General features: G+C 45.9%; 2 protein-coding genes and 2 pseudogenes across 2 annotated transcripts in view; 2 read left to right on the forward strand and 2 right to left on the reverse strand.

Annotated features, from left to right (window-relative positions):
- The window catches only part of LOC149355919 (uncharacterized), a 19,730-nt gene extending 17,036 nt beyond the window's left edge, over nt 1–2,694 (reverse strand). Inside the window, exon 1 of the mRNA XM_089576218.1 lies at nt 1,833–2,694. Within this exon, the coding sequence (XP_089432344.1) occupies nt 1,833–2,694 (862 nt within the window). The remainder of the gene's footprint in view (nt 1–1,832) is intronic.
- Nucleotides 2,695–5,641: 2,947 nt separating this feature from the next.
- On the forward strand, nt 5,642–13,375 carry LOC149355920 (uncharacterized; annotated as a pseudogene).
- Nucleotides 13,376–14,480: 1,105 nt separating this feature from the next.
- LOC149355921 (uncharacterized) lies at nt 14,481–23,183 on the reverse strand. Its single transcript, XM_089576219.1, has 3 exons — nt 23,172–23,183; nt 21,815–22,489; nt 14,481–14,645 (listed from the first exon to the last, which is right to left on the reverse strand). Exons 1-3 carry the CDS (start codon nt 23,181–23,183, stop codon nt 14,481–14,483), a joined length of 852 nt encoding a protein of 283 aa, XP_089432345.1.
- A 363-nt stretch (nt 23,184–23,546) lies between these two features.
- LOC149355922 (uncharacterized) lies at nt 23,547–33,452 on the forward strand (annotated as a pseudogene).
- Nucleotides 33,453–72,089: the final 38,637 nt, after the last annotated feature.

Here is a 72,089-nt window from a genome sequence, read left to right on the forward strand (position 1 = left end):
AGGGGGCTTGCAGAGCTGCGCAATCTGTGATAAACTGTCGGTAAAAGTTCGCCAGCCCCAGAAAGCGTCTTAGTCCGCCTATATCTGCCGGCGACGGGAACTGCAAAATAGCCCGCAGCTTGTCTTCGCACGGCAGAAGGCGTCCTTTGTCTAGCGTAAACCCCAACAGTGTTATTCAGGTCGCCGCTATCTGGGTCTTGTTCGGGTTCAGAGTGATTCCCGCAGACCTCAGCCTTTCCAGTACATCCCTGAGATGGCGTAAGTGCTCATCAAAGGTTTCCGAATACACGACAATGTCATCCAGGTAAGCAAGAGCGTGGTGCCACCTTGCATCGCATAGGACACGGTCCATCAGACGCTGGTACGTCGCGGGCGCGCCGACCAGGCCGAACGGCATTCGGGTAAACTGGAAAAGTCCCCTGTGACAAGTGAAGGCAGTTTTCTCTCGGTCACTGGGGGTCATCTCCACCTGAAAGTATCCTCTGCTAGCATCGAGCGTAGTGAAGTACTTCGCTCCACCAACATTAGACACTATCGAGGGAATGCTCGGAAGTGGGTATGCGTCCTTCCGTGTCACCTCGTTCAGGCGTCGATAGTCCACACAAAGGCGGGTTGTTCCATCCTTTTTGGGCACCAGCACCACTGGAAACCCCCAGGGGCTGTTTGAACGTTCCACAACGCCTGTATCGAGAAGCTCGTCCAGTGCGTTATCGAGCGCTTTCCTCTTAGCCAAGCTGACTGGCCGAGGATTGCACTTCCATGGAACAGCGTCGCCTGTCTCAATTTTGTGCCTAACCAGCGTAGTGCAGCCAGGCCGCTCCGTGAATACGGCGTCGTACTCGTTTAGGAGCAGAGACAAACGCGCTTTTTCCTCCCCCGACAAGCTGTCTGAGTTGTCCAGCAGCGGGTGGGGAGGCCTGCATGCCGCCGCGGCACAGAGTGCAACCGCAGGGGGGACAGGGGGTCGCGCGGGAGGGGGGAGGTTCCCTTCCGCGCTTTTTCTCTCGACGCGGTCGACAGGCTGGTAGTTCAGCCGGGCCGAAGGCGTTTCGAGGCTCTTTTTCGGGCGATCGTTGCGTACGTCTGCGCGCGAAGCATCGGAAAGCGAATGTGCTTTCGACGCTTTTTGGGGTTGAACGAAGGGTTTCAGGGCTCCACATGCTCGCTCCCTATATCCTCCGTTGCAGACGTCAATAACAATGCCCGTCTTGGCGAGGAAGTCTCTACCAAGAATAATTGGAACCGATAGGCCGGGGAGGTGAGCGAAGCGCTGGCGCCTCACTCTTTTCTCCCACCGCACCACAAGCCGCGCGGCACCGCTCGCGTGCGCAGTGCCGCTGGCTAATCGGAACGTGAGGTTGCTCGCTCGCAGTCGGAGTCCGTTCCGACGGAGATGCTCACATACCTCGTCGCCAAACAGGGATGCGCTCGCTCCTGTGTCTAGCAATGCCATGAACTTACGTTGTGCCACTGTAAGCTCAATAAGCGGTACTGGCGTGTCGCTGGGTGGTTCCAAACGACAAGCCAGCGGGGCTAGGAGTTCGTGTAACTCACTGAGCACCGCTGTTGACGCCGCCGCCGGTTGCGAAGCGTTGCTCACCGGCGGCTGCGTTAGTTTCCCGAAAGCGCGTGCTCTCGGTTCACGGGGCGTCTGCACTCCCGGGCGTAGTGCCCTCGTTGGTTGCACCGGTAGCAGAGGGTATTCGGCCAATGCCGGGCGGGGCAGTTGTCGCCTCGCGCCGGTTGACCGTTCCTCCCTGCCGGGTGAACCGTCGGAGATGCCCTTTGGTCTAGCATCCTCGGGTCGGTATGTCGGTCCCGATTCTGCATACCTTGGCCACGCGCAGCGTGTGCTGACCGCATAGCATAAGTGTACGGGTCGAGAGCTCGGTCTGACAGTTCCCAACCGTTTCTCAGTTGCCCGTCACTGCATGCAACCATTTCGGCTCCCCGGGAACGGTTTCGAAAAGTGTCTCCGTTCCAGGCGCATCGCGGCTCAAGTGCCTGCGACGCTGGCGGGGGTGGCCGATACGCACGGGAGGCGAGTATGTCCGCCTGTATGCGCTTGGCTGCCGAGGCGAGTTCGTCCATGTCCCTGAACGGTACGCCTCGTAGGTAGGCTGCGAAGGTAGGGTGCGCTTGTCGCGTAACACGCTCTACCTTCTCGCCGTTCGAAGCTGAGGGGTCTGCAAAACGATAGAGTTCGTCCATCGCCCTCACGTACTCAAGCAACGATTCGTCCGGATGCTGAGTACGCAGCTCCAACTCGCGCCGCAGACGACGGTCGTAATCAGCGGGCAAGAACTCCTCGCGAAACCTCGCTCGGAACTCCTCCATCGTGCGAGACCGATGGCCAGTAAGGCGGAACCAGCGGGCAGCCTGATCAGTCAGTGAGATTGGCACGACACGCGCCAGAATCTCGCCATCGGAAAGCCCTGTCGCCTGTTGGTAGGTCAGCATGCGCTCAAGGTACTCGTTGGCACTCACAAGATCGTGATAGCCGCCGTAGCTGGGAAGGTCCACCCTTAGCCTCGGACTCGCCGCTGGAGCGGGTGTTTGCAGGTTGTTCTGCACGATACCCGTGAGGCTCTCTATGAGGCGCAAGGCGTTGCGCAACACAGCCTCTTGGGCCTGGCCAGGTAGTTCTGGCTGAGGGGCCCCGTGGGATGAGCAAGATTGCACATGTCGCGCCATGCTATCCCTACCTGGCGGCAAAGCGCTTGGCGAGAAGTGCCTAGCGTCGCCGCTCGTCTGAGCCTGTGTGTCGTGTGAAGCACCGCTCGGCTCAAACGATATAAGATCACAGGGGCTAGCGTCAGCCTCTGGGAACACACCTGCAGTAGTTGTTACTGCCGTGCCAGGATGTTGCTGCTGAAAAGCCGTATTGGACAACCACAGCAGGGACTGGATGTCAATCCCGCTCGCCGCCATGGCTAGTCTGTGTGTCGGCAGTCGCTCACACAGACACTCGGTTTGTCACACCTCTGGCCCCACGTTGGGCGCCAAGAGTATGGGGGTTATTCTTGTGATAACGCTCAAAGGGCTAGAAGCAGTTGTCGCTCTCTAGCACCAGCGTGCCAGCCCTAGCAGTCAGAGCTGTGACCCCCAACTCGGGCCAGAGGGGACAAACACGAGTATGCTACTCGGAGGAGCGTTTATTGCTCCCGAGCAATACAATGCAGCAGCAACAATACAACCGCCGTAACGATGGAGAGCGTTCCGCTCGCGTACGGGGGTGAAAAACACAAAGGAAAGAACGCACGCAAAAATGTGGGGGAAGAGGGTTCCGCTCACCTCGTGTGGTTCCTCGCTCACGGCCCGCGGCGGTCAAGTCACACGGTGGCCGGGCGATAAGGGCAGCGGTCTCCGTGGCAGATCTCTGATCCGTGCGTGTGCACAGCTCCCGCCAGAAGACGAGCGAGCCTCGGGAGAATCGCGTCTCCTCCCGGGCTGTGGAGAAGAGGTCTATCCGTTGTAAGAGGGGAAGGAGGGAAAGTCTCCGCGGCGGGGAGCGAAAGGAAGCGGGGGTGGCGAGAGTGCCCTCCCTCGCAAAACCTCCCGAACGGCGCGCGCATAGCATCGCGTGATAATTACGCGCGGCCGTTACAATGGGGCAGGGGATTCATGTGTATCCCCACAAGTAGCACTCCTTACAAGAATAGGTCCACCATGTCGTGCCCGCAACAGGCATCACAGCGGCTGCCCCGCTGTCGCAGCGACCTCAAGGGGGTGGTGAACGAAAGCGCTTCACACCTGCGATAGACATCGTCCTTCTGCAAGAAGTGCTGCGATTCGTGCCTTTCGTTGATGTTCCCAGGTGGTCGGACGTTGTTAGCAACGTTAACGCATCCACAGGCCGCAACTTCACAATGCGCAGCGTCAGGGAAAGGCACGACCTGATCCCTACGGACTTCTTGCGGAACGACAGAAGGAATTTAAGGAGGTAAGTGTTCCTCACGTATTACTCGAGCAGTACTTCGAAATTCACGAAGTGCGCTCGAAAGTCACGGCGGACTTTTTTTAAAACAGGTCGGGAACAGAAGAAGAATATAACACCCTCGACCAGTTACACCAAGAAGTCATCGACCTGGCGCGGGACCATGGTTACAAGCCGAAGGCACCGGCCAAGAGGGCGAAGGCGCCGGCACCCTCCGTCTGCCACCGCCACCGCCGAGAAAGACAAGGGGGAGGCAGAGAGTCGCGCAGCCACAGTTGAATTTCAGGCCAGGGCGTCAACTCGAGCGAAAGGTGAGAGAAAATCCTTGTTAACCGTTTAACCAGCCTCTATATTCTGGACACCATGCTGCCAAACAACAGTTCCCGAGTGCATTAGGCTACAGTTTTGTTTGTTTGTTTATTGGGTTTAACGTCCCGAAGCAACTCCAGGCTATGAGGGACGTCGTAGTGGAGGGCTCCGGAAATTTCGACCACCTGGGGTTCTTTAACGTGCACTGACATCGCATAATACACGGGCCTCTAGAATTTCGCCTCCATCGAAATTCAGCCGCCGCGGCCGGGATCGAACCCGCGTCTTTCGGGCCAGCAGGCGAGCGCCGAAACCACTGAGCCACCGCGGCGGGTCCGAAAAGCACTGTTGAGCTGTGGCGTAACAAGCAAAACTTTCACTTTTTTGTTACAGGTTTGAAGCCGAGTATACGCAACACGTCGCTGCTAGGGGCCGGCGGTCTGTCAATATGCGGGGCGTTATAACACACCAGGGGCTTGGCTCACTCATCCGGGTAGATGGGGCCCTGATATCATCAGTGTATGCGGATATACTTGAAATAAACTTAATTCCTCTCATCCTGGATGGCCCGTTCCGGATGTACGCTTCCTTTTTCAGCTTGACAGGAGCCCCATCCGCACAAGCAGGTATAATTACATTTAACGCAGATGCACTTCCTACAGAAGAACTATAACTTTTTTATGACAGTTTGTGAATGGCATGGATAGATAACGCCACAAAACCGTTAAGCACACTTTGCGAATCACACATGATTGGCGCATTTGGGCTGTGTTTACATTTCGCTTGCCTGCATATTTTGTATTCGTGGATTAATGCGTGACAATTCAGCGCGCTGAGCATGAATACGGTTGTAAGCGCCAAGTGCTGGAATGCGTTATGGAACTGTAGGGCACGCATATACGATAGAAATCGTCCTTTCAACGAAATATGCTCTTTGCTTCTTCGTGATTCCATGTGCCGGCTTTGTGAGAAGTAATCAGGCTGCCGTGAGAGCGTAAAAAGCGGCCGCCGACGAAGCGGTGATGCCGCGGTCACCAGTTAACAGGATAACCTGCGTGACGTGAGCACGCTCTATAGACAAGCGTCATGTTTTTAAGCAAAGGTGGCGCTGCCGTCGGCAGCGACACAGGTGTAGGCAGAAAGAGCAGACTGCCTACGTGCCCTTCCAGTGACAGCACAGGGAAGAAAGTCGCGTGCGGGCATTTTCCTGCAGCTTTTTCCGAGCATTTCGATGCGTGCGATTTGCTTGAGTGCAGGAGCATTCTTGTTTATGCCTGCAAGGCAGTTCCGTTGCAATTTCACAAGCTCATATAAACTAAGCGGAGCAGCGCATCTGTAAGCGGTTCTCGGCAGCAAGCGCGTGATAGCGAACAACGGCGCAGTTAAAAAATTGCGATGGGCGAATATATCGACGGCTTGAATCAAGACGAAAGAGCAAGATATGTGCAGAAACTGGTCGTGCACGGATCGCAACTGCCGGACCCGTACAGCATACCGGAGGGCGAATAGACTAAAGGCGACGACGCGAAGCGGCTTTGCCCACACTTCCAGATGACAAATCTTGTGGTGTGCCTCCTGTACTCTCCGAGCCAGTTCACCCCCGAGAACGTCGAAAATTATAAGGCACTTGAGGCATACAATTACTTTGAATCAGACAAGTATGATTACTATATTTTTGTCACTATCGTCTGCGCAGTGAACTTTATGGATATGAGCTCGCTTTGTTCTGCTTCCTGAAACAGATACTTATGGAACGAGTGGAAGTCTCGCTCCGCCTGTAATGTATTCAGGTCCGTAAAAATGCACTTTTCATTACTCACTTGATGCTTGGAAAGCTGCATTAACATGTAGCCGTTCGCCTGAGCGTCAAACAGAAGTGCACTCTGCTGCTTTGAATGCTTACGGTCACTCAGCTTGTTCTTTTCGAATTATGATTTAAAGGCATTTGTTTTGCTTGATCGGAGTGCCTTTTGGGACAGTATTTGCTTTGTATGTGGACGAACTGGTGGCATGGCAAATATTACCTCGGTGCATTACACTCATTCATGCGCTGTTCATGCACATTCATGCACTGCTATTGGCTCCTTTGTTGGGTTCTCATAACCATTGCTTAAGTCCTGAGGACACAGCTGCGATGCCTGTAAAGTCATTGTTAACGTTCGATGTGCTTGAGGTACTGCATCTGCATGTGCACCTTGATTCCACATGTGCTTTGAACTGTGCATGGCAACAACACGAATGAACTGTTTTCAAATATTCTTTGGGCCTAGATACGAAATAATCAATTATCATACCAACGTTGTTACTATGCCTCTTCATTCACTGTGCACTTTGAGCCCTTTTTAACCATATATTTCCAGTCTTTTTTTCAGCAGTAGATCAGCAGCTTGTTTGTATTACGGAGTCTCATGCACTTTGTAGGTTTTTTTGGTGTTGATTGCAATAGCCGGCTGGACCAGCAGCTGCTTAGCAGATTTTGGATTCTTTACGTTACCATACAGCTTGCAGAAATGTGCACACCACCTTCTAGGGAAACTCTCAGCCCAAGAAGACATAACAACAGGCCTGCAGTTTGTTCTTCGGGGAGCACTTGACCTCAGCGGTCTGCTGTTAGGCAGCAGTTGCAGTTAACACTGCAGTTATCGATTACCACTTAAGCTAGATGTAATGCCTAGTGTCATGCAGTAAATCCAAAGAAAAAGCAGTTCTCATTCCTCTGGTTTACCACACCTGGATTTTATCAGACCCATGGATGACATTGTGGGAATGACTGAATATTTCAGGGTTTGTCCGGAAATGCCGCTACTGGGCGCCAGGCGCGAGGAAAGTGTGCCTGGTGCGAGCGGAAGTGATGCCATCGCAGGCAACAGCAGGAAAAGGCCACGATGCCTGGGTTTGTGTGGACAATCTGTCGGGACACGTCTTGGCAGCTCATTGTCAGTGCAAAGCCGGGTAAGTTGGAAAGAAATATATTAAAGTTATGGCTTATATGCCCATTGTAAGTGAAGCAAAGCACCCATTAATGTTCTCATGACTGTTTTCAGGCTAAGTGAAGTGTGTAGCCACGTGGCTGCTGTTTTGTTTGCCCTTGAGGCAACAGCTCGTACGGAGGCAGAGAGATCATGTACATCTCGGCCATGTGCCTGGAGCTTTGCAACATCAAAAAAGGTTACCTTCAGTAATTCTTTAAAAAACCATTATTAGCAGGGACGTAAGCATGAAAATAACAGTCACAAAATTCTGTTTGCTTGGCATACAGGACACAATGGTGCCCATAGATCAAGTTGACCTTGGCAGGCCAGAAAAAAGGTCCAAGAAGCTGAAAACACAACCTTGCCACACATCTGAAATATACAAGAGTAGTGAAAGGGAGATATTTGAGGCTCTCAAACGTGTGAAACCTAAAGCAGTTGTTCTGCGGAGCATTCCCAAGCTTGACCCCGACGAAACAGATTCAGCCTCCGAAGATGAAGAGATGTACACATTTCTTAGGTACAGTTTTCTAAATACAAGTAGATTCAGGAAACTAGACACCATGAAATGAGCTGTCTAAAGTGTGGGAGACAGTTGGCTGGGATATACGTTCATTATTTTGTGTGAATCTAGCATTGCTTTGCCTACCTAATGATCTGTCGCTTACTGCTGTGCATGGAACCATTCCTACTAATGTTAATTATACTAGAATTGCAGCTCTAATGTATTATTTTCCAAAGTTCGACACCAGTGATGCTGGGTGTTGGCTGTGACACGAGCAGCATTCAGTGTAATTTATTGGTTCTACACTTCTCTTTCTAGAAATGCCCGTAAAAGACGCAGCACAAGAGAGACATTCCTAGACGACATGTTCCTTCCACGAAGTGAAGTTGAAAGAATTGAAAAAAGCACTCGGCTTTCTTCGGAATCGCAAATCTGGTATGGAGCACGCTATGGAAGAATCACTGGGACTAACATGAGCAGGGTATGTTGGTCTCATTTATACTATTAAGAGTTGAAGAGGACTATCCTAATTGCTTGTAAAATTTCTGATTAGTGAATTTTAAAGCTGACAGTTGTCATTTCACAAGACGTTAAAAAACAAAGGCAATGAATGAGTAACTCACGCAAACTGTCCGAGAATCTTCTTGAAAGTTTGACAGCAGGCATTTGGTCAAACGGCTCATTCGAGGAGTCAGAGACATCAATAATACCGCTGTTCCACACTTTTTGAGACAAATGAAGTTTGGCATCGAACTGTTGCGAAAGCTCCTTGGCTCCCATCATAATTAGTGACTTGTGTGCAGAAAAACAGTTGAAGATGGATGGTTGCACAAGGTTATGTGAAGCATGCCAAATAATTCACAGAATGCTGCAAATGCACACTGTGTGATGTTTTAACATCATGTAAGAAACAGTATTTTGAGCTGACCTACCTATTCCAGTGTATTCAATACTAGATGCGAAGGAGACACTGTGTAGAAATTGAAGTTGGCTTTTATCCACAGATTACTGCATTGTAACGACAAAGTTGCTGCTTTGACTGTAAATGCGAGCTTTTTAATACAAGTGTCACCATCACCAGCCTATTTTGAAGGTAACCTGCAGCACTTAGTTTTCCGGGTGCCGATTCGAGAGGCTAGGCTTCACCACTGTTCACTTCAGAACTGGTTTGGTTTGGTTTGTGGGGGTTTAACATCCCAGAATGACTCAGGCTATGAGAGACGCCGTAGTGAAGAGCTCCGGATAATTTAGACCGCCTGGGGTTCTTTAACGTGCACTGACATCGCACAGTACACGGGCCTCTAGAATTTCGCCTGTATCGAAATTCGACCGCAGAACTGTGACCACAGAGTCCTTTTCAGTGCAGATGTCACGAGTTTGAATCGAGTGCCGGGAAAATTTGAGTGCAATTCGTCAGCAAGAAATGTGCCGTTTGCTGCCAGACACGCATCGTAGTAGCTAAAAAGAGCCAAGGATTCAAATTTACCAAGAACCAAGACATAATGCAGTTGTCTTCAGTGCCTTCAGTGACTGTGTTTGTGCTCATGTTTGGTACTCCTTTTTCCCATGGCTTTTCTGCTATTTTCAACTTCGGGACAAGAACAAGTGTGCAATTATGGAAGTCCTCGCACTCCTCAAAAGAGATGCACAATGTGTGAGTGAACCACCTGCTGCTCTGGATGGCAAGGAAATTGCATATGATATGCAATTTGGTTCTAATGCTGTACTTTGCTCATGCCGTTTCTCTCATGTGAGCTTACAGCTGTTCCCAGTGAATGAACACTTTCTGGTAGCACTGAGCTTTAATATCATTTATTGATAATGACAGTCTTCACAGACTACTGCAGGAGTAGAAAAACTTGATAACCGCACTTTCACAGAGTGGAATGCAGCAAACAAAACAACCCAATACAAAATACTGCACTGCAACAACTCCACTGGACGAAAAAACCAGGCGGAGTTGAACCAACAAGGGGAAAAATAAGTTCAGGCACGTCTTTACTAATGTTCAGGTGCACAATGATATATAAATGATTCAAGGCTTTCAATAAAGGCGTTGAGGGAATAGCTTCTCATGATGGAGTCAAGCAGCAAGTTCCACTCTTTAATAACTCGTGGAAAAAAGCTCCATCAGAACTATCAAATTCCTCTTCAGCCTCCATCTCATTTTTTCCCCGAACTTTCTTAAGACGTGATCATCAAGTAGTTTGTTTTTATGTTAGCACTTTATGTTAGCAGTGCCTGTTCCCGTGTCATTCTTTTTGCACCAGGTCTCGACAATGAAGCCAGAATCAGTTACCGGGTTCCTCGACAGTGTTCTGCAACGGCGACTACGCCTTAATGTGGAATCTGTCAGATGGGCAAAGATAATGAAAGAACTGCCAAGGAGCCCTACTTTCAGCATATGAAGACGTGTCACACCAATTTTGAACTCCACGAAATTGGCTTTGTCATTGACCCAGATGTATGGTTTCAAGATATTGAGCATGACATAGAGCATGAAGTCAAGCATGAAATCAAGCATGTGCATTTTGTTTTATCAGTATTTAGAAGGTTAGCCAATGTTTTATTGTCTGCAAGGTAAAGTTGCAGATGTGTTTAAAGCATTTCATTGCCCAAAACCAATACTTCATGCGTAAAGTTTGTCGTAGTTTGGGCCAGTTGCGAAACGAAGAAGTTTGCTTGTGTTGGCTGTTTGTTTAGCTACTGCAGCACAAGCTATGTGGAGCTTTAAATGAACAGCATCTGGTGTCCTTATTTTCACATAGTTAACCATGAATTAGTTTGATACATTGATACAAATCAAGAACGAAGCGGTAATGGCCCTGAATGCAGGCCTTTCAGCCTGCGGCATCGAGTATCATGATGACAGTCAATCCACCACACTAGCAGGTGCGAGGCTGATCAAACACGCTATGATATTCAGTCAATGCCACTGGTTTGAGGGCCTCCGTCGAAAGGCATGTGTTGTTTCATTCTGGAGTCGTATCAAATCATAGTATCTTTTGTGTAGTGTGCAAGAAAATAGCCATTGTTGTTTCGAGTTAAATTTTCTGTTCTTCTGTTCAACATTTTTCATTGCCACACACTGTTTGCCTGCAAGCGCCTTTCCTAGGTGCAATGCCTGATGGGCTGTGGAGTTGTTCTTGGCATGGAGTGGGACTCGTCGAAATTAAGTGCCCGTGGTCTTTGAGGGAGCCTAACCACTGTGTGCTCGAAGCTCCATACCTCAACAACCAAGGTCATTTAATTGAGAAGCATCCATATTATACCCAGGTGCAGACTAAGTTGCATGTGTGCAGGGAAGACAATGCTCACTTCATTGTTTGGCTGTCACATGAAATTTCAATAACTGAGGTGAAATATAATCCAGAGTTTTTTATGCCTCTGCTGCAGAAAGCATGTTCAGCTTGGGAAACTAATGTACTACCAGCTCTTCTGGAGTAAGCTGGAGTAATATGACATGTAAGAAAACGCAAGATTTTTAAGTGCAATGGACAACTGTTTTTAATGAAGCAGACGCCTGAGGAAATAATTTGTTATTATAACAGTACAAAAATGAAAATTTCTCTTATACCATTTATTATCATGCCTACTAGCTCATTATACACTGAAAGCATGTTCATCACACAATATGGTATTGGAAATCCGAAACAAGTGCAGCAAGGTTTCACCAACCAGAAGCATCAAGGACCACACATGGCTGCAGCTTGTGCAGTTATTGAAGACATGTAGGCGACAAGCTAGAACCCAGCAATTGTACAACATATCACTTCACCTGCTGAGATACATCACTGCAGTGATGCCTTACTGTTGTAGCTTTATACACCATACTCTAAAATTTAAAGAACCGCAGGTAGCTGAGCGTAGCTTTCTAATACAGCATGAAAAAGCCTCCAAAAGGGAATTAATCTGATGTGCTCATTCATTCTGAGTGGACGGACATAGTTTTGAAAGCTTCGTCAGACATATAGCTGCATAAATGAGCACTGCTGGTACCTCTCAAGGGGAGACGAGTTCCCTTCTGCTGATATTACAGGCATGATGGGGATTCAGGCATTATGAGCCCTGATCATGGTGATGAGTGGGCAAACTGGACAGTAAGGAAGTGCTCACAAATATTATGAGTGAACAGAAAAAGAAAGAAAAATTAAGGGTCACAGCACAGAGGTATGCCGCTAGCCCTCGCCCCACTTCCTATTTATAGTTCGCGAAATGTAGTCAAAATGAAGGCAATCATTTCTTTACTGGCTTTAATGCTCACAATTCTCGTTTTAACCTTGCATTTGGCAATACCCTTGTTGTGCAGAAAGCATTCACAGTAAAGAATGGGATAACATAGTGGTTCTTTTATTTAAGTATGGTGTGTTAAAGCATTTAGTGAAATTTTTTCTGTGGTCAGTGCAAATCTACCTGCATGCACACCCCCCGTCAAAAGTATAGAGTCAAAGGGGTTTGCTTTCAGCGTACCAGGTTAGCATACTCAGCGACCGTAATCTCTCGAATGATAAATGGCTTCAAGCCCTCAATCCTTCCAAGCTTTGGATTGCTAGATGTTCTAGGGAGCCCCACTAAACAGCTTAGAAAAGAACTTCTTGGGCTGTATACTTTTGACGGGAGCTGTACATCAGTCTACAATGCCAATAAACAAAACGCCACCAAGATCTAATGCATTACTTCCTTCAGAACCTCAGCTTTTAGCTGGCATATCTGCAGTAAAAACAGCCTGACTGATGCTCATTCAAACAAAGGTTGGTTGGTTTATGGGGTTTAACGTCCCAAAGCGACTAAGGCTATGAGGGACGCCGCAGTGAAGGGCTCCGGAAATTTCGACCACCTGGGGTTCTTTAACGTGCACTGACATCGCACAGTACACGGGCCTCGAATTTCTCCTCCAAAGAAATTCAACCGCCGCGGCCGGGATCGAACCCGCGTCTTTCGGGACAGCAGCCGAGCACCATAGCCACTGAGCCACCGCGGCGGCATTCAAACAAAGGACTGCAGCAAATGCACACTTTGATGAATACATGCAATATGGCACATCACGCCCAACATGCAGCAAACACAACTTGACAATTGTGGCGCGACAGTGTTGAACGAAAGCTTTCCAGTTTTCTTTTTCCAATGACGATACCCGAATGGAACGGCTTCCACGTGACGTGGTCTGCTTGACAAATCACGAGTCTTTCATGTCTGCTGTCATGAATTCTTTTACAAGCATAGGGTATGTTCATTATTTTACGGCTATTTTTTTAGGAAATGCAGTGCGTTTGTGTCTGCTCCTTCCATGCTCGCTTCTTTCTTTGTTGCATTGCAATGTACAATGACGTATACAAGTACCACTCCTGCCCGGGCCTCCAAAATGAGGCCGAAAGTATTGAATAAATAAATAATAACAATATTTCTACAATGGAAAACATGCCTACAAAAGATTCCACCAGAAAATACAAGGTTAAACACGGAGCTCAAATGCACATTTCTATAAAAGCAATGAGGAGCACAGGACCCAAGCGGCCATACATACACAAGATGAAAATAACAGCAGACAAAGAAAAGTAGAAAAAAAACACATTATAGCACCTGTGCACATGCACTTAGTCTTCTGCAGGACCTAGCAAGCTGTGCAAAGGGTCAGATGTGCTGCTGGCCTGAAGGATGCCAGTTCAGTATTAGCTGCTTAGGCGGCAAAATCACGACGGAGGGGAATTAGTACAAAGGTCCATGTATCCATATATCTAATTGACGCCAAAGGATGCCAAGAGGGCAAGACCAATCACAGTTCTTCGCATTGCAAGACAAGTATTTGGGCTAGTCAGTTTGAATTCTCTGACATAATTCCAGCATAAAAAAGACATGGCACAGTGGCTTTGGCCACCGATTCCAAGGTTGGTGAGTCAATCATCGCTGTGGCCGCACTATACAAAAACACCCGTTTGCTGACCACATTAAAACTCGCATTAAAGAACCCCAGATGGTCTAACTTAATCTGGACCAATGCACTATGTAGTCCCTAATGCTCTTTGGCACTTCAAGAGGCTAAACCCCACAATTCACAGTTCTCGGCACAAAAAATTGCATTCACAAGAGAGGCCATGTTAAACGGATGTAATGGCAGCATCTATCCTAGTGTATTGTGCGCTTTCTTGTGAATTTTTCATACGCTGCATTTATGTCCTCCAAAATGTCCCTCACAGCAAAGTTGTCACTTCATAATGCTACAAACGACGCGCCACCATCACTACTATTGTTCTGCAGGAATTTTTCACATCACTGTAGCATACCACAACAATAATTTGATCAGCATATTAAGGCGAAAGCCTTTAATGCCTCATCGTTGTCGACAGAAGGTTATCAGCAGAGGTGTCACTCTTCTTCTAGTCAGACCAGAAAAAAAAAACTTTGTGCAAGATGGGATTCGAACCACCATCCTTCCGTTCCGCAGCCAAGCATGCTAATGGCTACACTACTTCCTGCGAACGCATATGTAGTTCTCCTTATTTAGCACGCTGGAAAGTGTTTGCAGAAAGGCGTCGAATCAGATGGATGCCTCCCAAACGCCCTCCAGTGTCTCCAGCATTTAAGATTCACAAACAATTGTGCACTTAACATCTTAACCACATATCAGTGACACGTGCAGCAACACCGCGCTAAAGGCTTTCGCCTCACCACACTTTAGGTCAACAGAGTGCCCCCCTGAATTTTTTTTGCCAGTTTAGGGAAGCTAACCCGACGTCAGGAGTTCAAAGAAAATATTCACTTATGCCAATCGTGGCTTCATGTTTGTGATGGCTGCACAAATTATCGTTACGTCAGTTGCATACTTCACAAGTGTGATTGGCATTCTGTCTCTCAGTATATGGAACACCTTCATGCGGCCAATTGCACGTTCCACATGTATCCGCACTTTTGAAATCTGCCGAGCCTCTTCAGTTTCAGTAAAGTTTATGTTCTCTTCCTTCCTCGCACCAGAGGTGCCTCGCCAGAGACGGTTGGTTTAACTCGAAGACTGAAGCTTGATCTTCGCACCAGAGGTGCCCCGTCAGAGACGGTCTTGTGATGAGTTGGGACGCAGGGATAAAAAAAGGGAATACTTGAAGATTTATGTACAGATATTTAGAGCATATACAAGATAAGGCACTAGAGACATTAAGCAGCAAAGAGATACACAACAACAAAAAGGCGGAACTGGCTAACACTAGGGGAGGCCCCTACTCGGCATAGCCGAAGATGCATAGCATCTCACCTTAGCGCAGAACCCTTTTTCTTGCGCCGGAGCCCGGTTTTAAAGACCTCAAGGCCCGGCCCACATTTGGTAGTACCCAATCATTTTACACCCTTCATATGATTGGTTTATCGAGAACATGGCTAGCCCTCCAGCTTCTATAAGGTAAACCACCCTCTTCATATCAAAATAAAAGCAAAAACAAACACAAACGCACGGTCGTGCCAGCACGTGCGGGGTAGAACATTCTCTCCACCACAAAATAAAAATAAAAACAAACACAAATACACATTCGTGCCAGCACGTGCGCGAATCGGTACCGCGGAGCGGGGGGACACCTGTATTTGCCGGCGCATTCGCGAGCGGCCGCGTTCCGAGAAAGGAGACGCTTCGCTTTGAGCGCCCCCAGCCGCGTTCCGATGACCCTGCGTACACTACCGATCCCTTACAGTTCCTTTATTGTGTTGTGTTGTGTTGGGTTTATTGGCACATAAGCAGCTAAGGGTATCATGCGCCAAGAACAAGGTATGGAAAAAATATGCTTGAGCAGAGTTTGAAAACAAAGTGGATAAAAACGTTGGTGTAAAGGGCCTAAAGTTTATTTTTACTAACTAGCTGATAAAAGACAAGAATTTTAAAAATGTCTGATAGAGAAACTTTTAAAGGTTGGGTTACCTCCGCAGACATCCTTGGCTCGGAAAGGATTTCGAGGCTACCAACAACTCAGATAAAGATCTCAGCCTCCTTCTCATGATTAAGAAAGTGGCTGAGGTGTAAACTGTATGCAGTGAAGCACAGGGTGAGTAAATTAGAGTTGATGAATACTGGCTTCTTTTAAAAAGCTAAAAACACAGGGTATACTGACAAGTGCATCTTCGCCTAAAATCAGTGCTGGATGAAAAGGAATGTGCTCTTCGTAAAAGGTAGTAAAATGTTTTTTCCTTAGTGATTCAAGTTCTGTACATGAGAATAATATGTGGTTTACTGTTAGTTCATCTCCGCACTTTTCACAAACAGGTTTGTCTTCTTTTGTAAGTAGGAAGTTGTGTGTGAGATGTGTGTGTCCAATACGGAGACGGCATAAAATAACTTCGATGAATCGTTTTTGGTGTGAGCATGATTTCCATTCGCCTAGGATGGGTTTTACTAAATGTAGCTTATTTTTTCTTTCAATATTCCATTGCGACTGCCATTTATTTCTTAGCTTGCACTGTACCAACTTCATACAATCATTGTAGGGGATGTTCACTTTCTTTATTTCTTTGTTCCGAGCTTTTCCAGCACATTCATCTGCTTTCTCATTGCCAGCGATTCCAATGTGGTTGGGAACCCAGCAAATTTTATGTCTTGTCCCTGTATTGTGGCGCTTGTTATGTTGTGTATGATATCACCAATTAGTGGTGTCACTGCATTGCTATGGTGAAGTGAGGTTAGTATGCTCAGAGAATCAGTGTAAATGATGCTGTTCTGAATGTTCCCATTATTTTTTCTACAGCCACCGAGAGTGCGTAACACTCGGCAGTGAAAATGGATGCACACTCAGGTAGCCGTACTATTTTTTCCCAATTATTCTGAACTACAGCACTTCCGACGTAGTGTGCTGATTTTGATCCATCGATATAAAATGCTTCATATTTTCCGTATTTTTCATTTAGTGCTAAATATTCTTGTAATATCTGCTCATGCGGTGTGTTTTTACCGACATTGTGTTAATGTAAAGTCGCACACAGATGGTAGGCAGTACCAAGGCGGGAGTGGATCAGGTTTGCGGGCAATATTAGGTAATATGTTCATTATGTCTAGTTCTTGGCATTTCTCTTCAAAGCGGAGAAGTGGTCTGATTGCTAGAGGTTTGTTGGTAAATAGTGTTCGAGATGGACACTTTGTAACGAGTGGGTAACAGATGTGTTTAGGCTGGGAACGGATCTTTAAAATGTATGAGCATGTGAGCATTGTTCGTCTGTCTGCAAGTGGTGGTTCATTGGTTTCTACGTAAAGGCTTTTTATTGGTGACGTCCTGTAAGCACCAGTTGAAAGAAGCAAACCCATATTGTGCACAGGGTCCAGTCGCTTCAAGTACGACGGCCTTGCTGATCCATACACTATGCAGCCATAATCTAAAACGGAACGTACTACAGAGCGATAAATCTGTAGAAGGCATACCCGATCAGAACCCCAGTGTTTGCGTAAAAGGACTTTAAGTATGTTCAGTGATAGCGACGCTTTCTTCTTTAGTGCGTTTATGTGAGGCAGGAAAGTAAGCTTTTTATCGAAGGTGATGCCTAGAAATTTGTGTTCCTTTTTTAAAGGCAGTTTGGTTTGGTTTAGGTGTAATGTGGGATCTGTGTGCAAGCCTCGTTTGAGTGAAAAAAGTAAGGCTACTGTTTTCTGTGGTGAGAACTGGAAACCATTCTTGTCTGCCCATGTTGCCAGTTTGTTGATTGTAAGTTGTACTTGTCTTTCACATGTAGATATATTGGAAGATCTGCACGCTATCTGAAGATCGTCGACAAAGACAATATGTTGTGGACCTTGGTATTAATTTGTTAAGAGAATTCATTTTTACAATAAAAAGAGTTGTGCTTAAAATACACCCTTGAGGCACTCCAGTTTCCTGAATAAAATCCCTCGAAAGGGTTGAGCCTAGACGAACATTAAATGAACGGTTAGTCAAAAAGTCTTTAATTGAGTTCAGTATTCTGCCACGGATGCCAAGCTCAGCTAAGTCCTGGAGGATCCCGAACCTCAAGGTAGTATCATATGCTTTTTCTAAATAAAAAAAGACGCTAAGACAGTGTTGCTTGTGTATAAAAGCTTCTCTCATAGTATTTTCAAGGCGGACTAGGTGGTCTGTAGTGCTGCATTCCTTTTTAAATCCACACTGATGGATATCAAGAAGTTCACAAGATTGAAGAACAAAGGTTAGTCTTATATTTAGGCCACTTTCGAAGGATTTGGCAAGGCAACTGGTCAGGCCTATGGATCTATAACTGCTAGGAGAAGTTGGGGGTTTACTAGGCTTAAGAAGCGGTACTATAATAGCTTTCTTCCGGGCTTCTGGTATTTTCCCAGATATGAAAATTGTGTAAAAGAATCTTAAAAGTGCGTCCACGGCTGGCTCGGAAAGATGTGCAAGCATTTCATAATGTATTTCGTCGGGTCCTGGAGCAGTTTTTTTGCCGGCAGATAGTACTTTATTGATTTCTTGGAGGGTAATTAGACTATTGTATTGTTCATTTGCGCCTCCACTTGTTGCGAGCCTCTGTTTTTCAGCTGTGTTTTTGTATTTTAAAAAAGACTGTGTATAGTGAGATGAACTTGAGACTCCAGCGAAATGTTCCTTAATATGTCTGCCTGTTCCTCTATGCTTGTTTGTGTGCCGGGTGTTGTTAGAAAAGGAATTGTGAATGGTGAAAAGGTGCCATTTAATTTTCGAACCTGCTCCCACATTTTTTTAGATGGGATCTGACTGTTGATAGATGAAACATAATTTTGCCATGAAGCTTTCTCGGCACTGCGACGGACGTACCGAGCTTTAGCTTTTGCCTTTTTGAAATTTAAGAGATTTTCATGTGTCGGATACCTGCGGAATTTACCCCACGCTCTATTTTGCCGTTTTTTTGCTTCTTTACAGTCCTTTGTCCACCATATTTTATGGTTTTGTCGCGCTACTCCTGACGACTGAGGAATAGCTGTGAGTGCGGCAGTTATGATACAGTTAGTGAACTTTTCATTTATCTGGTCGACGGTGAGATTATCTAAAAGTATATTTTCTAAATTTTCATTTGCTCTAAAAAGTGACCAGTCGGCGAGGTGAAGCTTCCAGCGCCGTGGCCTTGTGGGGATTATTTCCGGTGTGGATGTTAAAGTGATTAGTACAGGGAGGTGATCGCTGCCACATGGGTTGTCAATGACGTCCCAGTTAAAATCGTTAAAAACAGAAGGTGAACTAAAAGACAAATCTAGACACGTCATTTTCCCTGAGGCAGGGGAGCAGTGTGTGGCTTTTTCTGTATTCAAAAGGCATACACTATTTGTGAGGATAAAATCTTCGATTATTTGACCCCTAGAGTCACAGCGCTCACTTCCCCAAAAAGGGGAGTGAGCGTTAAAATCCCCGACTACTAGATATGGTTCTGGCAGTTCATTGATGAGTTCCTGTAGGTCACGGGCTGTTAATGTTATATGTGGAGGAAGATATACAGAACAGATAGTTATAGTTTTGTAGCTGACAATGCTGACCGCAACTGCCTCCAGTTTTGTTGTGAGTCTGATCTCTTGAGCAGGGACGCCGCTTTGTACGACAATCGCGACGCCTCCCGAGAGTCTATTTGCCTGCTCACGATCTCGTATAAAAGGTTTATAATGCTTCAGGATGTTCATATGTTGTGGACCTAGATTGGTTTCCTGGAGACATAAGGCTACGGGTGACATTGACCCTAAAATGTTTTTTATGTCATCGTAATTTCTCAACAATCCTCTACAGTTCCACTGAACTAGAAAAGCCATGTTTATGTTTGGGGTAGGGACAATAAAGTGTTTACTTATTTTCTGGGCCCGTTATGAGGGCCCTATCCTTCTTTCGCTCAAGAGAGCTGTTCCGCCGCTGTAAAGCAGGCGGGCTGGGGGTTAGATCCATCACCTCATCGGAGGTGCTGGAAGACCGCGGTGAAACCGCGGGCGCGTGGGTTTCAGGCCTCCCCCGACGGGGGGAAGTCCTGAGGGATGCTGGCCCATGGACCGGCATTCCCTGCTTTGGGGTTGGCAGAGCAGCCTTCGCTGTCTCTGCCTGGGGCGTGGATGGCCCTGCCACAGGCGCGGTGGAAGTGGCCGCGGCAGGTGCCGGAGTGCTGCGTGGTGCTACGCCCCTGCGCACCACATCAGCGAAGTTTGGTTTCGCTGTGAAAGAGAAAGTGTTCGTGACTGCGAATCGCTTTCTTGCTTCTCTAAATGATATATTTTCCTTTGTTTTTATGGTGATTATTTCTTTCTCCTTCTTCCAGGACGGATATGCCCTGGAGTACGCAGCATGTTCTCCTTCACAGTTAGCGCAGCGTAGAGCTGCGTCACATTCCTCAGAATGGTGGTCTTTTGATGCACATTTCGCGTAAGTTTTGCGGCCGCGGCAACTCTGTGAGCCGTGGCCAAACCTCTGACAGTTAAAGCATCTTCGGGGGTTAGGGATATAGTGTCTAACACTTACTTTGGGGTATCCGACGTCGATGGTTTCTGGCAATGTGCATGTGTTGAAAGTCAGGACCAGGTGTTTGGTATCTAGTAAGGCTGAGATCTGGGCGAGTTGGTATGCATTCATACTGGTGAACAGCGCAAAAAAGGCGGGACAACAACAAGACAAGCGCTGACTATCAACTGGGTTTATTGAAGGACGGAAGGGTATATATACAAAAACATAACACAAAGAAGTAAGAGATAGTGTGAAAAGGGCCGTGAAAATCAAAACTTATGTCACATGTGAAGTGATGTAAGCCAATTCCTTGTTGCTAAGTGCCACGGAAGGACTACTGATGCATTCGACACCTTGCCTGTGGATGTGATGCGCTTCCATTATTTCGCGCGTGAGTTTATCTTTATGGCGGAACAGAACTTCGGTTTTCTTGTACTCCGTGGCACTTAGCAACAAAGAATTGGCTTACATCACTTCACATGTGACATAAGTTTTGATTTTCACGGCCCTTTTCACACTATCTCTTACTTCTTTGTGTTATGTTTTTGTATATATACCCTTCCGTCCTTCAATAAACCCAGTTGATAGTCAGCGCTTGTCTTGTTGTTGTCCCGCCTTTTTTGCGCTGTTCACCAGTATGAATGTTTGGTATCTATATCTTTGTTGTCCTTGCGGATTTTCATTCGGTACACATCAATGACGTTTTGATCGGAAAGGCCTTCCAGCATTTCTTTCTCTGTGAGATGTAGAAAATCATTTTCTGAGATGACGCCACGGACAGTGTTGAGGGATCGGTGTGCTGTGATGGAGACAGGTGTCTCCCCCATACACACTATGTTTGCGAGTTTGGAAGTTTGAACATTATCTCGGAGTTCCAGCAATAGATCGCCGCTGGCCATTTTTTATACCTTGTAGTCGGGGCCCACAGCCTCTGTTAAGCATTTCGATACGATGAAGGGGGATAGAATTCTGGCCTGTTTATCTTGCACTTCACTGTGGACGACATGGAATTTGGCGAATGTTGGTTTCTTTTTGGAAAAAAAGTACTCTGCTTCGTTCCGCACTCTTTTAAGAGAGCGATCAGGTTTGGAAAGGGGGGGAGCCATAAAAAAGTGATGTTTTTCGGTCATGGTGCCAGCCACCCACCATGGAGTCCAACAAGGGGACGCGACAGGAACTTGAAAGAAAGTCCTGCCCACGCCAGCTGTACACCTTAACTATAACCTAATATGACTCAACTCAGGGTAGTTGGTCACACACGGTTAATCCTCGCCGCCAGGAAAAAGAGGAAAAAACGAAGAAGAGAGGAGGATACAGGAAAGTTGTAAGAAAGGAAATAGGAAAGGGAAAGATAGAGGGGAGGACAGGAAAAGGCGACTGCCGATTTCCTCCGGTCGGGTCAGGCCGGAGGTGCCGTCTACAGGAAGCTGGGGCCAAAGTGGTGTGTAGCCTACGCCGAGGGGCCTTAAGGGTCCAAACGCTCGGCATCGGCTCAACCACCAGGATCCCCTTTTCCCCGGACACGGCGATGCCACGCACGGCTAAGCGCGGATGCTCGGGTCCGTGGTGACGCATTGTTCACCATCATCCCCCTGCGGGGATGTCCCTGCGGATGCTCGGGTTAACCCCGTGGTGTCGCCACTCACCAACGTCTGCATGCTGCAGACGCCTCCCTGCGGGGAACAGTTTCTTTAGCTGACAGCTGCCTTTTCCCTCTTGTGAATGGCGGTACAACCAACTGAGCCCCCTGCCTTGCTACATCCTCCCTGGCTAAAAAGCCTCGGTCAGCCAAGACTACGTCACCTGCCTCCAAGCGCTCGATAAAGCCGCATTTGATGACAATGATTTCGTCCGAGGATCGTCCAGCCCAGCACTTCGAAAGAAAGCTGATTGAGCCACATAGTGTAATTGCCACTAGAAATTTGAAGGTGTTTGCTCCTTTGTAGTGGAAATATGTTTGGGATCGTGAAGAGAAGCCCAGAGGTCTCTGGATTCTACACTCTGTACAATCAATTATTGTAATGCAATCTGGATATTTTCTCTGCATCACCATGGGCATATTTATTTTTGCATCTTCCTTTGATGACCACACAATAAAGCGCTTTAGCTCTGCTGACAATAATGGGATGTTCTTGGCCATCACTCTGCCCACTGTTGTTTCTGACAGGCAAAACCTAAATACAAGGTCAGCATTGAGCAGTGCCAGCCGCAGCTTCATCAGGATGATGAGCACCACATCGGCAAGCTTACACCTGCTGGGTACATACATGCCAACTGTTTGCACAAGTGAAACAATAAACAGAAATGTTGCAATATTAGGCAAACCTGTGTACAGCCGAACACACTGCTCTGTTAATGCCTGGGCCGAGAACGGAGCTGCTTGGTCACAAGTTCCATTGTCTTGTCCACCCTTTACCGCAGCTTTTAGAACTTTGTTGTCTCTCTGCAGCCTGTAATTTTCTTTTTATAGCATATTGATTTTCACCTCCAACATGGCATACTGTTCCTCTGATAAAAGAAAGGTTTGTTCAGTTTACTCAAGAGACTTCAACGAAAGAACTCGAACGGTCATTTACTCACTGCAGATATAACATGGCACAGCAACAACTGGCACGGCACGTGATGGCAGGTCACCTACAACAAATAGTAATAAGCAATGAGAAAGCCTTGTGAAAATTGGATTTTTTAATGCATGTCATAGCATGCTGCTAACACTTCCCTGAGCACAAAAAACTAATATATGATGGCTACAAGGAAACCAAGCCTACTCCTCACAACTGCTATTCACTGCAGTCATACTAGCGTCAACATATGAAAAAGGCTGCTGAAAGAGCTGTGCTGTGTAGCTGCTTCCTTCACATGCACCATTCGTCAGCTGTTGCTTGTGTGAAACTCGCCTTCAAGCAACAGCTGTGTGCAGCATCGCACAAAAACCTGACACAGTTGCAACTCGAACAGCAATTTCCATAGTAACTGTGGCTGCAGGTTCGTGTACAGTGTGGACCTAGTTTTACTTGTCTAAGTTTAACTTCACACCCTACCTGGACTATCATCGTGCGTGGAGCAGGCCACACTCGTGTCAATGTCACCGGACTCCAAAGAAACTTCGGCAGACGAATCTGGAGAAGTTTCATCACGTTCTGAAGAACCTGGAGTGAAGAAATTATGTAGTTTGGAAAATGATGCTACACGATTTGGATAGCGATGTTCTATCGCTTTTTAGGCATTTCCATACACTACATAAAAAAAAAAGGAATTTGCTGCAGCTTCCGAAGGTCGCAGCACAAGAGAAACAACGTATCGTACTGCTTGCAGAGTCCCGCGCTGGTTCAGCAACATCCCGCTCGGTGGCTCGCTGTGCTGCACGCTGGAGACGACCAGCTACAGCTTTTCTGTCCTTCTTCCTGTATGCAAAGATGCTTGGCACGAAGTCCGGGTGGCGTGAATCTGACGAAGGCCTCCCTGCGTTCAACGGCGGATAGTACTTCGCAGCACACGAGGTATACACAGATACGCACTGCTTGTGCTGTGTAGGCCGTTCAGTGCGCCAAGGAGCACGAAAATGTCGCAGGCATTGACGCCTGCGGCTTTGCGCGCAACTAGACAGCAATCATGCAGATCAAGAACCGAACAAGAAGCGACAATTTTTACCTGAGATGAAATGCTGGCCGCAGAGCCGATCCGTCGCCGAAGGTGCCCACTTGTCCCGCTTCACAGCCGCTATCCACTGCTTTCTGCGCTGTTCATCCGCAGGAAACTTGTGGAAACGTATCCCGCTTCCTTTCTTGTGCCTTTCGGCACACCCAACCGCCACACAACTAGTCTGCGTGTCGCAAATGACGCTAAAAAAACAAAGAAGGAACAGCCGACACAGCACAACAAATGCGCTCGCAACGGGCCTTCTGCCTACACAGCGAAAGTCGGTGCCGACGCCAGCGTCACCGCTTCGCTTTGACGTCACGGCCTGACGCTTGTCTATACCCCTGTGGGTTTCCTGACAGCATGAGAATCGGAAAGGGTATCCTTGTTGCTTTTTGCGAAGATGGTACATGCATCATGTGTTTGTGTCAACAGTTCTCTAGCAGCGTCATGCGCACAGAGCAGCCAGCCTTTACTGGTTCTTATTAATTCTTTCTAGTATATAGGCACAAAAACAACAAGTAGGAGCACAGGCTAGTGTGTACAATTTTTTTGTATGCGAGCAGTTTACGAGAGCTTGTTTCCAATAAACGTAAGGAAGGTCATTCTTTCCACGCTCAGCCAAGGACTGGAACGGCCTTCCACACGACATCGCCGCAATCATCTGCCCGTCAACATCTGCGAACTGTTTAGAAGCTACCTTTAACTGCGAATAATATTTGTACCTTATGTTTTATCGTTGTTTATTCAATCTGCTTTTTCAATGTAACCCACCCTTTATGTAATACCCCCAATCCTGGGGGCCTTTAAGGTAATAAAGTGAAGTGAAGTGAAGGAAAGAAAAGTGGTGGAGGATAATTTATTTCTAATTGAAATACTTTATTTTTCAAAGCTGGCTTCCCTGTGTGCTAAATCACTATTCTTGTTTAGGAGGAGGACCCACACCGGCACACATGGATCCTGTCACTGAGTAGGTGGGAGCAGTGGCAAGCCATATGGGCACCAGAATTCGGAATGAATTTGATTCTGATGGCGCACCTGAACACTGATAAGTCTGCTGACTATATTATATACGCCGACGACACAAGTGTGCTTCTCTCCGGACAATCAAGCCTCACTTTAGGCGAAAGTGCAAACAGGACATTGGCGCTCAGTAGTAGTAGTAGTAGTAAAATACTTTTAATCGACCATAATTTACAGGCCGAGCATTTCGACCGCCTGGGCGACCAGAAGCCGCTGTTCTTCTTCCCCTTCAGCGCCAAGCCAGTCGAGCCAGGTGGTGATGGATAGAGAGGGTGGGGGGAAGGAACCCGACTGCTGAGCAGCCGGGCAATAGAATAGGCAATGGGCCCGGTCCGCATAGATACAGGGGCAGTTGGGACAGGAAGGGTCCGATCGATAGCGATAGAGGAAGAGGCGGGACGGGGTGATAACTGCATTCATCTGAATGTGCCGAAGAAGGCGAGACTCCGGCACCGTGAGTGATGGATGAGGGGGAGGGTAAAGGCGTTTGTCGAGGCGGAGCTCAAGGTAGACCTCTTTTATGGTGCGGCGAAGGGTGAGTCTCCCACCGTCCTCCGAGGGCTTGGGCCAGGGGATCAACGGTGCCCGGAAAAGTGTGTCGCGGGCGAGCTGATGGGCCAGCTCATTGCCGTCAATCCCTGAATGCCCAGGGACCCAGCGGAGGAAAACGATGGAAGGCTGCAGTGCGGAGACCGCTCGTTCGACCTCCTGTTGGAGAGAAGGGGTCAGGGTGCGTTTCTGTATGTGGTGTATAGCGGCTTGAGAGTCCGAATAGACTGTGTACTCTTGGAGAGAGGGAAGGAGGGAAAATGACTGGAGGGCATGCGCAATCGCGAGGACCTCGAGGGACAATGCGTCTGGAGGGTGTAGATACGGCCCGCTGGTGTGGGTTTCAGGAGCAGGGAGGTGTGGATGGTACAGGGCGTAGCCGCAGGAACCTCGAGGAGCCACGAAGGAGGAATCCGTGTACGCTACACCCTGGGTATCAAAGAGAGGGGAATGGTGCTGTGCGGCCGCATGACGACGTCCGGCGTGCAGGACGGGGGACACGTTGGTCGGGAGGGGAAGGATACGAAGATTGGGGGCGGGGGTGGGAATAGGAGAGGTAAACGGGGAGATTGGAATGGGCGAGATACCCGCTTGAGTCAATAACTACTGACCCTGACGGGTAATGGAAAGCCGGGCAAGCTGCGAGTCACGATGGAGACTGAGAAGAGAACGAAGAGGATGGAAGAGGCCTGTGGCAAAGAGCTTAGTGGTAGAGGTAGTGATAGGGAGGTTGAGAGCTGCCTTGTAGAGGCCCACAAGGGCAGTCTCGAGAGCGTTAAGTTGAGTCTGAATGAAGGAAGCGTAGGGTGCAAAGTACAAGACCTTGTTGAGGGCCAGCGCGTGGGCAACTCGGCACGTGTGAGCCTCGTGGAGACCTGAGCGTCGAGTGACCACGCGCCGCAGGAGGTGAGTTACAGAGTGGCAGGTGGTGACAGCGCGGTGAAGGGATTGCACATTCTTAGCCGCATGCAAAGGGAAGCCAAGAACTTTGCACTGTGTGACGACAGGAATGGGAGAGCCAGAAAGGTGGAGAGAGACGAAGTGGTTGTGTGAGCGCTGGTAGGATGAATGGTTGAGAAGGAGAAGCTCGGATTTCTCAGGAGCAGGAGAGAGGCCAGCGGTGGTGAGAAAGGAGTCGATGAGATCTAGGCCACGTTGCAGGGTGTCCTGTACGTGACCGGGAGAGCCAGATGAACACTAGAGAGTGATGTCATCGGCGTAAAATATGTGATGCAGGTCGGGAATTTCAGCTAGCTGGGAGGCGAGAGGGGCCATAGCAAGATTGAAAAGGGTAGGAGAGAGAACAGCACCTTGAGGAGTGCCTCGGGTGAGGTTGCGGGGGTCGGACAGATAGGTGTCGACTCGAAAGCGAGCGACACGTTTAGAGAGGAATGAGCGGATATAACAGTACATGCGGGAGCCACAGTCTAGGGAGGCGAGTTGGGAAAGGATGTGGTCGTGGCAAACACCGTCGAAGGCCTTGCGAACATCGACGGTCACAAGTGCGTGAATTTGAGTGGGGGTAGGTGACAGAAACGTGTGCTGGAGAACCAGAAACATGTCCTGTGCACAGACGTGGCGTCGGAAGCCGATGAGAGAATGAGGGAAGAACTCCCTCGTCTCGAGAAAATTAGAGAGGCGAGTCAGGGCCATTCGCTCAAGGGTCTTACCAACACATAATGTCAGGGAGATTGGGTGGAGGTTAGAGAGAGAGGGAGGCTTGCCCTGCTTTGGAATCATAAAAATGAGGGAGGAGGTCCAGGAGCTGGGCAGGCAGCCGCTGTACCATGCATCATTGTAGGTTTTAAGGAGGAATTCTTTGGCGCAGTCAGGAAGGTTGCGAAGTGTGGTGTATGTAATGACATCCTCACCGGGAGCCGAGCGTGTAGCATTAGCAGCCAGAGCCGATTCGAGCTCCCGGAGAGTGAAGTATTGGTCCAGATCGGGGTTAGGTCCACCGCAGTACACCGGGTAGGAGGGTGCCAGAGGGGGCGGGAGATAGAGAGAGGCGAGCTGATCAAAAACATCGGAGGGAGTTCCTTGAGTGAGGGCTTTAGCTAGAGTGGGAGCAAGGGCAGGCTTAGTGCCAAGGAGGGATTTGAAGAGAGACCATGTGGATCGCGAGTGCAATGCAGAGTCAAGACGGTCACAAAGAGCACTCCAACGAGAGTGCTCGAGGGAGGCGCAGTGGGCGACGATCTCGGCCCGCAAAGCAGTGATCCGGGAGGAAAGTTCGGCATTGTGTGGTTGGGAGCGAAAGGAGCGTTGAAGACGTTTACGGCGACGCCATAAACGGAGAAGGTGAGGATCTGGGTCTTGGATTGGGTAACGAGAGCGAACGCGACGGCTACTGGACGTGAGCGCTGCAGAGATGCGCGACGTCCAGTCGTCGTAGGATTGAAAGGAGTCGGAAGCGAGATTAGTGCGAAAGGCATGCCAGTCAGTGTGAATAATCGGATGACAGCGAGGGATGTGGGAGAGAGAGGTGGTGATATGGATGAGAAAGTGGTCACTTAGAAGAGTTTCGGCTGTCACCTGCCAGTGAAAGGAAAGTGAACCCCGAGAGAAAGTGAGGTCGGGTGTCGTAGGGCGTTGTGAGGCAGTGCCCGCTCGAGTAGGAGAGCCAGGAGTATTAAGAAGGGTGAGGTGGCGTTCCTGGGCCAGACAATGGAGGAGGCGGCCGGGTTTGAGGGTTTGTGGGTAGCCCCAGAGTGTGTGAGGAGCATTAAAGTCACCACCAAAGAGGAGATGGGAGGTAGAAGAAAGAGAGTGAAGGAATTTGCCCAGAGCAGAGAATAAAGAGGAAGTGACAGGGGGGTTGTAAAAAGACAAAAGGACGAGTGAGATGCGGGAAGAAGGGTGGTAATAAACCACACCAACTAAATATTTAAGGAGGGTGGAGGGGATGTCAATTTGCTCTACGAGCACGTCACTGCGTGCATAAATAGACGCAAGTGGTGTGGCCGTAGTGGCATGGTAGGCGCGGTAGCCTGGGACATTGCGGACCGTCCGGGTCTCCTGGAGAAGGAGAAAATGAGGTAGGGAGGGGCGGGTGAGTAGATACTGGTGGAGGGGGGTCTTATTGTGGCAAAGATTTCGGCAGTTCCGCTGCACAATCTCGAGGTCCTCCCCAAACGCCATTATGATAGTGGAGAGGAACGCGATGGTACGCGTTCCTTCTTTTTTGCCGGGGGCAGTGACTCATGGACGGATTGGAGCATAGATGCGAAGGATTCCAATTGCTTTGATTGTGCTTGGAGGGTGGTAAGGATCTGGAGAACCGAAGTTTCCAGCTGAACCAAGCGAGTGTGATGTGCCTGTGTGGTGGTTTCTACAAGGTCAGCCAAAGGGGCGACCTGGGCGCTGGAGGAAGGAGTGGTGAACGTGGCAAGGTGCTCATTTAGCTTGCTAAGCTGGGAGGTAAGAGAGGAGGTGGTTGTCTGGAGGGTTTGAGTCAAGGCATGTATCTGCTGTTGTAGATCGTGGGAAATGCGCTGCTGTTCTCGCTGCTGGCGTTCCAGCATTGCGAGCCGGAGGTCGAAGGAGCGGCTCTCGTCAGTCAAGGATGGAGAGGGTGGTGTAGTGGAAGAGAGGGACGCTGGCACCGAGGATCCTTTAACTATGGCGGCGTAGGAGCCTGGTGGTGACGTGATCGGAGATGATGGAGATTCATGATTAGAGGAGGAGGAGGAGGAGGCGGGGGAGGGGGGAGGGTTGGTGGGCTGAGTGGCCCGGCGCAAAGGTAGGCGTCGGAGGTATGCAGCTTTAGCACACTCGCGTTGCTTAGCAAGGATGAAGGGGCAAGTGGGGTCGAGGGAGGGGTGGGTGTTCACCTGGCAATGAACGCACCAGGGCTGGGCACACACATGAGCGGAAGGGTCAGCGGGTAGAGGAGCAGCACAGCGACGGCACTTGGCCGGAACGCTGTGCTGGGGGCATTGGTGGGCGCGATGGCCTAGAGTGAGACAACGGGTGCAGGTGGGAGGCTTAGGTTTATGAGGACGGCACCGGAAGGCAACGCGTTTGAAATAAACAAAGTGGGGGATGACGGTGCCAGCGAACGTTATGAGCACTAATTGAGTGGATCCCATCATGCGAGCAGCGAGAATATCTGTTTTGAAAGATTCCAGGTCATGCATGAGGTCATCAGGAGTGAAGTGGCCCCCGACGTTATGGATGACGCCGAGGCATGAGATGGGAGGATGGGGGGTGTAAGTTTTGATGGTGACAGGCTTACCATGAAGCTGAAGATGCGTGACAGAGAGTAGGAGGTGGGCGGTGAGAGGAGAATGAGTCTTTAGAAACACAAGGCTTTGGGCTGGCCTGGCCTGAAGGGTGATGTCGGCACTGGTCTTCGAGGAAAGTTGTGCAGCGGAGGCAACTGCGGCGAGTACGTCGTAGAGAGGTAGCTTGGGGGTGAGGGTTCCAGGGGGAAGCTGGATGGCAACTGTGATGAGCTCGGCGCGGGGTCGGGCTGCGGTGGCAGGCTTACGGTTAGCACCGATGGTGGTCCAGCCGATTTCCTGGGAAGGAGTGTCGTCTGCCGGGGACGTCGTAAGGTCCACGTCTGAGTCCTCAGCCGGAGTCTCAGTGTGCGACGCGGCTGCCGGGCTGGAGGTCTTGGTGTCAGTGGGACCTTTGGCTGGAGTAGGTGCAGCGGCTCCAGCGGCGGCGACGAACGCAGCCGGCTGCGACGCGTCTATGGCCCCGAAGCTCTTGGCGTCCCTTAGAGCGTGGAGTTGGCTATGTGTGGACGCTGCGCCGACGACGAACGCTGCCGGCTGCGCCGCGGCCGTCGATCCGGTGCTCCCAGCGTCGCTCAAGGCGTGCAGTGCGGCAGGAATGTGCTCGGTTGCGTGGGCGGCGTTGAACGTACCCGTTTGAGAGACGGCTGTCGACGTGGTTGGAACAGGCCCCGCGGTGGCGGCATCGGTGGGTCTGGGCTGCAGGGGCTTGGTCAGACGCTGCATTGCGGCGGTGGAGGCGCGGCGCGTTAGGTTTAGCGAGGCGCCGCGCCGCTTCACAGTATTGGAGACGCTTGGAGGGCCAATTCGGCAGCGGGCCGTGATGCCGATGGTTTCCACGCGCTTCGGGAGCCTTCCTGAAGCGATGGAGTGTAAAACCAGGGGCGGGCGAGGCCCTGGACCAGGGCAGGGGCAGGTTAAAGCAGAGCGCGGTAGGCAGCCAGCTAACCAGGGCGGCGCCACCTAGCGGAATCCTTGGCGCTCATAAACACTTGGGGAACTGCAAACCAACTAAAAATTAACGTTGATAAGACCAAAGCAGTTATCTTCCATCCACGTCATAAGTTTTTTCATCCTCCATCCCTTATGTTCAACAACAGCCAAATCGAAGTAGTTTCGCAATTTAAAACTTTGGGAGTAATTTTCTCTGAGAATATGTCATGGGACGACCACGTTACCTACCTTGTAAACAAACTATAGCGCACGATTGGCTATTTACGCCGCCACTGTTCACTGTTTCGAACTTCCATTAATATATTGCTTTACAATTCCCTGTTTTCCTCAGTCATGAATTATGGCGCGCTTGTCTGGGCAACTACTACACTCGGAAATATTAATAAACTTTCACATATACAGAAAAGTGCAATCCGCATAATTGGAAAAGTGCCTCCTTACTCACACACAGCCGAATTGTTCAATACGTTTAACATCATCCGCATAAAATGTCTATACCACTATAGACGGATCCGCTATTACAAATCAGAAAAAATCAAACACAATAATTCATTAGCTGATCTAGCCAGGCTCTCAGTGAATTATCCTGTGTATTGTACGCGAAAACCGGAGAGATGGTAAGTTGACGTTTGCCGCACCAATTATGGAAAACAAATGCTCAAGTTTTGCTTGCCAGCTCTCCTTAACAGATTTTCCGGAGAAGATGGCACAGACGTCACTGACAAATCTTTCAGGGATTTTCGTAATATATTTTTGCACAACTACATACAGCAATAATGTTAGTTTCTTTGTCTATGTTATATGTACTCTTTCAGCTGTGTTTCCCAGTGCTTTGCATTTTTCGTTCATCATATCTGTCATGTTTCATAACCTAAAGTTTGTCATTGTTATTCGCATCACGCTTTTGTCCTTTTATATAGTTTTCTGTTCATGAGCCGCCGCGTTTCTGCTGGTGTATTTCTGTTATTGATGTATCAGATGCGTTCCACTGCATGCCTTGTAGGGGGCATGGACCTCGTCAAGCTCAGTTTAGGGCTTTTTGTCCGTGCCCCTAAGACTCGGTGGATGTTTAAATAAACTGATTTGATTTGAACTGCCCCCGTCCACACTCTGCCCGTCGTGAGGCTGCTTCAGGCAATGATCGACGGCACAGATGACAGAGTTTGACTACACAGGTAGGGTATTCTGCATCGGTAATGTACTGGAGTAGTAAGAAAAGCACTTCCTTCCCTGTGCACTTCTTTTAATGTCACATACAGCATGCAATTTCACAGTAGACACTGTGTTGAGTGTTCCTTGTGAACACCATGGGGTGCTATGCAGGACAGAAAGGGTTGAATCTCTCATGGGTAATAAATAGTAAAGCATGACTGGAAAAAATACTGGATAAAGATGTTGTACATTGGGCTGCAAATGTTTCGGCAAGTAGAGAAAGGGTGCATCAATGGGCATTATAATAGTAGACTGCTCAAAGCAACGTCTGTACACAGAGGACACGTTTGCCTTGGCTCCATACAAGCATGTCAGTGATGTGCTGCTGTTCTGCACCAGAAGGTGGGGAGTAAGCTCAGGTGGTGTGGTACGTGGTGAGCGTTGTCAGTGCTGCAGTCTTAACTGCAACATTCTCACATCTGGATGTTTTTTGTTTTTGCATCTTGTTTAGGCATTCTTGCATCACTTTTTCAGCAGTAACACAGTGTTCATTTGTGTGCAATTCTTTGAAATGTGTACTGCTTATGTAGTGCAGTGTCATATCGATGTACTTGCATGCCGGAGTGCGTGACTTCTTGCCCCAAATACTTACTGCAGCCGGTCTGTTTGCAATGCTCTTAGCCTTTTTCATAACCTGGCTGCTTTTTAAGCATGTTTTTAGTTTTGTATGCAGAGATATTACTGCACAGTATTTGATTTTTTGCGTCTTAGAAAGTTGCTTCCTAGGCTATGGTAGTTCCTGTTATATAGTAGGCTGCTGTTTGCCTTGTGTATGTAGCATGAACTTGGAAAGCTTCTGGGCTTTTGAAGAAAGCATCACTGATGGCAGTGCATTCGTTCACAGGGGAACTGTGGAGCAATAATTTGTGTGGACAGCATCAGCACTAAAAATAGAACAGTGCAGAGAGGTGAAGCAAAGAGCTTTGTCACTGCTTTTTATTCAGTCATTCATTTAGTTGCAATTGCCTGCTGTGCACGCATTGTTTACAACACAGCTGTGCACGCAGTTGCGACGCTGCTTACAAGAATGGTGCTGTATGTGGCAGTGTAACACAAGAACACTGCAGGAGCTTTTAACTGCTTTTTGATGCAGGTCTAACATCTGAAGTCATGAGAAAAAACAGTGGTACACTGTAGTTTGTACGTGAAGCTAGCAAACGCAATGTATACTGTTGCACAACCTTGCATTTATCTTGTTCCGCATATTTTGGTCTTTTTGGTTTATTGCAAACGACCAGTGGGAGCCAACCAGCCTTGATGGAGGCCAGTCACAGCCATCAGTGACCACTGCTGGAACAAGTGGGACAGCTGCGGCAGCTCCAGAGGCAACTGAGGACGACAACAGCATCTCGTAACCCATCGTTCGGCCTGATGCTGCTTCCAACACAGTTGTATCTGAAGCTGATGCAAATTGCACCACTGCTGCAGCAGTGGCCACTGGGGACAGTAGGGATCCGAAAGGGCGGATGGGCCTTTTAGAAAAAAAAACCGATGGGATTAAAATGGTGTACGAGCTGCTCTCCTTCGGGAGGAGCATGTGCTCTGCCTGCAACTCATGCAGGAAGACCACAAGGACATGCTTGCTGAGCGGCATCCCAAGAAAACGTTTTACGATGAAATCAGCCATATAAAACTTGAAGCGCAACGAAAAAAAAAACAAGTTTTAAGAACGAGTTCAAGAAATGGAGATTGAAAAAGTGAAGCTTGACCTCGAAATTCTGCAGACTGAGAAGGCGATAAAGTAGGAACAGCTTCGCAGATTGCAAGAGGCTCCAAATTGAACAGTGCCCAGCTTGGGCGAAATTGCAATGCTGTTGGACAACTCAACAACCAAGCGGCTTTTTCCCGTCAAAGGACGCCCTTCCAGCAAATGGCGTCGGCCAATTCTCATGAACCTGCTAGCGTGACATTGCAGAGAGACGACTATCCTCATCCATGGAGGGACGGGACTATCCCCTTTCATTGCCACTGCCTGCATTGTCACGCCAGCAGGCCCCTGAGAATTTGCCGACGCCATTTGATGGAAGGGCGTCCTTTGACGGAAAAATGGTGCTTGGTTCTGGAGTTGCATCACGCTTTGAATTAAACAGTGCCCCAGCTGGGGTGAAAATGGAATGCTGTCTGAATGATTGCGCGAGTATGAGGCAGTTCATATAACTACTCCTTGTTTGCACACGTGTGCCTTTAAACGCATGGCACAGTGTGGACAAACATGCTGCCCCGCCACTTCCTTGCATGCTAGACAAGCTATCGTATGACAGTAGGTTGGTCATGTGGCAAACGGGGTTGTTGTCTGCACCTGCTGGTATCGCTGTGTGGAGCCTGCAGATGTGCACTCAAATTGCACTTTGTGTTTATAACTGTATTCTGAAGAAGCTGTACTGCTATAAAGGAAAGGCCAGAACCTTGTATGGCTTCCCAAAACGCGCTGTAGGAAACAACAGCAGGACACATGGCAAAAGTTCCTATCTCTTCGATCCAAACAGTTCAATATCCTGTGCAAACAGACCTCTCAGAATAAGTTAATACATGGATCTGATGTCTTGAACTGTGCAGCAAAAGATAATGAGCACTTTGATGATACGTAGCGTACCTGCTGAAGCAATCAGAAAAATGCACCTTGACTTTGGACCATAATGTTATAGTATTAAAGATGCAGCACAGTTCTCGCAGCCAAAACAGCAATATTTCGCACTGTTCAACAACGCACAAATTGCACACCTGTTGTGCGCTACGATCATGACTGTTACTCCTGCAGCAAATCCGAGCAGTTTTTAATGCATGTTAAAGCAGACAATGAGGTAGAAGGCCCCAAAAAGTTAATTGTGTTCCTTGAAAATTCTTGACAGCAGGATGAACTGAAATATTTTTCCTGGTATACAACCACCTTGACATCAATCGCACCCTGGAATGGATGGTGATAGCAACAGTTTCAAGCTAGATACTGGCTACAGGAAGAATGGTGTGAACTTGCACGCAATGTGACTTCCTGGATAAAACCTGCTAGCTCAGCTGACTAGGTCCAAGAGATCTCTACAAGACATAGCTTGTGTTTGTGTTGTGTTGGGTTTATTGGCGCATAAGCAGCTAAGGCTATCATGCGCCAAGAACAAGGTATGGAAAAATTGGTTTGAGCAGAGTTTGAAAACAAAGTGGAAAAAAACGGTGGTGTAAAGGGCCTAAAAGTTATTTTTACTAACTAGCTGATGAAAGACAAGTATTTTAAAAATGTCTGATAGCAGAAACTTTCAAAGGTTGGGTTACCTCCGCAGCCATCCTTGGCTCGGCAAGGATTTCGAGGCTCCCAACAACTCAGATAAAGACCTCAGCCTCCTTCTCATGATTGAGAAAGTGGCTGAGGTGTATAACTGTATGCAGTGAAGCACAGGGAGAGTAAATTAGAGTTGATGAATACTGGCTTCCCTTAAAAAGCTAAAAATACAGGGTATACTGACAAGTGCATCTTTGCCTAAAATCAATGCTGGATGAAAAGGAATGTGTTCTTTGTAAAAGGTAGTGAAATGTTTTTTCCTTAGTGCTTCAAGTTCCGTACCTGAGAATAAAATGTGGTTTACTGTTAGTTCATCTCCGCACTTTTCACAAACAGGTTTGTCTTTCTTTGTTAGCAGGAAGTTGTGTGTGAGATGTGTGTGTCCAATACGGAGACGGCATAAAATAACTACGATGAATCGTTTTTGGTGTGAGCATGATTTCCATTCGCCTAGGATGGGTTTTACTAAATGTAGCTTATTATTTCTTTCGATATTCCATTGCGACTGCCATTTATTTCTTAATTTGCACTGCACCAACCTCATACCATGTTTGTAAGGAATGCACACTTTCTTTACTTCTTTGTTCCGAGCTTTTCCAGCACATTCATCTGCCCTCTCATTGCCAGTGATTCCAATGTGACTGGGAACCCAGCAAAATTTTATGTCTTGTCCCTGTATTGTGGCGCTTGTTATGTTGTGTATGATGTCACCAATTAGTGGTGTCACTGCATTTCTATGGTGAAGTGAGGATAGTATGCTCAGAGAATCAGTGTAAATGATACTGTTTTGAATGTTCTCATTTATTATTTTTTTCTACAGCCACCGAGACTGCGTAACTCTCGGCGGTGAAAATGGATGCGCACTCAGGCAAGCGTACTATTTTTTCCCAATTAGTCTGAACCACAGCACTTCCAACATATTGTGCTGATTTTGATCCATCAGTATAAAATGCTTCGTATTCTCCGTATTTTTCGTTTAGTGCTAAATACTCTTGTAATATCTGTTCATGCGGTGTATGTTTCTTCCGAAATTGTGCTAATGTGAAGTCGCACACAGATGGTAGGCAGTACCAAGGCGGGAGTGGATCGCGTTTGCGGGCAATATTAGGCAATGTGTCCATTATATCTAGTTCTTGGCATTTCTCTTCTAACCGGAGAAGAAGTGGCCTGATTGCGAGGGGTCTGTTGGTAAATAGTGTTCGGGATGGGCACTTTGTAACGAGTGGGTAACAGATGTGTTTAGGCTGGGAACGGATCTTTAAAATGTATGAGCATGTGAGCGTTGTTCTTCTGTCTGCAAGTGGTGGTTCATTGGCTTCTACGTACAGGCTTTTTATTGGTGACGTCCTGTATGCACCAGTTGAAAGGCGCAATTCCAAATTGTGCACAGGATCCAGTCGCTTCAAGTACGTGTGTGTGTGTTGTGTTGGGTTTATTGGCACATAGGCAACTAAGGCCATCATGCGCCAAGAACAAGGTATAGGAAATAATTTCTGCGTGATTTCAAAAAATTGTGAAAAGGGATCAGTGGTGTAAAGGGCCTAAAAGTTTACCTACCTACTAATAATAGAGAACAAGAGATTTAGGAATGGCTAAAGGTAAAAACATTAAAAAGGTCAGGTAGCCTCAGCGTCCATCCTTCGCAGGGCAAGGATGTCGAGGATCCCAACCGATAGAATAGTGATCTCAGCCCTCTTCTCACGACGAGAGGGTGGCTGAAGTGTGGTTCGGAAAAAATTCGCAAGTTGTAAAAACTGACCAATCTTCAGAGTTTCGAGAGTACATTGGCTTCTTTTAATAAGTTAAAAACGCTTGACTTATCAATAAGAGCTTCTTCAGTTAAAATGAATGACGGATGAAAAGGGATGTGCTGGTTGTAAAACGGGGTAAAAAACTTCTTTCTGAGTGTTTCAAGTTCTATACATGAGATTAAGATACGAGTTACTGTCAGTTCATCTCCGCATTTTTCACAGGTAGGTTTGTCTTGTTTTGTTAGTAGAAAGTTATGGGTAAGGTGTGTGTGTCCAATACGTAAGCGACATAAAATAACTTAAAAAAAACGTTCCTGATGTGTGCATGATTTCCATTCCCTTAATATTGGTTTTATTAAGTGTAGCTTGTTATTTATCTGACTATTCCATGTGCTCTGCCATTTGTTCCTCAGTCGACTCTGAACTAGCTTCATACAGTCATTATGTGGTATGCTTATTTTCTGTATTTCATCGTTGTGGGCTTGAGCAGCGCATGCGTCCGCTCTCTCGTTACCATCAATTCCAACATGGCTTGGAACCCAACATAATTTTATGTTATGCCCTTGTGTTACGATCCTTGTTATGTTATTTAGTTAGTTAGTTACATTGATTTTAATGGCGCAAAAGCAACTGAGGCTATGATGCGCCAAACACAAGGTTAGAGTTTTTGTTAAAGTTGAAGCTTTCTATGCTTAGAGTTTGTTTAAAATGCTGGCTTCCTTGAGAAACCTAAAAATACATGAGATGTCAACCAGTGCTCGATCACCTAAAAGTAACATGGGGTGTAATGGGATGCTTTCCTTGTAAAATGTTGTAAAATATTTCTTTCTTAGTTCTAGTTTTATACATGAAATTAAAATGTGGTTCACTGTGAGTTCCGCACCGCACATTTCAGAGAGGTTTGTTTTGTTTGGTTAGCAGAAAGCTATGCGTGAGGTGGGTGTGTCCAATGCGGAGCCGACATAAAATAATTTCGGTAAAACGTTCTTGATGCCTACATGATTGCCATTCCCCTAAAATTGGCTTCACAGAATGTAGTTTGCAGTTTGTTGTTTACGTGCTCTTGCCATGCAGCCTGCCACTTATTTTTGAGTTTAGTGTAGATAAACTTTAAGCAATCCCTGTGCGGTATGCCCACTTGTTTTATTTGACCATTCCGGGCTTGTGCAGCGCATACATCTGCTTTCTCATTGCCCACAATTCCAACATGGCTAGGAACCCAGCAGAATTTAATGTTATGCTTTTGTTTTGTGATTTTAACTATGTTATGTACGATGTTTCCTATTATGGGTTCAGCAGCATTCCTGGAGTGCAGTGCTTTGAGCATACTGAGGGCATCGGAGTAAATGATGCTATTTTTGATGTTCTCTCTTACTATTTTTTCAACAGCTACAAAGACGGCATAACACTCAGCAGTAAAAACTGATGCGCATTCTGGTAGTCGTATTATCTGTTTAGTATTTTCTTGGATTACTGCACTTCCAACGTGACTTTCTGTTTTTGAGCCATCGGTATAAAATTCAATATAAGTGTCATACTTTTCTTGCAGTGCAAAGAATTCCTGTAATATGTACTCGTTTGGCGTTTGCTTTTTGTCTAAATGTGGCATTGTGAAGTCACATACTGAAGGCAGGCTGTACCATGGTGGCAAATATTCATTCCTTTGTGCAATATTCGGTAAGCAGTCTAGTACTGTTATCTCTTCGCATTTGTCTTCAAAGCGCAGTAGTAATGGCCTGATAGAATGTGGTTTGTTGATGAATAATCTTTTAGATGGGCACTTGGTGACAATTGGATGGAAGAGATGTTTAGGAAGAGAACGGATTTTTAAGACATATGAGCATGTAAGGGCGATTCTTCGATCCTCAAGAGCGGCTTCATTAGTTTCGACATAAAGGCTGGCTACTGGTGATGTTCTGTATGCTCCAGATGATAGGCGCAGACTAAGATTATGAATGGGGTCTAATCTTTTTAAGTAGGATGCTCTTGCCGAGCCACATACTATGCACCCGTAGTCCAGCTTGGAGCGCACCAGATAGCGATATATTTGTAAAAGGCTTGCTCTATCGGACCCCCACCGCTTCCGTGAGAGAACATTTAAGATATTGAGGGCTTGAGAAGCTTTCTTTTTAAGGTTGTTAATGTGTGGTAGAAATGTGAGTTTCTTGTCGAAAGTTAGGCCTAAAAAGTTGTGTTCTTGTTTAATTGGTAGCGCAGTGTGATTCAGGTATAGATCGGGATCGACCTGTAGGCCTCGTCGCAATGAAAAAAGAACAGCTACTGTTTTTTGAGGAGCAAATTTAAATCCATTTCTGTCTGCCCAAGCACCTAGTTTATTTAGTGTGATTTGTATTTGTCTCTCACAGGTTGATATGCTGGAGGACGTGCATGCTATTTGTAGGTCATCTACATAAACTGAATACATTATGGACTTGGGTATTTCTTTAGCTAAGGAATTCATTTTTATTATGAAGAGTGTCGTGCTTAGAATGCACCCCTGGGGTACGCCGTTCTCTTGGCTGAAAGTCATGGAGAGAGTTGCTCCTAGGTGGACTCGGAATGTGCGGTTATCCAGGAAGTCGTTCAAGCAGTTCAACATCCTGCCGCGGATACCTAGCTCCGCTAGGTCACGGAGGATGCCGAACTTCCACGTGGTATCGTAGGCCTTCTCCAGGTCGAAGAGGACCCCAATACAGTGCTGCTTGTGGATGAACGCCTCCCGGATGGTGTTTTCTAGGCGGACAAGGTGATCTGTGGTGGAGCATGTGTTCTTAAACCCACATTGGTGTTTATCTAGTAGTTGTCGAGATTCAAGTACGAAGGGCAGTCTAATGTTTATTACACTTTCGAAAGATTTAGCAATGCATCTGGTGAGGGCTATTGGTCTGTAACTGCTAGGACTTGTTGGTGGTTTTCTGGGTTTGAGAAAAGGTATTATGACTGCTTTTTTCCACTCGTCAGGTATATTTCCAGTTATCCAGATTTTATTAAAGAATTTTAACAGTGCCTCTATAGCAGCCTCGGAGAGATGGGCAAGCATAGCGTAATGCACGTTGTCTGGTCCTGGTGCTGTCTTTTTTCCAGAAGATACCTTATTTAATTCTTGCAGCGTGAGAGGCTGGTTGTAGTCCTCATGTATACCTGCTCAGGATGAGAATTTTTGTTTTTCAGCTATTGCTTTGTGTTTCTGAAATGTGTTTGCGTAGTTGGATGAGCTTGAGATTTTTGCAAAATGCTCGCCCAATATGTTGGCCTGTTCTTCTAAAGATGTTTGTGTCCCGGGTGCTGTCAAGAGAGGAAGTGTGAAAGGGGTATGGTCACCAGTAAATTTACGAACTTTTTCCCACATTTTCTTTGATGTTGTTGAGCTGTTTATTGAGGAGACATATTTCTGCCAAGAGGTTTTCTCTGCATTTCTTCGCACATACCGCGCTCTGGCTTTTGCCTTCTTGGAGGTAAGTAAGTTCTCTGCAGTGGGATATCGACGCAGAGCGCTCCACGCTTTCTTTTGTTGTTTTTTTGCTAATGTGTATTCTTGTGTCCACCACACTTTATGTTTCTTTTGTGCAAGTCCTGTTGTTTGTGGTATAGCGAGTGTTGCGGCCGATATTATGCATTCAGTAAACTTCGCATTAATTTCATCTCTGCTAAGGTCGTCACAAAATTCCTTTTCCAGAGTGGCACTTCAAAAAAAAAACGTTCCTGATGTGTGCATGATTTCCATTCCCCTAATATTGGTTTTATTAAGTGTAGCTTGTTATTTATCTGACTATTCCATGTGTTCTGCCATTTGTTCCTCAGTCTACTCTGAACTAGCTTCATAAAATCATTATGTGGTATGCTTATTTTCTGTATTTCATCGTTGTGGGCTTGAGCAGCACATGCGTCCGCTGTCTCGTTACCATCAATTCCAACATGGCTTCGAACCCAACATAATTTTATGTTATGCCCTTGTGTTACGATCCTTGTTATGTTATGTATGACAGTTCCTAGTGATGGCATGACCGCATTTCTGGACTGTAGTGCTTTCAGTAGACTGAGGGAATCTGTGTAGATAATACTGTTCTCAATGTTTTTGCTTATTATTTTCTCCGTAGCAAGAAACACAGCATAACACTGGGCTGTAAAAAGTGATGCACACTGAGGAAGCCTTACTATTTTTTCCCAGTTCCCTTCCACTACTGCACTTCCAACATAACCTGTAGTTTTCGATCCGTCTGTGTAGAACTCGGTGTAGATATCATATTTTTCCTTTAGTGTAACGAACTCTTGTATGATGTGTTCTGTTGGAGTTTGTTTCTTGTTGAACTGTGTAAGACTTATATCACAGACCGACGGAAAACTGTACTAAGGGGCAAATGCGTCGCAACGTTCTGCGACATTTGGTTATGTTTCTGATAAGTCAAGTTCTCGGCAGATCTCCTCAAACCGCATTAGCAAAGGCCTGGTTGCTTGGGGCTTATTTGTAAATATTATTCGAGACGGGCATGTTGTGACGATTGAATAACACACGTGTTTTGTTCGCGACCTAATTCTAAGAATGTATGAACATGTAAGTGCTTTTCTTCTATCTTCTAGTGATGGCTCATTTGCTTCAACATGAAGGCTCATTACCGGAGACGTTCTGTATGCTCCACAAGAAAGGCGGACACCTAGATTATGAACTGGATCTAATCTTTTTAGATATGAAGGCCTTGCCGAGCCGTACACTATACTCCCATAATCTACACATGAGCGCACTACAGAACGGTAGATATGAAGTAGGCATGCTCTGTCCGATCCCCAGCGTTTCCTTGAGAGTACTTTAAGGATATTCATTGCACGGGAGGCTTTTACTTTCAAGTTGTTTATGTGCGGCAGAAATGTCAGTTTTTTATCAAATGTTATTCCTAAAAAGTTATGTTCTTGTTTTACCGGTAGTGTGGTTCCATTTAGGTGTAAGTTGGGATCGATCTGCAAGCGTCTTTTAAGCGAGAAAGTAACAGCCACTGTTTTCTGTGAAGAGAACTTGAACCCATTTTTGTCTGCCCAGATTGCTAACTTGTTTATAGTGAGTTGTACCTGCCTATCACACGTTGACAGGCTGGAGGACGTGCAAGCAATCTGAAGGTCGTCGACATACACGGAATACATAATGGAGTTGGGAATTATTTTCGCTATGGTATTCATTTTCACGACAAAAAGAGTGGTACTTAGGATACAGCACTGCGGTACCCCATTCTCCTGGACAAAGCTTTTCGAAAGGGTTGCACCCAGGCGCACCTGAAAAGACCGGTCTGACAGGAAATCCTTCAGGCTGTTCAACATCCTACCCCGGATGCCAAGATCTGCCAAGTCCCGTAGAATCCCATATCTCCATGTGGTATCGTACGCTTTCTTCATGTCAAAGAAGACTGCCAGACAGTGTTGTTGATGTATGAACGCCTCTCGAACTGTGTTTTCTAAGCGGACGAGATGGTCAGTTGTCGAACAACCTTTCTTAAATCCGCACTGGTGGATGCCAAGGAGTTCGCGTGATTCAAGAATGAACATGAGCCTAACATTGAGCACACTTTCAAATGATTTTGCGATACAACTTGTAAGAGCTATGGGCCTATAACTATTAGGAGAGGTGGGCGGTTTTCCAGGTTTTAAGAACGGTACGATAACTGCTTTTTTCCAAGCCTCCGGCATCTTTCCGGACACCCATATCTTGTTGAAAAATTGACGAAGTGCTCCTACAGCAGCTTCAGACAGGTGGGCAAGCATTTGATAATGTACATCATCCGGGCCAGGCGCTGTCTGTTTACCGGAGGACAGTACGTTTTGGATCTCCTGGATTGTAAATATTGTATTATATGTTTCATTTGTACTGCCAGTCGTTGGAAGTTTCTGCTTTTCAGTTGTGTTTTTGTGTTTTAAGAAATGCTGTGTGTAGTGTGAAGAGCTTGAAACGTCAGAGAAATGTTGTCCTAGTATGTCAGCCTGTTCATCTAGACTTGTTTGTGTTCCAGGGGCTGTTAGAAATGGTACTGTAAAGGGAGAGAATTTGCCGTCTAATTTGCGCACCTGTTCCCACATCTTTTTTGATGTAGTTGAACTGTTGATGGATGAAACATATCTCTGCCATGAGGCTTTCTCAGCCCTGCGGCGAACGTACCGAGCTTTAGCTCTCGCCTTTTTAAAATTTAAGAGGTTCTGACGTGTCGGATACCTTCGAAACTTACCCCAAGCACTATTTTGTTGTTTTTTTGCTTCCTTGCAGTCTTTTGTCCACCACACTTTGCGGTTTTGTGACACCACTCCTGAAGACTGCGGAATAGCTAACTGTGCGGCAGTTACGATACAATTTGTGAACAATTCGTTTATCTGGTCAATGCTTAAATTATCTAAAACTATATTTTCTAAAGTTGCGTTAGCTCTAAAAAGTGACCAGTCAGCGAGAAGAAGCTTCCAACGTCGCGGTTTTGTTGGGATGATTTGTGGTGCAGATGTTAAACTAATTCGTACTGGAAGGTGATCACTGCCATATGGGTTGTCAATGACATCCCATTTAAAATCGTTAAAAATAGATGGCGATGAGAAAGCTAGATCGAAGGAGCTCATCCCTCCCGAGCTTGGGCAACAATATGTCGCTTTTCCTGTATTTAAAAGACAGATATTATTTGAGAGGATAAAATCTTCTATTATTTGGCCCCTCGAGTCACAGCGTTCGCTTCCCCAGAACGGTGAGTGAGCGTTAAAATCACCAACTACCAGGAATGGCTCCGGTAGTTCATTTATCAGGCCTTCTAAATCTTGTATTGTTAATGTCATGTGCGGGGGAAGATATACAGAACATATCGTTATGGTTTTGTAGCTAACGACGCTAACCGCAACCGCTTCCAGTTTTGTGTTAAGATTTATTTTTTTTGCAGGGACACCGCCCTGAGTGACAATTGCGACGCCTCCTGAGAGTCTGTTGGCATGCTCGCGATCGCGTCGGAATGTTTTATAATGTCTCAGGATATTTGTATGTAGTGGACCGAGGTTGGTTTCCTGAAGATACAAAGCTACAGGAAGCATTGACCCAAGAAAATGTGTTATGTCATTGTAATTCCTAAGCAATCCTCTACAATTCCATTGAAGAAGGAAAGTCATGTTTATGTTTTTGGATGAGAACTGAAAGGATTTACTTGTCTTCTGGGCCCGTTATCGGGGTCCTGTCTTTTCTTCGCTCATGAGAGCGATTCCGCCGCTGCAAAGCGGGCGGACTGGTAGTTGTATCCATCACCTCACCAGAGGTGCTGGAGGACCGCGAAGCCGCGGATGTGTTGGTGTCAGGCCTCCCCCGACGGGGGGAAGTCCTGCGGGATGCTGGCCCATGGGCCGGCATTCCCTGGCTTGTAGTTGGCAGAGCAGCCTTGGCTGTCTCTGCCTGGGGCGTTGATGGCACTGCCACAGGCGCGGTGGGAATGGCCGCGGCAGGTGCCGGAGCGCTGTGTGGTGCTACGCCCCCACGCACCACATCAGCGAAGTTGGGTTTTGCTGTGAAGGAGAATGAATTGTTAAGTGCAAAACGCCTTCTGGCTTTTTTGAATGAAATGTTTTCTTTGGTATTAATGGTGATGATTTCTTTCTCCTTTTTCCAGGACGGACACGCCCTGGAGTACGCAGCGTGGTCGCCTTCCCAGTTTGCGCAGCGTAGTGCTGCGTCGCATTCCTCAGACTGGTGGTCCTTTGATGCGCATTTCGCGCAGGTTTTGCTGCCGCGGCAGCTCTGTGAGCCATGGCCAAACTTCTGGCAATTGAAACAGCGACGGGGATTGGGTATGTAGTGTCTGACGTTGACTTTTAAGTATCCGACATCGATTGTTTCGGGCAAGCTGCTGGTGTTAAATGTGAGCACCATGTGTTTGGTGTCTATTTCCTTGTTATCTTTGCGGATTTTGATCCTGTGGACATCAATTACATTTTGTTCAGATAGTCCTTGAAGCATTTCAATTTCTGTTAGGTGGATAAAGTCAGCCTCTGAGATCACGCCTTTGACTGTGTTGACGGATCGGTAAGGAGTTATGGAGACAGGGATGTCCCCTATAGAATCGATGTTTGAGAGTTTTGAGCATTGGATACTCACGCAGTTCGAGGAGTAGGTCGCCACTGGCCATTTTTGATACCTTGTAGCCAGGCCCCAAGGTATCTGTTAAGCATTTGGTAACAAGGAATGGGGATATGATTCGGTCTGCTTTTCGTCACAGTTGCTGTGGATTACATGAAACTTTGTGAATGACGGTTTCTTTTTCGCGAAAAAATCTGTTGCCTCGTTCCGCCCTCTTTTGAGAGAGCGATCAGGTTTGGAAAGGGGGGGGGAGCCATAAAAAATTGATGTTTTTCGGTCATGGTGCCAGCGACCCACCATGGAGTCCAACAAGGGGACGCGACAGGAACTTGAAAAAAAGTCCTGCCAACGCCAGCTGTACACCTTAACTATAACCTAATATGACTCACCTCAGGGTAGTTGGTCACACACGGTTAACCCTCGCCGCCAGGAAAAAGAGGAAAAAACGAAGAAGAGAGGAGGATACAGGAAAGTTGTAAGAAAGGAAATAGGAAAGTGAAAGATAGAGGGGAGGACAGGAAAAGGCGACTGCCGATTTCCCCCGGTCGGGTCAGGCCGGAGGTGCCGTCTACAGGAAGCTGGGGCCAAAGTGGTGTGTTGCCTCCCTCCGAGGGGCCTTAAGGGTCCAAACGCTCGGCATCGGCTCAACCACCAGGATCCCCTTTTCCCCGGACACGGCGATGCCACGCACGGCTAAGCGCGGATGCTCGGGTCCGTGGTGACACATTGTTCACCATCATCCCCCTGCGGGGATGTCCCTGCGGATGCTCGGGTTAACCCCGTGGTGTCGCCACTCACCAACGTCTGCATGCTGCAGACGCCTCCCTGCGGGGAACAAGACATAGCATACAGCATGCGACAACTCATTAGAGCCATCAGTGACTGCAAAACATAAGAATAAAGTGAATGCAAAACAATAAATGAGATGCAATGAGAAAGCACAGAGGTCAAGAAACTCTTCATTATTGAGAAAAAAAAACAGTAAATAAAAATAGCAAGCCATTTAACCTACAAAGAAATACATTCCAGAAGGGTAGACAGGTAAACAACAAAGTGAACAATAATAATAGTCGTAACAGCTTACAATACATTTAACTAATCGAAGCATTGGTTAAAAGCTGTGAATCGCATCAAAGTGCCATCTGTCAGCCGTATCAGTGTGCCAATTTACACCAGTCTGACCTGGATCAACATGACGACATCTACGGTGATGTAATAAACTGCACTGCCAACAAATATTTCAGGCTATTGCGACTTTGACAGAAGACCGTGCTTCGTTTCTTCTGCTGCAGCGTCGTGCCGTTTTGTTCCGCTCTCATCCTGAGAGGGATGTGCCCTGCGTTTCACTGCGTACAGCCTGAGGGGATTACACAATAATGTTGAGTGAGCCAAGATGCTCTGAGCCTTGGCAAAAAGGCTCATCCAGTCGCTCGTCACTATAAACTTTCCATTCCTGGCCCTTTGCTCGTGAAACCTTTTCACTATGTAAAGTAGTTTTCGTAAAAGTTCCATTAAACCTGTTTGTTTTTGTTTGCGAAAGTTCAAAGCTTCAGTCCTTCCTCAGCCTGTAGACTCAAAACATGCTACCAAATAGAGCCTGGGTTCGAAGAGATGTCAAGAGACACAGCTGGGCGAAAAACAGAACAACTCCACCACATCACCTCACCTGGAGCACCGCAGGTAGCGCCGGCTATGTAAAAAAATCTGCAGCCAAACTCTGAATACGCAGTAGCTTTCCTGTTCATGAATGAACGGGTCTGCACCTTGAGTCTTTCCAACAAAGTGCCCAAACATAACGATAGTGAGAGCATTAATGGCTACAGACATGCAATTTGAGTTGGCCGCCGCGGTGGCTCACGGGTTGCAGTGCTCAGCTACTGACCCAAGAGACGCAGGTTTGATCCCGGCTGCGACGGTCAAATTTCAGTGGAAGCGAAATGCTATATGCCTGTATACTGTGCGATGTCAGTGCACGTTAAGAAACCTCAGGTGACCGAAATTATGGAGCCCTGCGCTACGGCGTCACCCCAGCCCTAGCCACTTTGGGATGCGAAAACCGCGCAGAGAAAACAAACGCAATTTAAGTTGCATGTTTCCTTCTTTCATATAATGCGTTAGACATAAAAATACATAGAACAACGTGTGGCATTTGCCTATGACCGTGAAATAATTTATAACTGAATTTGTTTTTTCATGCTCTTTTGGTTTTATCAAACGAACGATGGCTGTGACGTGTAGTTGGCCTTTAGGCCATGTGAGGCACAAAAAAGCCTGCAATATGAACACTGATACGTAGTTTTTAAATTCTCTACAACACTCGCCAGCCTGCGTCAAGACCTGGAGTGACAACAAACGACATATCGGCAGTTGTAATGCCAATTTTTTTTCGTGTCTCTCGTGGCCTACAGGTCACCTATACGCTACGGCCATCTTTTGGTTGATAAAGCTGAAACAGCCACAAGAAATTCCATTATAAATTAATTAGCACTATTATGTGAATACTATGAGGTGATTGATGTATATATGTAACGCATCATTGAAAAGAAGAAAACATGAAAGCAAAACTTCTGTGGCTCCCATATTAAAGGACTATGGACACAAAAGATCAGCCATGACAGCCACACAAGCAAACAATAATTACAGCAGCACATATTTCTGCAGTGTGAGCGCCGACAGTGTCCTCAATCCTGCTGCAGAAAGATGCAAAAATGGCCCGGTTGTCACTCTGGCAGTGGCCATTAATGATGGAGCTCCCATAGAACGAGTGGCCCATTTGGAGAACTTACCCCTCTGTAGAAGCAGCTTGATTGCATTCTCCTGCAATATCAATGCAGCACTCTTGAAGAATGGCATGAGAAAAACAGACACTCTGTCAAGAAATTCAGAAGCACTAACAAGAAAAAAGAGCTTTGTAAAGTGGTACAAGCTGAGGAGAAATCTGAAGGCCTTCTCCTTGCAAAATTATATGCAGGGTGTGGGTAGTACATGTACCTGCACTTTGCAAGCATGTTTGACTCCAAATGCATGGATGAGTGTGGAGAATTCTGCATTTCTTACCTAAGTGAAGCTCTTCTGGATGAGAAGCTGACGTGGATGCATCCCAGATGTGCTGTCAATGAGGTCATCAACAGGTGGCAGGTACAGCGGTCGCCTTCCCGCTGTAGTTGTGGTGGGGTTCACTGCAGCTCTGCCATTAGGAGGTTGCGGCTCCTTCATCAAGCAGCCAAAGTTGTGGAGTGCTGCGCAGGTTGTTATGATGCAGGCCGCTTTTTCTGGCTTGTGCTGCAGCCCCATGTCCATGCAAGGGAAGCGGCGCTTCCGCACTCCGAAGGCCCTTTCAACACTGTTGCGTGTCTTTACGTGGGCCTTCTGGTACCTGTGTGAATAAAGGAATATTACACATTGCCTTGTACAGTCATACCTCGTTAATATGGACACTTTGGTTACCAAGTAAAAGTCCCGCTAAAGCAAATCGTTGGGAATAACAAATCATGGATAAAAAATGTTCTGAAAAGAAAACGCTTCGTGATTATAGACTGCTTCTGTGCATAGTGGCAGGCAGCAAAGTGGAAACCGGAAAATCTTAGGAGCTCCAGGCACATTATTCTCATTGCCTTTATCTTTAAAATCATGCGGTGCAGGCTGAAGCACGTTTGAAGCACCTAGGGTCCCATGAGATGAGTGTGGCTCCTCTTTTTGAGATGAAGTATCTGCTACTACGACTGTTTGCATGCCAAAAAACTCTGTGCTCACTGTGGTGACAGCTGCTGATTGTGGTTTTCAGCATAGCGCATGGAAAAAATTTTTTAGTACCCATTCATGCAATGCAGGGGGTGGTAATGCGCATTGACTGCTACTGTAAAGCATGAAAACACACGTGCATAGGCGCGTGCAGCCAGAAAAAATGTTCATAGTTCCAGTCGTCCATATGAATGAGGCCTCAATTGTATGCGCAACGACTCGACGCTGCACCTCAAAGGTGTGGTCAAAGTATGTGCCATGCAACGTAACTGGCAGCTTATTAACTTGCCTTCCTTCTGGTGTGTTTGCCGGCCCAGAGTTTGAGAGCGGTGTCATTAGGTATGGCTGGCATCCATACCCAGCGTCTCCCAGCAGCACAGCAGGTACCCGGCTCTCCTCATACAAAACCCGCAGGCGGGAATTGTCAAAGATGGTACTATCGTGCACCGAACCTGGCCAGCACGCAACGATGTCGTAGAACTGAAGCTGTGGTCCAGTGACAGCCTGCATCAAACCAGCAATACACCAGTCAGCAAAACTAGGACGTGTACGGCGCCTTTTATTTTGTGAGTTCGGGATAAACTACCTGTGCATCATGGACGCTGTTGACACGGTAGTGTTTCATTGAAAAAATCCAGAACACTTGTGAAACCTGCTTTCTTGTGCTACAAGCAAAAAAAAAAAAACAGATTGCAGCGTTACAACGGTGGTCTGCATTGTTAACAAAGCTACATTCTAAAGCAGTCACTGTGTTTAAAAGAAAAAGCTGGACCTCGAGCGCAGTAATGTACACAGCGACAGATTTCGCATTATTTCATCTTCCAGCGCACTACACAAGCAAGATCATGGTAGTACGTTCATAGCATCGCCAAAAAAAAATGAGAACACACGCGTTGCAAGAAAAAACTGCACTGAAAGCTACAATTTTCGTTGCTTACCTGCACGTTGATTGAAAAGTAGCCCTTGCAGTTACGGAAGACTTCCGCGTCTTCACCGCCGGGACTCTTGGTGCGTATACGTGCGTGCAGTCAATGCACCCCGTTACACCCGGAAACTCGGCCAGTTCGTAGAAATCCCGCATCATCATTGCAAACTGGGACACGCCGGGAAAGTGCACAAGCATTGGGCACAGGTGTTTCGCTAAAAGCACTGTCATTTTGCCAACTGCGCGGCACACCGTTGTCTGCGGAATACGCACCAAGTCCCCGGTGACTGTTGGGAACGTGCCAGCGGCATAAAACCTGAGTGCCATCAGCAACTGCAACATGGGAGGCACATCCTGCCTGTCCCCGGTTGTCGGCACTCTCTCGTAGAGGCTACATGTCCAGTAGCTGTCGTACGACAAGAACAACGTTGTCGGGTTACAGTGGATTAGCGATGCCATTATCACTTGAAAAGCGCAGCCTATTTCCTGCAGGCGTTCTTGGTGAATCTGTACCGCGTGAGGAATTATTCCTCATTGTATACCTCCATGGGGTTACCCCGATCGCAGAGTGCCGGTCGCGGAACGTTCGGAATAGAATGCGCCTCCGAAAAAGCAACATCCATGGCGTAGCACGCGAACTCAAAGGCAGAAATCTTGCGAGCGACGTTACGGTTGGCTGCCATGTTGGAAAAGAACGCAGCAAGTCGGTTCCAAGCTAGCCCAGACGCTTACTTGAAACTTGGCCGCTTTCGGTCATGTTAAGCACGGCGCAATCCTCCTTCCAAGTCGAGTAAGGTTTTTGGCACACGATGAAGCTGTCTTGAGACCGGCGCAAGTCAAGTACGAGTCGAGTTACATTTCTGCATTCGGGGGTGCCCCGTTTTCTTTCGTCTTAGCAAATTTTAGAAGTATTATAAACAAGCAAGACCAGCTTGCCTCCTTCATCTATACTTGCGCTGTAACGTCATTGTTGAAACAGAAAAGTGGTTAACTCCAGAAATTTATAGTTTAGAACTTCAGATTTCAAACTCGTTTTCTATCTTTCGTAAACACAGAGGAAATAAAAGAGGCGATGGTGTCATGATTGCTGTGCGAAAAGACATACATGCAGGACTTATCGATGTAGTTAATGCATTGGAAATTCTGTGGGTTTCTTGCTCTTTGCCGTACTTTACAGCACTTATTGGCGCATGTAACAGGCTGCCGGATTATTCAACTGACTTTGTTGCAGAGTTAAACCAGGTTTTAATGCATGTTCAAAACAAGTACATGAACTCGGCTATTATCCTGGCCGGAGACTAACTTCCCATGCCTCAGTTGGTCATCTGTTTCACTTGCTGATTCTAGTCAGCCACGTGGGTCTACTGATTTTCTCGATTTCTTTCAACTGACGCAGCTTGTTTCTTCCCCGACAAGGGCTTGATCTAGTTATTACGACTCACCCCGAACGTGCCTTTGTAACTGCGCTTGAATGTATCAAAGACCACCGTGTTCACTGTGTGTTCCACTCAGCCGTTCCGAATCTCTATATAAATAATTGAGTAGAATGGAAAGTTGGGCGAGTTGGTATACGTTCATTTTGGGTGGAAAAGCAGAGCGAAGGGACGGACGACAAAGGTGAAGGGAACCACACGGAGGAGCACTCACTCACAACTATTTTTTGTTAAGAAAAATACAGACATTTATAGTTAAAAAACGTCACATGACCTGACGTCGCCCGCCCACATCCCCAGATTACAACAGTCTAAGAACTACATCATGAGTCAATAATGAAAGCCTTACAACACGATTTCAGAACACCGTGACTAACCGAGAAAACACAAGACAGCCCAAAACAAAAAAAAACACTAAACAACAAAACAATATCACGTGTTGTCAAGAAACGCGACCTCTTTATCTACCATCAATAAGAAAGCCTAACTGGTGCATTCACCCCGTCTTTTCCGAATATGATATGCCTCAATGAACTCCCTTGCCGTCTTATCTTTATGGCGAAATAAAATGCCTGTGTGCGCGACTAAAGGTCCGCATACTTTCTTATATTCATTCTTGCAAGCTTTGCAGTGCTCTTTTAGATGTGAATAGTTTGAGTCTGAAAGTGAACGAAGATGCTCCGTAAGTCGAATAGTGATACACCAGCTGCTCTGTCCTATACATTTTTACATGAAAGAGAAAGTTCATACACAACTGAACATGCGCACTCTACACATCTTGATCTGCAGACAACGGAGTTCTTATGGACTTCTGCCCTTCCACACCTTCCAAGGAGAGAAAGGACTGTGAAGCAAGCTGGAGTAGTGCAGCTTCTGGGCGAAGCACATCTTCCACCGCAACACCGTAAGACCCTTGAACACGGACTGAAATACTCCCAGGAGCCAGTCCTACCACCGGTGGAGAGGCCAGCCATTTCCAGAAGTATCTCCAGAAAAGTCAATGATGATCTTCGGACAAGGTTCCTGGAGGAGGGCGTCAACGCCTTGGGTGTGTCACGGGGTATACCGAAACGGAGTAAGGACATACGTGGCCTCATAGATTATTTCCACAGAGCCGGTTTAAGACTTGTGTCATCAGATAAGAAAGGGCATTTTGTTGTGATTCCTGATGGAATGTTAAATAAAAAGGCTATGGCGGCTGTCAACAATTGTTTTAAATGGGTCAACGTAGATCATGTGGTTGTGAAAGAGCGGGTGATTTCACTGTTGAATGATTTTAATCTAAAGACATTAGCCGCATCGGCTCAGAAAACAGAGGGAACGGAATTGTAGTTATTTTTTTTTCGGCAAAAACCCACAAGATCGATGTCCCATTTCCGAAGGCGGCACTTGGCAGTATTTAATCTCTGGTTACTTACAGGAACACATTTCAGGATTGGCAGTTGACATTCCTTTGGCTGTGAAAAATGCCGATGTACTTGTCAAGTTCCTGAGGCAAGAAAATCCGGGAAGGCGTACCGGTTTTAGCATTGATATACAGGACCTGTATTATTCTCTTCCGCATAAAGGCATGTTAAACGCAAGTGCATAGATGAAGGAAATGACGAAGCTTTGTTTGTGGGTCGATGCGGCATTTCTGTGTCTGCTTTTCTTGAGCTTTTGGCGTTCTATTTGAAATCAACATGCGTGGGATGGCGACGAGATGTATATGCGCAAAGAAAGGGCATATGTATAGGTTCAAAGGTTGCTCCAGCCCTAAGCAACATTTATATTGCTCAGGTAGACAAGGAAATAAAAAACAAAATTGGAGGTTCTGCAATAAATATTTCAAGATTTGTTGATGACTTTTTAGTTTTAGTTGACCGGGACAGTTTTAATAGAAGAATGAACGACATTCTAAAGGTTTTTCAAGAATGTGGTAAAGGGCTGTCCTTCACTTTTGAGTCGCCGTCGGAAAATGCACTGCAGTTCTTAAGTTTAAGGTTGTTTTTTAGGGAAGAGCACATCTGCTGGATGTATTCACCCCGATCCCAAAAACCGGTGTTAAGTTTTGCCTCGGGGCACTTAAAACTAGTAAAGAATGGAATTGCGATGAATACCTTACGTTCAAGCCTCACAAATTCATGCCATCACTGCATAGCGGAATGTGTGCTGTTACAAGTAAGGAGATTAGAAGCCGCATGGTTTCCTAAGGTGGTGATTTCAGCAACTTGCGAGAAGCTGGTGCGGGCAGTGCGCAAAAGGTTTCTCGAATGCAAAATTGGATAGAGCGGGAAAAAAATTTGCAGTTCTTCCGTATGTGCACCGAACGGCTCAAAATCTAAAAAAGGGGGCGGGCAGATTTGACGTAAATGGGGTGTATTGTGCGCCACACAAGTTGGGGGGCGGGAGCGGGGGGGGGGGGGGATTTGCCGCTTGATAGGGAACCGCCATGACAACATACCAAGAATCAGCCCATTTCATTGTCTGATTTCACATAGATAAAGATGTGTAGAGTGCGCATGTTCAGTTGTGTATGAACTTCCTCTTTCATGTAAAAAAGTATATATAGGACAGAGCAGCCGATGTATCAATATTCGACTCAGGAAGCATCTTCGTTCACTTTTGGGCTCGAACTATTCACATCTAAAGAGCACTGCAAAGCTTGCAAGAATGAAAATAAAAAATTATGCAGACCTTTAGTCGCGCACACACGCATTTTATTTCGCCATAATATCAGACGACAAGGGAGCTCATTGAGGCATATCATATTTGAAAAAGACGGGGTGAATGCGTCCGTCAGGCGTCCTTATTGATGGTAGATAAAGAGGTCTCGTTTCATGACAACACGTGATGTTTTGTTTTCGTGTTTTTTTATGGGTTTTTGTTTCGGGCTGTCTCGTGTTTTGTCGGTTAGTCACGGTATTCTGAAATCGTGTTGTAAGGCTTTCATTATTGACTCATGATGTAGTTCTCAGACTGCTGCACTCTGGGGTGTGCGCGGGCGACGTCAGGTCATGTGACTTTTTTAACTATAAATGTCTGTTTTTTTTTTCTGAATAAAAGATAGTTGTGTGTGAGTGCTCCTCCGTGTGGTTTCCTTCATCTTTGTCTTCTGTCCCTTCGCGTTGTTTTCCCACCCAAACTCAATTAAATAATTGATTTATAATGTTTTTAAAGCTGACTTGAGTAATAGTAAAGGCCTTGATACCTACTGTTATTTCATGGAGTCTACATATTCTAATCGAAGTGCTGTGACAACTGGGTACTTTTCCGGGATATGCTGAAAAATTTATAGGAGAAATACGCTCCTAAAAGGTGGCTTTCAACGGCAGGGAATAATTTTTTTTATTTTTTTATTATTATTATTTGAAAATACTGTTGGCCGTGAGGCCGTTACAGTGGTGGGGCGTGACACTTGGAAAGCAAAAAGGTTTTGACGATTATACAAAAATACAAAGTGAATCTTCATCTATACAATCATTTCTTACCGCGTAATGTTTCACTTTTTATACAGAAGCAGTGTTAATAAATAATAACTTGAAAAACAGTTATTTCACACAGAAAAGGAAAAAAAATAACAACAAAAATTTCTACATTCTCGGCCTTCACCTTAGGTGAGTTGATTAGGCGTATGACACACACACACACACAAAAGAAGAAGAAAAACTTTTTAGTGCGAAGTTGAGATAGCTTTTTCGAAAGTTGTTAATGTACTGGACTGTAAGAGAGATGCTGGTAAATTATTCCATTCTGCTATCGTCTTCGGAAAATAAGAATTAGCATATACATTAATGCGTGGGTTCGGGGTTTGGTAACAGTATTTATTGCTTGCTCTGAGATGTGTAAGTTGTTTTGGGACCAAGTAATGGGAGCTATTGATATTGAAGGAATTTCTTGAGAGCTGAAATAAAAATTTTAGTCTGGTTACTCGGCGACGTTCGGCTAGAGGTGGTAAATTGAGAACACACAACATCTCTGTTACAGAATCAGTACGTGCATATCTGGACAGTATGAATCGAGCTGCTCTTCTTTGCACACTTTCAAGTTTTTTTATCAAGCCACTTTCTACAGGATCCCATATAATGCAGGCATATTCTAATGTTGGTCGTACATAAGTTAAATAGGCAGCTAGCTTGGCAGACTGTGAGGCCAGTTTCAATCTTCGGCGCAAAAACCAGTGTTTCTTTTCAGCGGCTGAACAGATTTTCAGTACATGATTTTTCCAGCTTAGATCTCTAGAAATGAGGACTCCCAGGTATTTAAGTGTTTCCACTGTGGTAAGTGCGGTAGATCCTAGCGTATAACAGTACCCATGGACATGTTTGGTCCTGTTCGTGACGCGTAAGACTACTGTTTTCTCTTCGTTGATTTTCATTTTCCAGCATTGGCACCATTTTTCGACAGCTACGAGAGCATCATTAAGCGCTTTTTGATTATCTGTATTATTTATACAACAGTAGAGCAGGCAGTCGTCAGCGAAAAGTCTCACTGTTACGTCTTTATCAATATGGGAAGCAATGTCGTTAATATAGATTAAAAATAAAACGGGACCCAAGACGGACCCCTGAGGTACACCGGAGGTTACGTTTAATAATTCTGATTTACTACCATTGATTTCGACAAATTGAGTTCTTCCGCTTAGATAAGCTGATATCCAGTGCACGATTTTATGATTAATACCCATTAATAGTAATTTGTTAATTAAATCACTATGTTGGACCCTGTCAAAAGCCTTCGAAAGGTCAAGGCATATTGCATCGATTTGTTGCTTGTCGTTCAGAGCCTTCGCGAAGTCATTAACGGTCTCTACTAGTTGTGTTACAGTGGACAACTGTTGCCGAAAACCATGCTGATTTGAAAAAAAAAAGCTTTTGTTGATTCAAGATGTGTATAGATTGCCTTTGATATTATGTGCTCTAGGAGTTTGCAACAAACGCAAGTTAAAGAGATTGGCCTGTAATTTTCAACTGTCTGCCGGTTCCCAGTTTTGTGTACTGGGATCACTTTAGCGGTAAGCCAGTCATTTGGGATCTGTTTCTGTTCGAGTGAGGTTTTGAATATAATAATCAGATAATGGGTTACCCATTCCGCATACCTGCGTAAAAAGGTGTTTGGTATGCTGTCCGGTCCAACAGACTTTTTTACGTTTATATTTAGTACAAGAGATAACACGCCTTCATAAGTGAGCTCAATATCGGGCATTGTTGATTCTTGTATTTGTGACGACAAATTCGATGACACAGTGTTTGTTGCTGGGGTGGTAAACACAGACTGAAAAAACTTATTATGAGCGGTCGCAATCACAGAAGAATCGCTAATCACCTGATCGCCGATAACAATGCTATATGAGTTGTTATCCCGCTGGGACAAGTGACGCCAAAATCGATGGGGAGAAGATTTCATGTAATTAGTTAATGTCACATCATAATACTTTGTTTTGGCTTCTCTCAGCATTTTTCGTAAAAGGCTTGATAAGTGAGAGATTAAGCTATAATTTTTTGACACTTTCTTTCTTTGTCGATTAATTCTTCGTTTTAAATGGATGATATCACGCGAAATCCACGGATTATGTTTGTTTCTTTCGTTTTGTTGGAATGTATGAGCTAACACAGTGGAAAACTATGTCCTTGAATCTTAACCACATGGTATTGACGTCACCTTCTTCATTAAAACTGTCCAAGGAAAAAGATAGGTGGTCGATAATACTGGTATCATCCGCTTTATCAAAATCAGGTACATGAACGACTCTCTCTTTTAGCCTTTCAAATCCAGGCTGCGCATTTATCTGTATAAAAACAAGTTTGTGATCGGACACACCTTCATCGACATTTACTTCATAGTTGTCGATCCGCCCGTCTAGGAACACCAAGTCCAACGTTGATCTAACAGTGCAAGCTACACGTGTATTCTCAGTCACCACCTGTGTTAAGTCGTTGTTAAAGGCAATATCCAGGAGCAAGTCACTGCTTTCGGTTTCTCTTGAGTTATTTGTCAAAGTATTCCAGTCAATGCCTGCTAGATTAAAATCTCCGGAAAGGATCAGCTTATGCTTTCTCGGCTTCACGTGTTCTAGGTAACACTGCAATTTTTCTATGTACGAAACTGGTGCATTTGGAGGCCTATAGAGCGCTGCTACAAGATAAGAAGTTTTATCTAAATTTATCTGGCACCAAACACTTTCGTGATCTGGGATACCGTGGACGGGTGTGAATTGAATGCCTTCTTTTATGATTATTGCGACGCCCCCGCCTCGAGTTTCCCGGTCGTTACGAACTATGCTGTAGCCTGGAGGTACCAGCTCGCTATCTGCTATTTCCGGGCGTAACCAGGTTTCACTGACGGTAACTACGTGTGGATCATAATTAACTAATAAGTACTCTAAATCACCAGTTTTATTGACCAGGCTCCTAGCGTTCAGATTTATTAGTCGAAAGGACGTTAATTGCTGGTTTGCCTGAATTCATTCCTGTTCCCGCACAGGTGGACGTTTTCTGGTACCACGAATTTTAACTCGGCACTCATTGCACTCATCCCAGAAGAAAACCTCGCCGTTTATAACCAGTTTATCATATTCAAGTCGCACTTTTTGTCCTTCGTCTCGATCTTTCTTGGCAGAATCCCACAGCTGTTTGCGTTTATGTTGTGTTTCTTTGCAAAAGTTGTCGCCAATGGAAATACCAGTTCCTTTTAGTTTCTTACAGTTCCTGTAGAGCTCTTGCTTTTCCCGATAGTCGTACAGCTTTAGAATAACCGGTCGGGGCTTCTTCGTTTGTTCCCCTCCGATTCTGTGGATTCTTTCCACAGTTACCATTGTGACGCCTAATTTATCTAAAAAGACATCTGCAATAAATTTGGTTTTGAGCTCCTCAATAGTTTCTTCATCGCTTTCTTTAATTCCAAACACCATTAGATTATTTCTTCTGCTTCTATCTTCTAAAGCAATTATTTTTGCATTTTGTTTCTGGACGGTGTCATCAAGGTAATTCACTGTCTTTGTCAGCTGTTCAATACAACGAGCTTGGTCTTTGACAGCCTTTAAGCTGTTTTCAACCTCTAGAAGTCGTTTGCCCAAATCGACTAGTTCGGCCTGAATTGCCTTTTGGCCATCACATAACTCTTTCAAAATTGCCTTGGTATCAGGGCCAGGATTCAGCTCCACATCTCCAGACAACAAGAGACACATTGATGCAAAAACAGCAAAAATCACTTTGGGGCACGGCAGCACTACTACAAAACGATTGTCATTCTTGTAGCCATAACAATAATAGCAGTAATAAACAACCTGCTCGAGAAGCAACAGTCGTAGGTTTATACGCATTGCCTCTGCCGTGCCGCCGCGCCCACTGAAGCTGGCTGCCGGTGGGTCGATGTTTATAAGCCCAGCCGAGGTTTCGCTTGATCCTACGTGGTGGCCATGTGCGATAGTGTCGATGATCCGTGATGATGTGTTGATTGCGTTTGAAGCCGGGTCAACGAGGCACTTGTTCCATGTTTCTTGGCTCCGGACACATACCAGCAGCACCTGCTCGAGAAGCAACAGTCGTAGGTTTATACACATTGCCTCTGCCGTGCCGCCGCGCCCACAATGGTTCATGAGGGATATCAAACGATGTCTAAACAAAAAGAAACGCCTGTATGCGAAAGATATGCGCACTGAACCTCTCGTAGACTGGACCGCGTACCTGTGCTTGGCAACGACATGCAAGCAAAAAATAGAGGAAGCGAAAGATAAATTCTTTAATTGTGACATGCGGAACTTCTTGAAAAACAACCAGAAAAAGTTTTGGAAAGTGACTTCTCCTACATCAAAAAAGGGACTCCCGATGGTACCTCTATAGACCCAGTTGATATGTGCGATCTTTTTAACTCATTTTTTCTGCAGCATTTTTGAACAAGAAAAGCCTTTGTCTATTGTTGGACCTGTATCTAGCACTGAATGTATAATTCCCTGCATAAAAATACATTCCCAGGGCACAGAGAGGGCTATTGAACGTTTGCCTACTTTTTCGAGCCCAGGTCCCGAAAAAATCAGCACAAAACTTCTAACCTACACCTCTAACCTACAAAAACCTACACCTCACGTATCATGGCACACATCTTTCAGCAATCACTTTATACGGCCGAGATTCCTGATCATTGAAAGCTTGCTCATGTTTTACCCATATTTAAAAGAGGGGATAAAGATAACCTGATTGATTAGAGGCCCATATCTTTGACATTAGTTGTTTGTAAATTATTATAACATGTTATATCATCACACATAATGAAACATATCACTGAGAATCATATCCTTTTTTCGAACCAAAATGGATTTAACACTTCTTCTTGGGCGAGTTGGTGCATACTTGATTTGAAGAAAATAGCGCCAGAGCATGCAAACCACGAAAAGACAAGGACGAGACGTGGTTTGCATGCTCTGGCGCTATTTTCTTCAAATCAAAATGGATTTCAGCACGGGCGTTCTTGTGAATACCAGCTGTTTGAACTGACTACAGGCCTTCACTGCAATTTAGAACAATTAATGAAAACTGATGCCATTTTCATCGGTTTTGCAAAGGCGTTTGATCGTGTGCCTCATAATCACCTGATATATAAAATTAACAGCATTAACATAAATAATAAAGTTATTAGATGGGTAGAAGAGTACCTCCATGACAGATTTCAATCAATCATTACTAACGACGTTAAATCCACTCCTCTGTCTAAAATGTGTCCCCCAAGGATCTGTGCTTTGACCAACATTATTTTAAATATACATAAATGATATTGCATCGAGCATTACATCATCAATCAGACTGTTCGCCGATGATTGTGTAATTTACCGTCCAATCTCTAATCTCGCTGACTGAGTAATGTTACGGCACGATTTGACTAAATTAGATAGGTGGTGCTCTGAATGGCAAATGACTGTTAACACTTAAAACTCGAAGTTAATGCGTTTCAGTACCCGCCTTCATGTTTTCTGAAACATCTACACCATCAGCAATACTGAAATAGAGTCTGTTAAATCTCTCAAATTCTTAGGAGTGTATTTAACCCCTAATCTGTCCTGGAACGCTCATATCAATCATGTTCTGACAGACACATACAAAATTTTAGGTTTTATTCGCCGGTCACTTTGTAAAGCTAACAAAAGTGCACTAATAGTTGCTTATACCACGATGGTCAGACCGAAGCTTGAATATGCGTCATTCATTTGGTGTCCTCATCAACAGTACCTTATTAACAAATTAGAGACACTGCAAAACAGGGCCAGTCGTCTCATCGCGCGTCAGTACTCGCGTTTTTCAAGCGTCACCGTAATAAAAGAGAACATTAACCTCCCTACGCTGGAAAGCAGACGTAACGTATCAAGCCTTGCCTTTTTTCATGAATTATATTTTGACCCCACACCCTACTCCGCACCGCTAATTAGGCCGGCCATGCGCACGTTTCATCGACTTGACCATAATAAAAAAATCGAACCTCCATTTGCGCTAACAGACGCAGTCAGATTTTCGTTTCTTTACCTGGAGATAAGAGAATGGAATGCCCTCCCCCATTCTGCAGTTAACACTATTGATGGCGAATAATTTCTTTCAGTACTAAAAGATAGTGGGACAGAGTAGGTGTGTAAGATTTACCTTTTGATTTATCTATTGTATTTGGTTTTCCTGATTTCTTACGTGATGTTCCCTCCCTATGCATTGCCCACATGGGCCTCTAGGGTAAATAAATGAAAAAAAAAATTCCTGGCCGCACTGTCGCGACAACTTGGGATGGCCCACAAATCCGCACCGCCGGAGGTCACTTTATTCAGCGGGACGATGCCTTGCTAGAGTGACCGTCAACGGATAAACGTATCCTACGACCTTCGTAGTGCTTCAGCAATATTCGCGCGAAGTGGTCTTGGAGATGGATATCCTTCATGAGCTTCAGGCGATCAGCGACTTGCATCTCAAGCTCATTACGCTTTCAATGGACGAAGCCATCCCTTCGATGACATCCATGGAGCAGCATGTTGGCTTGAGTGTCCTGGACGAAAAAACGAGCGTCCCATCCCGATCAAGCGTCATGGTCACCGTTGATGCCACGGATGCCAAGAACATGGTAGGTCTCATCGAGGGGAACACGGAGTTGGTTCTAGAGCGAGGACTCAGCATCGCAAGAGGCATTGCACATTTCCACAATGGCCAAACTGAAGTGCTGCTGACGAGCCACACCGGAGAATACCGGCATATTAACAAAGGAACGACGACTGCTTTCTTGGACGAACTATCCGACGTTTGCAACGCATTCGCTCTCTCCGATCGAGTCCCAGAAGATTCACCTAAGAAAATCACAAGGGCGGCTTCGACATAACCCCAGTGCTGCCCCGGAACAGTCAAGACCAGATCCGCAATCTTCTTCGAAGCTACAGCGAGTGTTTCTCGTCATCGCCGAAGGTCCGACAAACGCCGATTGCCAAGCATCATATTATAACAGACCAGCACGCCCGAACTCTCCGCCAAAGCTTCTACCGCGTGTCGCCGCGTGAACGACAACCCATCCGGGACCAAGTGGAAGAAACGCTTCGCGACGACGTCATCCAGCCTTCAAAGAGCCCAGGGGCGGCACCGGTTATTCTAGTAAGATGGAAAGACGGCACACTTAGATTCTGCGTAGATTATCACCGCTTGAACAACATAACGAAGAAGGACGTCTGCCCCCTCCCCCGCATCGAGGATACACCTGACCGGCTGTGCAACTTCAAGTATTTATCATCGATGGACCTCAAGAGCAGCCACTGCCGAATTGAGGTCGATGAAAGATATCGCGAGAACACCGCATTCGTCACTTCAGATGGCCTCTTCAAGATCAAGGTGACGCCATGTGGTCTCTGTTGCGCACCAGCGACGTTTCAGCGAATAATGGATTCAGTGCTGGTAGGCCTGGAGTGGCAGATTGGTCTGGCATATTTAGATGACGTCGTTGTCTTGACCTCGAACTTTGAAGAGCACCTACAAAGGCTTCGAACAGTATTAGATGGAATCAAGTCGCCCGGCCCAACCTTCAAAAGCAGAGAAGTGTCTGCCTAAGAAGAGCTGCTGTTTCTAGGCCACATCGTTAGGAAGAAGGGAGTACGCCCAGACCCGCAGAAAACAGCTGCTGTCGCATTTTTTTCGCCACCGGCCGATAAGAAAGCTGTGCGCAGATTCCTCGGACTGCCCGCATACATGGTCTGTTCTGAAAGTAGTAGGACTGATTTTTTCCTGGGCGAACGGGAGGACGAAAGGTTGTCTACGCGCGCAGGATCGGTGAAGGCGGATATTGGGAATGCTGGGGAAAAGCGGCAGTCTGCTCTCGGTCGTTGAAGAGAGCAGGTCTCTTGTATTGTGGACCCCTGTCGAAACGCCTCGTCACGCAGAATCATGGAGTGTTTACTGGATTAGCGATATGCGATCAAATTTTATGTAAAGCTTGTAAAACGGTAAAAAAGACTAACGACATGATTAAGGAGGCCTACGGTGATGCTGCCATGGGTAGATCAGGTGTTTTTGAGTGGCACAAGCTTTTCCAAGAAGGTAGGGAAAGAGTGGAAGACGACGACCGCTTCGGACGCTCGACCAGCAAAACCAACGAAAATGTGTCGCGATGAAAAATTTACTGAACATTGATCGCAGGATTAGTATCAGAATGATTGCTGATGATTTTAGCATTCCTCAAACCCAAGTTCTTAACCCAAAACTTAGCCATGAAGAAAGTGTGCGCGAAGTTGGTGCCGCGAGTGTTGTCAGAGGAGCAAACGGCCAGCCGGAAAGCGATCTGCCAGGATCTTCTTCATCACGTGAATGAGGTTCCCGATTTTTTGGACCTGTGAAGCGACGTGGGTGTTTGAATACGACACGGAGAGCAAGCGGCAGAGCTCAGGATGGCTCACCCCTTCTTCCCCACGCGAAAGAGCAAATCCAAGGAAAAGTCCATGCTCATTTGCTTTTTTGATCGACATGGAGAATTTTAAGCCTATGTTGGCACAGAGAGTTGGTACCACCCGGACGAACAGTTAAGGCATTTTTTTACGTGGAAGTCCTCAGAAGACTGCGAAAACGCATTGTTCGTGTCTGCCCAGCCATCGCCAACAAATGGCGGCTGCTCCACAACAACGCGCCGAGCCACACAGGGTTCATCGCAATCGAGTATCTTGCCTAGCACAAGGTGGCAACGCTGCCTCGCCCCCTCTAGGGCTCCGACTTGACCCCGCCAGACTTTTTTCTATTCCCGAGAATAAAGTCGACGCTCAAGGAGAAGCATCACGGATTGGTAGAAATTCAGTCATAGATCACTTACTGGTTGTGGGTGAATGCCTATGTGGTGATTCATTTGTTTTAACGTCTTACATGATTACAAACAAGAAAACGCGGAAAAACAATTTGATGTCTGTGTATATTTTCATTACATACTGTTTGTTCCCTGGTACTTCGTTCTGCAATGCTGCTTAATTCTTTTATCAGTTTCTCTGGTCAACGCAGCCAGTCATACGAAGCCACATGTCGCAGCCTGACAAAGAATTTTAAGCCTATGTTCCCTATCTCTCCACACTACACACCCCGGGATTCTTTTCTTTTGAAGTGGCCTTTTTTTCAGTTTTGGAGGTCATCGGGTTAATCATCAATGGGTATTTTAACCCAACCTTGCGTTAAGAAAATATCCTGTGCAATGGCGCTGTTCGGCCAACGATGCCCTTGCGTCATTAAAATCCGTCAACACCATCGCCAATTAAAATATAATCTATAGTTGAGGAAGAGTAGGCAGATAATTTCTTGACACTCAGGAAGTGAAAAAGGGAGGGGAAAGCCTAACGGTACTTGCCAACGTCTCATCAAGAGCACTTGCGCTTTACAGATGATTCACCCTCTGCGTTCTAATACCTTACCACTACGTGCCCTCCTTCCCCTCACCGGGTCTTCCTTCTTGGACCGAAGGCCCTATTTAAACTCTGCCGATGATGAACACTTTTCCCAAAGTCTTCTTGAAACATTGGCATGCACCCTGAGACTTTTCTCTCCCTTGTTCACTTTGTGACTGTCAAGAAACCATCTGCCTGCCCTCTCTCAGCCACATATTACACATTTGGTTGATGACGACGATGACGGACTTTAATGATGCGAGGCCATCTTTGGCCAAAAAGGGGCATAGCAATCTTCACACAAGATTGGGTTAAAGATTCATTTTTCAAGAATTTTGCCCTATAGAAGCAAGGTCCATTCGAGGGGAAAGTTTGTACGCACTGCATATCCAGTGGGGACCTGCGACACGGGGGATCGAACCCCTATACCTCCCACATGCAAGGCGCAAGCTCCTACCACTACGCCTCTTCTGTCGTGAAAATTTAGTTTGGACGTATTGATCCTCTTGTAGTTGCACTTTTAATTAGGAACCGAATATGCTGGTGTATACTTTGTGCTGTAGTGTTGCGCTGCACATTTAATGCATTTGTCAGTTTTGTGGGCGTGTTGAAACCATGTCCTTCAGCTTTAACCACTCATCATTAATTGCTCCTATAGTGAACCTGCTGATAAGATCATTGAAATTGCTTTTAAAGTGCCATCTTGACCAATTTTCTGACTAGAGACTCGAGGACAAGCTATGAATAAAACATTCTCCTGTCTTAGTATTTAAGCATTTAAGTGAAATCAGATGCACGAAAACCCTGTCCCATCAGAACATGACTTCGAGGAATCTCTCTCTAATCTTTTGCCGAGTTGGACGGGATAATCTGCAAGCAGCCCATTCATCGAAGCAATTTGGTCTGACCTTAAATATCAGCAGGCTAGCTATTTTGCTAATATCATCTTTAATGTTGCAGAAAGTACAGCAATGCCTTTTGTGAAGATATAGAACTTCGACCATCATATAAAAAAGTTGTATGCATTAACAACCACCAAGGCGTCAAAGAACAGGCATTCCAAGAAGATATTTGCACTTGGAAAATGCAAAGGTAAGGTCTGTGTTGTGTGGTGAAATGCCTCCAGATTTATCGTTAAGCTTTTATCATAATTTTGACTTGCTGAACGCACATAAAATGCATGACATTATGCATTATATGATGAAATAATGTAAATGGTGATTGAATGACTGTGTGCTACAAAACAGTTCGGTGAACAAGAAACTAAATCACACACCTAATATTTTCCGCAAGGTTTGTGCTATGTTTTCAGTCAAAATCGTATGTTTACTTGAATAAGTAGCGATTCTGAGCTTGATTGTGGTGTGTTGGTATCACCATTTTAGCTTTCTCTTACTGGTTCAGAGTGAATGGTGTGCAGGGTCATGAAAATTCGTCCTGATCTGGGAAAAAGACTTGTATGTACTCATATAACAGAAAAAGATGGAATATCAATACAGGGAAACTATAAGCTGGAGTAACTTCCTCAGAGCTAGTGCAGTTTCCTATGCTTAGGTCTCAAACAGTGTAGCAGCTGCTGAGTACAGGATGTGGTCCATGACTTGGTTTCCAGTGCAAAGCACCTATTCTATATAACTCTACTTGCTAAGTTAGCATGTGTTAACCCTTCGCAACTGAAGAAGCATATTTGTGCACATTATTGTTTAAGTACTTTGTGGCTTTCCATGCATATATTGCCTCTTCAGGTCTTTATTAGAGATATTACAGAGCTTGAGGGGAGCCTGTTTGAAGAATACCTGAATGAACTTCCTGCGCACGAAATATTTGTTGTGGGTGAAGCCTCGCTGCCTACTCAACCTAATCTTCAAGGTGTAACAAAATTTATTGGTTCTGCACACTGTTCTTGTCTGCTGCATAACAATCTAGAAGTCTTATAAAAACAACCGCATGCATAGCTATAATTGCTGGGTTAATATCAAGGCTACTGTTTAATGTTGCTTAGACATTATGGCTTCCCTTTGCTATAATTTTCTATCTTTTCCGTCCGTCCTATAAGTAGCATATACCCGGTGTCCCAGCTAAATGAAACCAACCTTTTGAAAAAGGTTGGTTACATTTTATAAAGTGTCCTAGTCCAGTGAAACCAATTGAGGGTTGTTGATAGTCGCGTGGCCTAGTCTTCAAATTTTTTTAATTCTTCAAAGTTAGATATTTAGTTAAGCTTAGTTAGCTAGCTTTTAATGATTGACTTCAGGAAGAAAGTGTCAATGAAAAAGTTTTAGACTGCCTCGCAAAACCGCTAGTAGTGCTGTTTCCATGAAGGTACGATTTGCGTAGCTTTATTTATTGGCCTGAAAAAAAAAGTTATCACATGACCGGCTGCCCGCTAAGATTGCTGCCCTAATGTGCACTAAAAACCTCATCGAGGAGAGGACTTCGGAAAAAACAGGAATTTATTCTCTAAGGCGCGTCTCAGGGCGTTGAAGCGGCACCGTTGTCACGTGGAAGCTTTTTCGTATTGTGCGATTTATGGTTAAAGGCCAGTAAAAAAATCTACGTAAATAGTAACTTGCTGTAAATGTTTCAGTCAGCTGTTTCTCACAGCGATGTAAAACTTTTCCATGGACACTTCGTTCCTCAAGCGAAAAATGAAAAAGGGAGGTAATGAAGCTAATTAATTATCAGCTACACTAATTAATTAACCTTGAAGAACGAAAAATACTGCAGACTAGGTCTTGTGACTCTAAACAATCCTCAGTTGGTTTCAGATGGCTAGGACAACCCGTGTTTTTTAAAAGCTTGGTTACATTAAGCCGGGACACCTGCTACAGTTAGCTAAAGTGTCATATAAAACACTGTATCTGTGCATGTGACCTTGCATTATTTTTGCAAGACAAAACGCCATCTGCACGAAATAATGGCGCAAATGCTAAAACCGTGAAGACACAGTAAATGCAAATGCTTCACTGACGACTTCCAATGAAATAAGAATGCTATAGTCTTGTGGTAGCAACATAATTCATTTTAATGATCACCTTATGTTAGTTTCATGATATAACACTGCATTTGGCATGTCGTAGTGACACTGTAAGGTGCCAAAACAAGCAATCGACAAAAAGATTTTTGAGTTGGAATGCTGTTCAAAACAGTAGATAACCGTGTGATACTTGAAAAGAAAAAAAATTCTTGTCAGCAACATCGGCAGGGACGCTGCAGATCATTGTAAGCAGCACAGCATCTTGATTTTAATGCATTTAAGAGACATGGAACATTAAAACGAAACAAGTCTGCCTCCAAGATAGCAAGAATAAATCTTGTGTTTCTTTAACCACTTATGAAAAATGTGGTGTAGGAGGCACTGACAGACTCTCAAAGGCTCAACAGGAGAGCTACATATTTCCCTTGGACACGTAATGCCTGTCACAGAATATGGAAGAGCGCCTTGAATGTGACATATTCCACCAAGAGAAAGGCGAGAACTTGTGCTACATGTTATGGAGCCGATGAGGCGCCGGACATCTCGTCCGAAAAGAGAATTCATAAGGACCTTGTCGAGGACCTCGTAAACAAATTTCCGAGCTCCCTTCAAGACAGTGCTGTTGATGGCAAGGTGCTTGAGAGGGGATATGACTTCCTGTTCTAACAACCGGAGAGTCGGGGGGAGAATCCTCACCATGGGCAGTGTATCTCACTACCTGAGGAGGACTTTGGGCGCTAAAGAAAAAGTAATTATGAATGCCAGAACTTGCAGCCTACTCTTAACGCAGAGGGGGCAAAAACACTCCAAGAGAAAGTGGAGTTTTTGAAAAAGGAGGCGCAGGAGACGTTAAGAGAGATTGATGTGCCATTGGCAATGGCTCACATGAGTGAAACGTATGCACTGCAAATGCACTTCATCAACAGTGACAACCCCGTGCATACGACATCACAAGTGAAACAGCAATGGTCTCTCCTGTTTCACAGGCCTTTCTTCTACAGGGAATGTGACAATCTCCTAAGGAAAGGTGTGCCGGTAACGAACTTCAGGCAATATGAATAGTTTTACATTCAGTTTAGCTTTGTAGTCAGCTAGACACGATACTGGCAGATATATCTTTTTCAGGCTTTCAGGTGCCGTATTTTTTTATAGTTTTCTGAGCTTTTCAGTGCATCTTGCCTGTTTTTAGTTAGGCAGCAATTGCTCATTAGCATACATCAAAGCGCAACCATGCCGCTTACAGAGAAAATTACCAATTAAAAGCCCATCCTCGCCCAGTGTTCGAACTCTCGGCCACCGTCTGACCGGGGCAGTCTCCCCACTAACCGAGATAACCTGGACGGCTTGCATGCGAATGACTGCCCTTGGGTGGACGATAATGAATAATCACTCCCTTACTACAAATGCACTGAAACTTGGGAGATTGTTTGTGGCCTATATGAAGCATCCTCTTTCTAAAAAGAGGAAGCGAAAGCAATTTTTTTTGTACACACGTTGAAATGTCACTGAAATAATAGAAACTCTCTAGGTTATCGTGTCATCAGTTTCATGCACTCATATGATGGTACTGCTGCGTGAACATTGCGGCATCAAAAGTATGATAAATATTAAGGGTGGGGGTTGAGTGTGTTGGGGCACATGTCATATTTAAAGCCAAATTGGTCTGGCTTATTATTGTACACTCTCTTATTAATTATAAATATTCCCTCACTCACTCATTAGAATATTTTGAAGCACTAATTAAATTGCTTGCCGCCGCGGTGGCTCAGTGGTTATGGCGCTCGGCTGCTGACCCAAAAGACGCGGGTTCGATCCCGGCCGCGGCGGCTTAATTTCGATGAAGGCGAAATACTAGAGGCCCGTGTACTGTGCGATGTCAGTGCACGTTAAAGAACCCCAGGTGGTCAAAATTTCCGGAGCCCTCCACTACGGCGTCCCTCATAGCCTAAGTTGCTTTGGGACGTTAAACCCCGTAAACCAAACCAAACTTATTTAAATTGCTTATAGTCGAAGTTCGCCTGTCCAGGCTACTTAGGCGAGCAATCAGAGTTGTACGCAACTGATAACCTGTAATTAATTTTTCAGCAATTCTATAATCAGTTACTTTTTTAAGATGGTGACGTTTCGGTAATTAAGATGATTTTTTTGTAATCGATTACCGGTAATACATTGCTTCTTTGCAAAAAAGACTAGCGGGTCGAAGCGTCCGTGACGATGAGGCTGCGACAAATAGTTCAGCCGTGCACAAAGGTGCGCATGGCTACCGGACGTGTTGCGCTTTCCGCGGTATTCGTTCCTACTGCAGCTGGTGCCATTCAAGAATCTTTCTCGCAGTATGTTGTGCCTAGGTAATTCGTTACAATAAGAAAACTGCTTTTTCGTTGAATTTTTGGAAATGGCGCAAAGATGGCATGGGCGATGAGAAGGAATACTTACAAGGTAGGCACTGACTACCAACTCATTCATTTAGCTCCAAACAGACATTTGTAAGTACAACCATCACCCATACACATCTGTCGCACGATCAAGCATTAAACCTATCATTCTGCACGCAGTAAATGGTTACTAACAGCACACTCAACTTTTGTGTAATAACCTGTAATATGAGCGCATCTCTTAGCCAGGCAGCGTCACAAGAGAAAAAAGAAAAATTTAAACAAGGAATCTGTGTAGACAGCAAAGCCATTCCCAACAAAGTAGTGTCACAAATAAAAAAAAGCGATACCACTTCAAGTGTAATCAAGACATACAAAAATCGCAGAAAAGACGGTAGGAATCTCATCCACAAAAAGAAACACCCTACATGTCCAGAAGGGTAGCAGATCGGGCTAGTTGGTGCAGTTTTGACATTTTTCGAAGCGCTAAAACAACAAGGACGCAGAGGGAACAGACGCGTTGCAGATTTTTGTTGGAACAGTCCATGTGTGTTATACCGGCAGGTAAGGAAGGCGGCTTTGCTGTCTTCTCCCACGACAGTTTCAACACCAAAGCGCTGGAGGCTATCTCCGCCACCTTCAATTCCGACGGTGAGATCTCGCTCTCAAGGCGGAAAACCGAAGCGAAAAAATTGTGCACCAGGCTTAGCCTAGACAAACTAACCAGGGGCATTCAGAATTGTCCGCGGAACCACCTCGATGTTTTTTTTCAGGGCGAAAACGCACAAGACTGACGTGCCCTTAAGGGTGATTATTTCAGAGAATGGGGCGTGGCAGAAGTGTGTGGTCTTGTTTCTTCAGGAAAAGCTAAATCTGCTAAGCATTGACGACCCCTTTGTGGTTAAGAACCCAGAAAAAGTATTAGACTTTGTTTCATCCCATCCCCACAAGAGCCTTCAGGCCCTTTCAATCGATGTTAAAAACTTGTACTACTCACTGCCGCATGCTTCTATACTATAATATGTTCAAGACAGCATCGACCACTTCGGTGTTGTCCCGTTCCAAAATGATGCCGGAGTATCGTGTAGCGGTTTTATTGAACTTTTGCAGTTTTACCTGAAAACTACTTTTATTTCCTGGAACAACTAACCTTCCTACAAAAGGAAGGTGTATATATTGGCTCGTGTATAGCACCGGTGCTCAGCGATCTGTTTTTAAGCTACCATGACAGAGCCCTCCAGCGGTACTTGGAGGGTTCAAAGGTTTTTAAGGTGTTTAGATTTATGGATTATTTTTTAGTTTTTATTGATTTTGACCAGAACTCCCTTCAACACGAAGCTACCCAGATTTTAGTAGCCTTCCAGAATAATCTCAGCACACTAAAACTAACCCATGAACTACCATCTGACGGGGAAATCCGCTTCCTCGATATTAACTTTTCACTCACCGACAACCACGTTAGCTGGAGCTACGAACCTCGCGGCAATAAACCACTCTTAGCTTTCCGCTCCGCCCACTCTAAGCTGGTAAAGCGAGGAGTGAATTCAGGGTGTCGAACCGGAATTTTTTCGGGTTCGGTTCAGGTTCGGGTTCACACCTTTCGGGTTCAGTTCCGGGTTCGGTTCCAGAGCGACATTCCGTTCCGGTTCGAACCGGTTCGGACCGTACTGAACCGGTTCGAACCGGTTCAAACGGGTTCAGGGCAAAAAAAAAAAGCTAGAACGTAGATGAGTTTCAATCAACCTTGTTATGGTGTTTACCTTTTTTTGTTGCATCGATATATAAAATAAAAAAATTCAAAAATTTGTTCAATTAGAGATTTTCTCACTTTACCCACTTTATTTATTGTCCGCGGCAAAAAGACGAATTTAAGGCAAGAGCCGTAAAATGAAATAAACTCGAAATATAATGTACGGCTATGTGTATGCTATAATCCGTCTGATGATATATGAGGAGAAAAGCCGGTGGATTTTGCATCTACAAAACTCTCCAGCTTGAGAGATTTCGGAGGCCCCGTCGTGCGAGAAATTGATCTCTTTGAAGCTCGAGTCAGTCGGGAATTTTTCGCACGCAGTGCACTTACGCGGGCGCCGACATGACCGCCGCACCCGGCCTCTACGTTCCCGCGCGCTATTGAGAAACGGAGCTGCCATGCATCGGCTCCTATATACAGACAATAGGTAGTATAGGTAGTATTCAATAGGTAGTATTCAATAGGTAGTATTTCCTAAAAATTGACGAAAAGGCAGGCAAGTGCAAAAAACCCCTGTTTAAACATTTATAGGCATGTTTAGGCAAATGCCTAAATTTCCGGGCCCTAGTGATCAGTATTTAATTTTTTCCTTATAAGTATAGCTTCACCACTGCCAAGAATCTACGTTTCGTTGCTTTTTTCCATCACGTGCAAAAAAGAATATTCGGATTCTAAAAAAAAAGCTGCATCAATTTGTCCATCCTTTATTTGGTAATAACAGTAATAATACCTTGTGTTTGACGTGTCGAGTATGCACGGCTTCTATACGATGGACGCTGTAGTGGTGGACTCCAGATTAACATAACCAGTCAGAGTTTTGGTGCGAGAGCTCTATCGCGTCATATTTCACCAAGGTCATCGAGTACTGCATTTTGACCTTCAGCAGGCCGGAGGTGTGGCTGTGACGTAAGACCACGTGGCTCACCGCTGCTCCGACCGCCGCTTCACCAGACGTGGTCATGTGATTGTGCACGTGACTCGGATGCGACGCAACCTTGGATCAGCAGCCGAGCTCCACAGCCACCGCGGCATTTTTTTTTCTTTATTGCACCACTGACCCATCGTGAAGGGTTTTATTTAGTACCTGCTGTCGGTGACAACGAACGCTTGTAAATGTAAATTTTGCTCTACCCACTGCGGTGGCTCAGTGTTTTTGACGCTCGGCTACTTATTCGGTGTACCTGGGTT

The sequence above is a fragment of the Amblyomma mixtum genome, chromosome 3 (assembly GCF_055824585.1).
Source record: "Amblyomma mixtum isolate Tamu chromosome 3, ASM5582458v1, whole genome shotgun sequence".
NCBI lineage: Eukaryota > Metazoa > Arthropoda > Arachnida > Ixodida > Ixodidae > Amblyomma > Amblyomma mixtum.

Bases quoted from the DNA above. Each gene is read 5' to 3' on its own strand.
- LOC149355921 (XM_089576219.1), bottom strand. The intron at 14,646-21,814 runs GTTCCCCGCAGG...GAAACTGAAGAG, and splicing joins AGCTGTCAGCTAAAGAAACT to GCTCGGCAGATTTCAAAAGT.